Here is a 72,089-nt window from a genome sequence, read left to right as displayed (position 1 = left end):
AGAGGCTACCTTATACTGCCACACTGCGGTAGCGGTAAATTACACTCACAAAATGTCCAAATAAGATGGGGGTCAGCGGAAATATAACATTGTGTCAAATACATCGGACTATATACAGTTTGATGCATTTAATTCGCTTTATGCTTCTTGCAAGTCAGCTCTCTTCCGAGTGTTAATACTCTCGAAATCCAGCTGACTTTAATGCAGCAATATCATTCGAATGATATTTTCAAAAAGACGTGCCATAAATTGGTATCACCTCTTATTGCTAGGGTAATGCGAATAGTATTGTAAGAAATTGACGTGCCACCGTGCCATCAGTTGCCATAATATGTGTAAAATATAATGAACGTCAAAAAATTAGATATGATCAAGTAAGTGATTGGCAACAGCATTAAAAACCATCGTTGACAAATGTACAACAATAGTAAAAAAAATACCGAAGACATGTAGTTGCCATTGATGTCATTGTGTACTCGGTATCTACACTCGCTGCGTCCACCGGCGTAGTGTTATCAACGCTAACACCATTAACGGTAAGAATAACAACGATATGTGTTTCATCAGCAACAATTGTTGGGTTTTAAATATTATCGCGAAAAAGATATTCACGTGCACGAGCACAAAATTGCACGACTATATTGTGCGATTACACACGGCAACAAACGCGTACTCTAAATTGTCGTCGCTGATATCATCAAGCCTTGACGATACGACAATATCAGATTCTGAATTTGATATAATGGTTAAGACATACAATGAAGTTATTGATTTAGATAACCATGATTTTAAAAATGGGAGTTTAAATAATGATAGAACTACAGCAGTTAGCCGCAAACCCAACCCAGTTGAGAACCACTACGATATCAGTAAGCTCAACCAACACTGAATTCAGTATTAATTTTCCAACCGCGATTCAAGTAAAATAAATCGCTCTTGCGCAGTTGCGAGTATACCACAGTTGACCCAATATCAGTTCAAAATCGTTTGGTGGATTACAATCGAATAATTCGTTGGTATTTGCAAATAAAAATAAACCAGATGAAACACCTGACTGGGTAGTTGGAATATCCACTGGCAGTTATCAAATCGAACAGATGAATGATGAATTTCAACGTAGATTAAAAAATATCACGAGGAAAGAATCCAAGATAGCAATAACAGTCCATGAACCAACATTGTCAACTACGATAGAGATAAATTCCCCCATTACGTCGTTGATATCTATCAGTCATCGATCAGATCATTGTTAGGATGGCCTGATGTTGCCCCGCGGATACCACTGCCAATACCTGAACCAACCCGGGCTGATTTTTGCGACGGATAAACAATCATAGTGGGGAATTAACCCATCATACAAAAAACATTTACTTGCTATAAAAAATGCAATGTTGGGTAGTGATTTTTGCTTCAATAGTAATGACTATATGTGGTGGCATTTTATTATTGAACAATCTGCTAGTGAAGGAATTCATTATATAGTTATTCACCTAGATCAAATTATTGAATATTTTAAAATCATTAATCAAGAACATAAAATACGAGAAAAACTACAGCAAAGTTTCACTGAAAATCTTTTTGATATAGCTAGTTCGCGCAAGGAAATCATTAAAGAAATAGAAATATTAAATCAGCTCGTATCTGATATGGAAGATACTAACCAAAGAGTGATTCAGGCAACAATTGATTACGCTGACAACATAAATCGTTATAAACAAATTTTTTAAAATGCATACTCTATCCCAGAAGCTGATCTACCAAATTTTAAACTTCCCATGTATAACCTAGACGAACTAAAAAAATATCAATCGATGATTATCACCGATGAGTTTTTTCCTAAAATACTTGAACAATGGAGAAAAACACTAGCAAGTATTCTCAGGTATAATAATGACTCATACGGACAAGGCCGTCATATTTCTCCGGGAATTGTAAATATAACCTCAACTATCGCGGTCAATCTTGTTTGTGACGTAATTGATGGAAGCTATCAGACAAACACAGAAATATGACATCAAGCATAGCAAGGATATATCTTATATACTTTTACACCGCAAGTTCCACCCGGATATCTGATTGTACAAGAACCAATTAACCAGGTCTATCTATGATGTCATAATCCTCTAATCTCAAGAATAAACTTTAGACTAACTGACCAGTCCGGCAACTTGCTTAACCTTCATGGAGAGACGCTGAGTCTGAATTTATATGTAATATCCTAAAAGTCTACGATTTTCGAGGATTTTCAGCCTTATAAACCTGCGATTTTTGAGGATTTCTAATCGTAGAGTGTAGTCTCCCTTGATTTTAGCAATCGAACAATTACATACTTTAAAAATGCCACTGACGCATGATATACATTAAAACAGTATAAAAAAAGAAATCCCCGTCCTTGATTTTTATCTCCTGATTTTATCCTTGACTCTGTCAAGGGGTGGATATTTTTTTATACTGACAAATCGACTAAAATCTGATACACTTTCACTTTCATTTCCACGAATGAATCTAACTTTCATTTTCATTACTACGAACAGTTTCTGACATCATTTTTCTTAATTGTCTTATGCGAGTATTGATTGATATTTTTGCCATTCACGAGATAGTTTTGATGTTTTTTTTTTTTTCTAATGCGAGTGAGAGAGAGACTAATTCCCTCACTTGATTTTCTTTTACTGTGGCCAGCGATTGAAACATTCACGTTTGAATTTTTTTACGAACCTGTAATCAGATGGTAACGTGTATCTCCCCTCCTCCTTACGTTCTTGTAATGTTTGAAAATCAGAAATATTTTTTTTTCTTCAGGATTTAGTTCATCAAATATATTTATGTCGTCTTTTTCTAAGTTTTTAATAGTGGGAATAATACAATTGTAAAAAACGCAACCTCTGGATTACTGAAGAAAATATCTGCTTCCCCCAAAAGTCCAGAATGACTAGAAAGTCGCTCTCTCCGTCTTTTTATAGTTATACACATAATGTTTTGGTGAGTTATTTTGGGAACATAGACATGGATGATTCACTAATAAGTCGCTCTCTCCGTCTTTTTATAATTATACACATAATATTTCCGGTGAGTTATATTGGGAACTTACACATGGATGATTCACTAGAAAACATGTGTATAACTATAAAAGAGGCAGAGAGCGACTTTCTAGTCATTCTGGACTAAGGGCAGGCATCATATGTAAGTGAAATATGTTCTGTCAATTATCACGTAGACATTTAAATTGTATGATCGTGACAATAAAATATTCATTTACAAATATTTTGAAATTTATTTACGTTGATAAAATCAGGGACAGTGTCAAGAGAACAACGATAACTTTACCAACCACGTTACATATCGACGGTAGAGTTATCTCCGTTGTTTTTATCAAGGATGTTTTCCGTATCTAACACGATTGGAACATAATAAAATGAAAGCCATTGTTCATTCATCTGTGAAAGCGCTGAGATTTGTATTTTATTCGCGCCTTTTTGTTCTGAAGGAATGCAGATATAAAAATGCTTGCCAGCTGCATACATTGACTGAAATATTATTTCTTCACTGGTCTCAATATTGACATTTAACTGCTCTCCTCCTAAAAATTCTTTCACACTTCCCAGTATTACCGAACTTGCAATTCTCACTGTGTAATAGCTTGAAGGTTGTGTAAAGAGTTATTGAGTTCTTTTCTGTCAATATGATCGATCACAAGACCATCTTTGATGACCCAAAAGAAACATTTTTATACAAATTTATGACAGAGATAGTTTTTCGTCCCTTCGGCGGTGAACATTAGATGACCAGAATTAGTAACAAAACCGACTGTTTTTTTTTTAGTCGACGGTTTATGATTACACCATCACGAGATGCTTCATAGTTCTTGATGATAGGATGTCTGACAAATTCTTTTTGCTTCATATATATATAATATTATTTGTCTAATTATAATACAGAACCTTGCTTTATAGTCCTCAGGGTTTCTTGTAATTTTATCAAGAGCGAAGTCCTTGACAGAGTCAGGGTTGTTATTTTTCTTTATCATAATGCTGCTTTAGTTCCCTATATCTTTTACCACCACATTGCACACACAACTGCGTTTTCAATCTAAATTCAACACCATACCGTAAACACGGTTTTGGACCAAGACTCCCTCGTATTACGATTTGTAAATGTTGTCCGCAGAATTCATTTACACATAATTTGTTACAAGGAGTTAAAGACCCTACCATCACCCACCAGCATTGATTCCTTATTTCCGTCATGATGTATATATATATATAATATCTTAATTTAAATACTTCTTTTAAATATAATATGGAAGAGTTTGGGAGATTATCTACAATCAAGCCTTGGAAAACTTCGTTTCCTGTTTCCAGATTCGACCTTGACAGAATAACTCCTGCTTTGCAGAGGCGAACTCTGGCTCATCCGACGAAGAATCTGATTAATAATATTCGGAATGCTAAAATAGAATTTTGTGATGATGGGGCATCTCACACGTGGTCGACATTCAAGGTCATACTTGATGATAAAGTCATTGATGCTACAATGAACGACGAGCGGGCAGAAACAATTATCGATTAGCTCAACCATCAAAAGTATTTTTTCAGAATAAAATGTGTTGTATTATCAGAAACAGATTCCGATGAGTTGATTATCCCTGACAAACGTGACCCTGTACCTGCTGATGAAAAAATCGATGTGCTAAGTAAAAGTTCCAAGCCAGGAATCCTGACTGGTATTGACAGACCATATTACGTTCGAGCGTATCCTATGACCGCAGTTATTTATGGAATTTATCGGCTAAATGACAACCCTAACATGAATGATCTTGCGCCAATGAGATTTTCAAAGCTGAACTGTGTAGCCGAACGAGTAATCGAACATTTTACAAACACGATGCGGGGAAATGGCTTAACGGATCTACGACGTGAAAAAATAAACAAATGGTCTGAATCGGTCAAGGATACCGGAGCTATAATAAATGATGTCGCCGAGTTAGGAAGTAAATAAAAATTTCCAATAACTGTAGCAACGATAACCAGAGAGATTTTATGCAAATCAAAGACTAAGTCGAAGGGAGATCCAATATTTCCACGAGATCGGATTGTAAGATTTTACCCAGAGAAAGACTCTGATAGAAACATGTTTGATTTTATTCACGAAATAAGTAAAAACGATCCTGTATCAATATGGCTATTTAAGAGTTCCGATGATGAAAAATATGATCAATTTGTACGACCTAACGGCGAAATATATCGTAAAGAATCTCTTCACGAAGAAATGAAAAATATTGCGCAGAAATTCTCAACAGAGAATACAGAACAATTACTAAATAATTGGTTTACAGTTCCTTCTATTGCAGCTCACATTGCAAGAAAGAAGAATTCGTGGAAGCCAACACGATTTGAATTTCTCGAAGACTTACAACTAAATTGCTGTGAATACGGACACGGTGGATTGTGGAATACCAAGTATGGCCATAACGACGTTATCTTGGTTGATATGGTCGCATGTTTTCCGGGAACTTTTCTTGGTTACGGAGAATGTTCTGGATATTTTAAAAGATTTGGACACCCCACAAACGAAATGACCAGGGTATCGATAAATGGACCACTACCTGATTTTAATCTAACGGATTCGCTCGTATTGTATCATTCGAGTTTGCTAAGGGTCTTCATCCGATCTGTTATATTTGGTTTGTTAGGCACTTTTCAGAAAAACGCTGGGCACCAATAGTGATGTTACAATATATGCTTGATTGTAAAATATTAATATCGTTGATTGGAAGTGAGACAATTATATCATGTCGGAAGCAGACCAAAGTTTGATTACCACCACCTGATGTTGATAAAACCGCAAAAGATCTCGGTAAATTTACTCAAAGTGGGGCATATGATCATAAACAACTTTATGCACGATTAATTCTAGATGATGTTGAATATGATTTTATTATCGCCGATGCAACAAAGAGAGATATATTTGTAAGTCGAGAAAACGCCTACTTGTCTAACGGAACACGATTAGGAACAATTGTTGGTTATATTGATGGTGAGTCACCTCAGTTTACTCATTAAAGATCCTCAATGCTCGCTTATGTTTCTTTAAATTTATTATCGATTATAAATAGATTCCCTACTACTGCAATCAGAGTTGCAATGGATTCATTCTATATCGAAAAAATATACAGAATTGCTGACACAATTTATTGTTCATGATGCATCATGGGGCGAATGGAGAATAAAACAAGAAATGTTATATAATTATTCTGATCCGCAGATGCTGAAATCAAAGATATTTATTACAAAAATAATCAGATAGAGAATTATCGTTTGCGACATCTGTGTATGATCCAGTATCCAGACACAAGACTGTTTATCTAAACGGAACTGGGGGGGTGTGTCTGGTAAAACAATGCGAGTTATTGAATTATTTCAGCAGTGTTCGGATGATATGGTCGTTTTAATACCTACACACAGACCCGCAAGAGAAAGGAAACAACAAGAAGTGCGATCATGTACTTATCATAGCTTTTTTCGAGACAAGGGTGACATATGGACTCCTGATCGAAAGGGAGAGAAATATATTCCAAAGATCATCATTTGGGATGAGATATGTTCAGTGTCGCTAGATATATTAAAAATATTTTTCGATTGGCTGTTATTGTAAAATACAGCTGTGGTCATGTGCTGCGATCACGGTCAACCACCACCGTTTGTTGGGCCATATCCACACGGGTGGCTAAAGAATTTTGTGGATTATTACGAGGAAATAACTGATGATCATAGATTTCTTGATGTAGATTTAAGGGAGTTTAAAAAAATTAATCAGACTACAACCAAATAAAATTCAATGTGAAATAATGCGTAAAATGATTTCAAAAACTAATTTGAATGACTTTCTGCAAACGTGGAAACCAAATGATTTGATAGTATCAAGTAGAAAGATAGTTCGTGATACACTTCAACAGTGGTTATTTCAGTTGCATAAAGAAAAAATTTCAGATCTATGTGTACCATTGTGTTATAGACCAGTTCATACACGACAACAGAATATCGACGTTGAAATAACCAGGACAGACTGAGAAACAGAGTCTCGTATTAGATGATGTTGTTTTGCTTGATGTCAGTGTTGTTGAGGATACGCTGAGCGTGGATAAATCTCCGTGGACACTGGGATAAACGATGACAATTCATTCATCTCAGGGGCTAACCATCTCTGATACTCGAGTTTTGTCGATGATCGTGTCTAATGATCAAACTTAGTGGCAATAATTACTGTATATTGCATAATCATCCATGCCATACATATATACATATATAAGAATTTTGTATAACTTGAATATCTACCTTGATATATATACATATATATATATATATATATATATATATATATATATATATATATATATATATATATATATATATATATATATAATGACTGTTGGTTGATTAATTATTGCACAATTAACCCTATTTAATTGCCACTGTAAACTGTAGATTAACAGGAGGAAAATTAATTTCATAGGGATTAGATAATAAACAGAATCCTCATCTTTCCAATATAATCTCTCTTGTGAACAAACAAGGAAGAAAGGTGTGGCCTTTAGGTGCAATTATCTGCAATTTGCTTAACTGATACAAAATGCAGAATTTACACTACATTACTCTAAAATAACTTACATGTTCTAAATTGATAAAATTGTGAATAGGAATATATAAACAAATTAGGACTCTAAACCTTACTTGTAAGAGGCTACCTTATACTGCCACACTGCGGTAGCGGTAAATTACACTCACAAAATGTCCAAATAAGATGGGGGTCAGCGGAAATATAACATTGTGTCAAATACATCGGACTATATACAGTTTGATGCATTTAATTCGCTTTATGCTTCTTGCAAGTCACCTCTCTTCCGAGTGTTAATACTCTCGAAATCCAGCTGACTTTAATGCAGCAATATCATTCGAATGATATTTTCAAAAAGACGTGCCATAAATTGGTATCACCTCTAATTGCTAGGGTAATGCGAATAGTATTGTAAGAATTTGACGTGCCACCGTGCCATCAGTTGCCATAATATGTGTAAAATATAATGAACGTCAAAAAATTAGATATGATCAAGTAAGTGATTGGCAACAGCATTAAAAACCATCGTTGACAAATGTACAACAACAGTAAAAAAAATACCGAAGACATGTAGTTGCCATTGATGTCATTGTGTACTCGGTATCTACACTCGCTGCGTCCACCGGCGTAGTGTTATCAACGCTAACACCATTAACGGTAAGAATAACAACGATATGTGTTTCATCAGCAACAATTGTTGGGTTTTAAATATTATCGCGAAAAAGATATTCACGTGCACGAGCACAAAATTGCACGACTATATTGTGCGATTACACACGGCAACAAACGCGTACTCTAAATTGTCGTCGCTGATATCATCAAGCCTTGACGATACGACAATATCAGATTCTGAATTTGATATAATGGTTAAGACATACAATGAAGTTATTGATTTAGATAACCATGATTTTAAAAATGGGAGTTTAAATAATGATAGAACTACAGCAGTTAGCCGCAAACCCAACCCAGTTGAGAACCACTACGATATCAGTAAGCTCAACCAACACTGAATTCAGTATTAATTTTCCAACCGCGATTCAAGTAAAAGAAATCGCTCTTGCGCAGTTGCGAGTATACCACAGTTGACTTAATATCAGTTCAAAATCGTTTGGTGGATTACAATCGAATAATTCGTTGGTATTTGCAAATAAAAATAAACCAGATGAAACACCTGACTGGGTAGTTGGAATATCCACTGGCAGTTATCAAATCGAACAGATGAATGATGAATTTCAACGTAGATTAAAAAATATCACGAGGAAAGAATCCAAGATAGCAATAACAGTCCATGAACCAACATTGTCAACTACGATAGAGATAAATTCCCCCTATTACGTCGTTGATATCTATCAGTCATCGATCAGATCATTGTTAGGATGGCCTGATGTTGCCCCGCGGATACCACTGCCAATACCTGAACCAACCCGGGCTGATTTTGCGACGGATAAACAATCATAGTGGGGAATTAACCCATCATACAAAAAACATTTACTTGCTATAAAAAATGCAATGTTGGGTAGTGATTTTTGCTTCAATAGTAATGACTATATGTGGTGGCATTTTATTATTGAACAATCTGCTAGTGAAGGAATTCATTATATAGTTATTCACCTAGATCAAATTATTGAATATTTTAAAATCATTAATCAAGAACATAAAATACGAGAAAAACTACAGCAAAGTTTCACTGAAAATCTTTTTGATATAGCTAGTTCGCGCAAGGAAATCATTAAAGAAATAGAAATATTAAATCAGCTCGTATCTGATATGGAAGATACTAACCAAAGAGTGATTCAGGCAACAATTGATAACGCTGACAACATAAATCGTTATAAACAAATTTTTTAAAATGCATACTCTATCCCAGAAGCTGATCTACCAAATTTTAAACTTCCCATGTATAACCTAGACGAGCTAAAAAAATATCAATCGATGATTATCACCGATGAGTTTTTTCCTAAAATACTTGAACAATGGAGAAAAACACTAGCAAGTATTCTCAGGTATAATAATGACCCATACGGACAAGGCCGTCATATTTCTCCGGGAATTGTAAATATAACCTCAACTATCGCGGTCAATCTTGTTTGTGACGTAATTGATGGAAGCTATCAGACAAACACAGAAATATGACATCAAGCATAGCAAGGATATATCTTATATACTTTTACACCGCAAGTTCCACCCGGATATCTGATTGTACAAGAACCAATTAACCAGGTCTATCTATGATGTCATAATCCTCTAATCTCAAGAATAAACTTTAGACTAACTGACCAGTCCGGCAACTTGCTTAACCTTCATGGAGAGACGCTGAGTCTGAATTTATATGTAATATCCTAAAAGTCTACGATTTTCGAGGATTTTCAGCCTTATAAACCTGCGATTTTTGAGGATTTCTAATCGTAGAGTGTAGTCTCCCTTGATTTTAGCAATCGAACAATTACATACTTTAAAAATGCCACTGACGCATGATATACATTAAAACAGTATAAAAAAAGAAATCCCCCGTCCTTGATTTTTATCTCCTGATTTTATCCTTGACTCTGTCAAGGGGTGGATATTTTTTTATACTGACAAATCGACTAAAATCTGATACACTTTCACTTTCATTTCCACGAATGAATCTAACTTTCATTTTCATTACTACTAACAGTTTCTGACATCATTTTTCTTAATTGTCTTATGCGAGTATTGATTGATATTTTTGCCATTCACGAGATAGTTTTGATCTTTTTTTTTTCTAATGCGAGTGAGAGAGAGACTAATTCCCTCACTTGATTTTCTTTTACTGTGGCCAGCAATTGAAACATTCACGTTTGAATTTTTTTTTACGAACCTGTAATCAGATGTTAACGTGTATCTCCCCTCCTCCTTACGTTCTTGTAATGTTTGAAAATCAGAAATATTTTTTTTTCTTCAGGATTTAGTTCATCAAATATATTTATGTCGTCTTTTTCTAAGTTTTTAATAGTGGGAATAATACAATTGTAAAAAACGCAACCTCTGGATTACTGAAGAAAATATCTGCTTCCCCCAAAAGTCCAGAATGACTAGAAAGTCGCTCTCTCCGTCTTTTTATAGTTATACACATAATGTTTTGGTGAGTTATTTTGGGAACATAGACATGGATGATTCACTAATAAGTCGCTCTCTCCGTCTTTTTATAATTATACACATAATATTTCCGGTGAGTTATATTGGGAACTTACACATGGATGATTCACTAGAAAACATGTGTATGACTATAAAAGAGGCAGAGAGCGACTTTCTAGTCATTCTGGACTAAGGGCAGGCATCATATGTAAGTGAAATATGTTCTGTCAATTATCACGTAGACATTTAAATTGTATGATCGTGACAATAAAATATTTATTTACAAATATTTTGAAATTTATTTACGTTGATAAAATCAGGGACAGTGTCAAGAGAACAACGATAACTTTACCAACCACGTTACATATCGACGGTAGAGTTATCTCCGTTGTTTTTATCAAGGATGTTTTCCGTATCTAACACGATTGGAACATAATAAAATGAAAGCCATTGTTCATTCATCTGTGAAAGCGCTGAGATTTGTATTTTATTCGCGCCTTTTTGTTCTGAAGGAATGCAGATATAAAAATGCTTGCCAGCTGCATACATTGACTGAAATATTATTTCTTCACTGGTCTCAATATTGACATTTAACTGCTCTCCTCCTAAAAATTCTTTCACACTTCCCAGTATTACCGAACTTGCAATTCTCACTGTGTAATAGCTTGAAGGTTGTGTAAAGAGTTATTGAGTTCTTTTCTGTCAATATGATCGATCACAAGACCATCTTTGATGACCCAAAAGAAACATTTTTATACAAATTTATGACAGAGATAGTTTTTCGTCCCTTCGGCGGTGAACATTAGATGACCAGAATTAGTAACAAAACCGACTGTTTTTTTTTTAGTCGACGGTTTATGATTACACCATCACGAGATGCTTCATAGTTCTTGATGATAGGATGTCTGACAAATTCTTTTTGCTTCATATGTATATAATATTATTTGTCTAATTATAATACAGAACCTTGCTTTATAGTCCTCAGGGTTTCTTGTAATTTTATCAAGAGCGGAGTCCTTGACAGAGTCAGGGTTGTTATTTTTCTTTATCATAATGCTGCTTTAGTTCCCTATATCTTTTACCACCACATTGCACACACAACTGCGTTTTCAATCTAAATTCAACACCATACCGTAAACACGGTTTTGGACCAAGACTCCCTCGCATTACGATTTGTAAATGTTGTCCGCAGAATTCATTTACACATAATTTGTTACAAGGAGTTAAAGACCCTACCATCACCCACCAGCATTGATTCCTTATTTCCGTCATGATGTATATATATATATATAATATCTTAATTTAAATACTTGTTTTAAATATAATATGGAAGAGTTTGGGAGATTATCTACAATCAAGCCTTGGAAAACTTCGTTTCCTGAATCCAGATTCGACCTTGACAGAATAACTCCTGCTTTGCAGAGGCGAACTCTGGCTCATCCGACGAAGAATCTGATTAATAATATTCGGAATGCTAAAATAGAATTTTGTGATGATGGGGCATCTCACACGTGGTCGACATTCAAGGTCATACTTGATGATAAAGTCATTGATGCTACAATGAACGACGAGCGGGCAGAAACAATTATCGATTAGCTCAACCATCAAAAGTATTTTTTCAGAATAAAATGTGTTGTATTATCAGAAACAGATTCCGATCAGTTGATTATCCCTGACAAACGTGACCCTGTACCTGCTGATGAAAAAATCGATGTGCTAAGTAAAAGTTCCAAGCCAGGAATCCTGACTGGTATTGACAGACCATATTACGTTCGAGCGTATCCTATGACCGCAGTTATTTATGGAATTTATCGGCTAAATGACAACCCTAACATGAATGATCTTGCGCCAAAGAGATTTTCAAAGCTGAACTGTGTAGCCGAACGAGTAATCTAACATTTTACAAACACGATGCGGGGAAATGGCTTAACGGATCTACGACATGAAAAAATAAACAAATGGTCTGAATCGGTCAAGGATACCGGAGCTATAATAAATGATGTCGCCGAATTAGGAAGTAAATAAAAATTTCCAATAACTGTAGCAACGATAACCGGAGAGATTTTATGCAAATCAAAGACTAAGTCGAAGGGAGATCCAATATTTCCACGAGATCGGATTGTAAGATTTTACCCAGAGAAAGACTCTGATAGAAACATGTTTGATTTTATTCACGAAATAAGTAAAAACGATCCTGTATCAATATGGCTATTTAAGAGTTCCGATGATGAAAAATATGATCAATTTGTACGACCTAACGGCGAAATATATCGTAAAGAATCTCTTCACGAAGAAATGAAAAATATTGCGCAGAAATTCTCAACAGAGAATACAGAACAATTACTAAATAATTGGTTTACAGTTCCTTCTATTGCAGCTCACATTGCAAGAGAGAAGAATTCGTGGAAGCCAACACGATTTGAATTTCTCGAAGACTTACAACTAAGTTGCTGTGAATACGGACACGGTGGATTGTGGAATACCAAGTATGGCCATAACGACGTTATCTTGGTTGATATGGTCGCATGTTTTCCGGGAACTTTTCTTGGTTACGGAGAATGTTCTGGATATTTTAAAAGATTTGGACACCCCACAAACGAAATGACCAGGGTATCGATAAATGGACCACTACCTGATTTTAATGTAACGGATTCGCTCGTATTGTATCATTCGAGTTTGCTAACGGTCTTCATCCGATCTGTTATATTTGGTTTGTTAGGCACTTTTCAGAAAAACGCTGGGCACCAATAGTGATGTTACAATATATGCTTGATTGTAAAATATTAATATCGTTGATTGGAAGTGAGACAATTATATCATGTCGGAAGCAGACCAAAGTTTGATTACCACCACCTGATGTTGATAAAACCGCAAAAGATCTCGGTAAATTTACTCAAAGTGGGGCATATGATCATAAACAACTTTATGCACGATTACCTCTAGATGATGTTGAATATGATTTTATTATCGCCGATGCAACAAAGAGAGATATATTTGTAAGTCGAGAAAACGCCTACTTGTCTAACGGAACACGATTAGGAACAATTGTTGGTTATATTGATGGTGAGTCACCTCAGTTTACTCATTAAAGATCCTCAATGCTCGCTTATGTTTCTTTAAATTTATTATCGATTATAAATAGATTCCCTGCTACTGCAATCAGAGTTGCAATGGATTCATTCTATATCGAAAAAATATACAGAATTGCTGACACAATTTATTGTTCATGATGCATCATGGGGCGAATGGAGAATAAAACAAGAAATGTTATATAATTATTCTGATCCGCAGATGCTGAAATCAAAGATATTTATTACAAAAATAATCAGATAGAGAATTATCGTTTGCGACATCTGTGTATGACCCAGTATCCAGACACAAGACTGTTTATCTAAACGGAACTGGGGGGGGGGGGTGTGTCTGGTAAAACAATGCGAGTTATTGAATTATTTCAGCAGTGTTCGGATGATATGGTCGTTTTAACACCTACACACAGACCCGCAAGAGAAAGGAAACAACAAGAAGTGCGATCATGTACTTATCATAGCTTTTTTCGAGACAAGGGTGACATATGGACTCCTGATCGAAAGGGAGAGAAATATATTCCAAAGATCATCATTTGGGATGAGATATGTACAGTGTCGCTAGATATATTAAAAATATTTTTCGATTGGCTGTTATTGAAAAATACAGCTGTGGTCATGTGCAGCGATCACGGTCAACCACCACCGTTTGTTGGGCCATATCCACACGGGTGGCTAAAGAATTTTGTGGATTATTACGAGGAAATAACTGATGATCATAGATTTCTTGATGTAGATTTAAGGGAGTTTAAAAAAATTAATCAGACTACAACCAAATAAAATTCAATGTGAAATAATGCGTAAAATGATTTGAAAAACTAATTTGAATGACTTTCTGCAAACGTGGAAACGAAATGATTTGATAGTATCAAGTAGAAAGATAGTTCGTGATACACTTCAACAGTGGTTATTTCAGTTGCATAAAGAAAAAATTTCAGATCTATGTGTACCATTGTGTTATAGACCAGTTCATACACGACAACAGAATATCGACGTTGAAATAACCAGGACAGACTGAGAAACAGAGTCTCGTATTAGATGATGTTGTTTTGCTTGATGTCAGTGTTGTTGAGGATACGCTGAGCGTGGATAAATCTCCGTGGACACTGGGATAAACGATGACAATTCATTCATCTCAGGGGCTAACCATCTCTGATACTCGAGTTTTGTCGATGATCGTGTCTAATGATCAAACTTAGTGGCAATAATTACTGTATATTGCATAATCATCCATGCCATACATATATACATATATAAGAATTTTGTATAACTTGAATATCTACCTTGATATATATATATATATATATATATATATATATATATATATATATATATATATATATATATATATATATATATATATATATATATATATACATATATATATATATATATATATATATATATATATATATATATATATATATATATATATATAATGACTGTTGGTTGATTAATTATTGCACAATTAACCCTATTTAATCGCCACTGTAAACTGTAGATTAAGAGGAGGAAAATTAATTTCATAGGGATTAGATAATAAACAGAATCCTCATCTTTCCAATATAATCTCTCTTGTGAACAAACAAGAAAGAAAGGTGTGGCCTTTAGGTGCAATGATCTGCAATTTGCTTAACTGATACAAAATGCAGAATTTACACTACATTACTCTAAAATAACTTACATGTTCTAAATTGATAAAATTATGAATAGGAATATATAAACAAATTAGGACTCTAAACCTTACTTGTAAGAGACTACCTTATTCTGCCACACTGCGGTAGCGGTAAATTACACTCACAAAATGTCCAAATAAGATGGGGGTCAGCGGAAATATAACATTGTGTCAAATACATCGGACTATATACAGTTTGATGCATTTAATTCGCTTTATGCTTCTTGCAAGTCACCTCTCTTCCGAGTGTTAATACTCTCGAAATCCAGCTGACTTTAATGCAGCAATATCATTCGAATGATATTTTCAAAAAGACGTGCCATAAATTGGTATCACCTCTTATTGCTAGGGTAATGCGAATAGTATTGTAAGAAATTGACGTGCCACCGTGCCATCAGTTGCCATAATATGTGTAAAATATAATGAACGTCAAAAAATTAGATATGATCAAGTAAGTGATTGGCAACAGCATTAAAAACCATCGTTGACAAATGTACAACAACAGTAAAAAAAATACCGAAGACATGTAGTTGCCATTGATGTCATTGTGTACTCGGTATCTACACTCGCTGCGTCCACCGGCGTAGTGTTATCAACGCTAACACCATTAACGGTAAGAATAACAACGATATGTGTTTCATCAGCAACAATTGTTGGGTTTTAAATATTATCGCGAAAAAGATATTCACGTGCACGAGCACAAAATTGCACGACTATATTGTGCGATTACACACGGCAACAAACGCGTACTCTAAATTGTCGTCGCTGATATCATCAAGCCTTGACGATACGACAATATCAGATTCTGAATTTGATATAATGGTTAAGACATACAATGAAGTTATTGATTTAGATAACCATGATTTTAAAAATGGGAGTTTAAATAATGATAGAACTACAGCAGTTAGCCGCAAACCCAACCCAGTTGAGAACCACTACGATATCAGTAAGCTCAACCAACACTGAATTCAGTATTAATTTTCCAACCGCGATTCAAGTAAAAGAAATCGCTCTTGCGCAGTTGCGAGTATACCACAGTTGACCCAATATCAGTTCAAAATCGTTTGGTGGATTACAATCGAATAATTCGTTGGTATTTGCAAATAAAAATAAACCAGATGAAACACCTGACTGGGTAGTTGGAATATCCACTGGCAGTTATCAAATCGAACAGATGAATGATGAATTTCAACGTAGATTAAAAAATATCACGAGGAAAGAATCCAAGATAACAATAACAGTCCATGAACCAACATTGTCAACTACGATAGAGATAAATTCCCCCTATTACGTCGTTGATATATATCAGTCATCGATCAGATCATTGTTAGGATGGCCTGATGTTGCCCCGCGGATACCACTGCCAATACCTGAACCAACCCGGGCTGATTTTGCGACGGATAAACAATCATAGTGGGGAATTAACCCATCATACAAAAAACATTTACTTGCTATAAAAAATGCAATGTTGGGTAGTGATTTTTGCTTCAATAGTAATGACTATATGTGGTGGCATTTTATTATTGAACAATCTGCTAGTGAAGGAATTCATTATATAGTTATTCACCTAGATCAAATTATTGAATATTTTAAAATCATTAATCAAGAACATAAAATACGAGAAAAACTACAGCAAAGTTTCACTGAAAATCTTTTTGATATAGCTAGTTCGCGCAAGGAAATCATTAAAGAAATAGAAATATTAAATCAGCTCGTATCTGATATGGAAGATACTAACCAAAGAGTGATTCAGGCAACAATTGATTACGCTGACAACATAAATCGTTATAAACAAATTTTTTAAAATGCATACTCTATCCCAGAAGCTGATCTACCAAATTTTAAACTTCCCATGTATAACCTAGACGAACTAAAAAAATATCAATCGATGATTATCACCGATGAGTTTTTTCCTAAAATACTTGAACAATGGAGAAAAACACTAGCAAGTATTCTCAGGTATAATAATGACCCATACGGACAAGGCCGTCATATTTCTCCGGGAATTGTAAATATAACCTCAACTATCGTGGTCAATCTTGTTTGTGACGTAATTGATGGAAGCTATCAGACAAACACAGAAATATGACATCAAGCATAGCAAGGATATATCTTATATACTTTTACACCGCAAGTTCCACCCGGATATCTGATTGTACAAGAACCAATTAACCAGGTCTATCTATGATGTCATAATCCTCTAATCTCAAGAATAAACTTTAGACTAACTGACCAGTCCGGCAACTTGCTTAACCTTCATGGAGAGACGCTGAGTCTGAATTTATATGTAATATCCTAAAAGTCTACGATTTTCGAGGATTTTCAGCCTTATAAACCTGCGATTTTTGAGGATTTCTAATCGTAGAGTGTAGTCTCCCTTGATTTTAGCAATCGAACAATTACATACTTTAAAAATGCCACTGACGCATGATATACATTAAAACAGTATAAAAAAAGAAATCCCCGTCCTTGATTTTTATCTCCTGACTTTATCCTTGACTCTGTCAAGGGGTGGATATTTTTTTATACTGACAAATCGACTAAAATCTGATACACTTTCACTTTCATTTCCACGAATGAATCTAACTTTCATTTTCATTACTACTAACAGTTTCTGACATCATTTTTCTTAATTGTCTTATGCGAGTATTGATTGATATTTTTGCCATTCACGAGATAGTTTTGATCTTTTTTTTTCTAATGCGAGTGAGAGAGAGACTAATTCCCTCACTTGATTTTCTTTTACTGTGGCCAGCGATTGAAACATTCACGTTTGAATTTTTTTACGAACCTGTAATCAGATGGTAACGTGTACCTCCCCTCCTCCTTACGTTCTTGTAATGTTTGAAAATCAGAAATATTTTTATTTCTTCAGGATTTAGTTCATCAAATATATTTATGTCGTCTTTTTCTAAGTTTTTAATAGTGGGAATAATACAATTGTAAAAAACGCAACCTCTGGATTACTGAAGAAAATATCTGCTTCCCCCAAAAGTCCAGAATGACTAGAAAGTCGCTCTCTCCGTCTTTTTATAGTTATACACATAATGTTTTGGTGAGTTATTTTGGGAACATAGACATGGATGATTCACTAATAAGTCGCTCTCTCCGTCTTTTTATAATTATACACATAATATTTCCGGTCAGTTATATTGGGAACTTACACATGGATGATTCACTAGAAAACATGTGTATGACTATAAAAGAGGCAGAGAGCGACTTTCTAGTCATTCTGGACTAAGGGCAGGCATCATATGTAAGTGAAATATGTTCTGTCAATTATCACGTAGACATTTAAATTGTATGATCGTGACAATACAATATTTATTTACAAATATTTTGAAATTTATTTACGTTGATAAAATCAGGGACAGTGTCAAGAGAACAACGATAACTTTACCAACCACGTTATATATCGACGGTAGAGTTATCTCCGTTGTTTTTATCAAGGATGTTTTCCGTATCTAACACGATTGGAACATAATAAAATGAAAGCCATTGTTCATTCATCTGTGAAAGCGCTGAGATTTGTATTTTATTCGCGCCTTTTTGTTCTGAAGGAATGCAGATATAAAAATGCTTGCCAGCTGCATACATTGACTGAAATATTATTTCTTCACTGGTCTCAATATTGACATTTAACTGCTCTCCTCCTAAAAATTCTTTCACACTTCCCAGTTTTACCGAACTTGCAATTCTCACTGTGTAATAGCTTGAAGGTTGTGTAAAGAGTTATTGAGTTCTTTTCTGTCAATATGATCGATCACAAGACCATCTTTGATGACCCAAAAGAAACATTTTTATACAAATTTATGACAGAGATAGTTTTTCGTCCCTTCGGCGGTGAACATTAGATGACCAGAATTAGTAACAAAACCGACTGTTTTTTTTTTAGTCGACGGTTTATGATTACACCATCACGAGATGCTTCATAGTTCTTGATGATAGGATGTCTGACAAATTCTTTTTGCTTCATATGTATATAATATTATTTGTCTAATTATAATGCAGAACCTTGCTTTATAGTCCTCAGGGTTTCTTGTAATTTTATCAAGAGCGGAGTCCTTGACAGAGTCAGGGTTGTTATTTTTCTTTATCATAATGCTGCTTTAGTTCCCTATATCTTTTACCACCACATTGCACACACAACTGCGTTTTCCCTCTAAATTCAACACCATACCGTAAACACGGTTTTGGACCAAGACTCCCTCGTATTACGATTTGTAAATGTTGTCCGCAGAATTCATTTACACATAATTTGTTACAAGGAGTTAAAGACCCTACCATCACCCACCAGCATTGATTCCTTATTTCCGTCATGATGTATATATATATATATATATATATATATATATATATATATATATACACGTTTTAGGTGCGTTGTGGGCAGTCATCCCGAAAGTGGGTTTACGGGAAGGACATGATATAGTTTACATTTCAAATCAAAATACATATACATAGGTTGTATTTCTTACATAGTAATTATGTATATGTTGAAAATAAGTATATACACTTATGTTATAGTCCTATTCATGTTTTCGGTTCGTGGGCAGATATATATATTTCATGGGCAGTTTTGACCTTTAGGTTGAAGATGACAAAGTAACTGCCCAAAAATACGTTCACGAAGAACAAACATATAGCATTCTGCCCGTGAATACGGTCACGGGAACAATATATAGCGTACTGCCCACGAATACGTTCACAAGTAACAAATATATAGCATGACTTTCCGGTGTGCGCGCGCAAAATGGTTGTCAAGACACGACGATAAACATTAATCTATTAAAGCATCCTTTGCAATGGCCAGCGTACATATAGCGGACGTGAGGTTCGTTTTTCACAGCTTGTTTGAAATAAATGAATGATTATATATCCAGTGTAACAACTCGTCTTGACAGCTTATGGATGCTAATGTTTGACATTTATTGTGAAGATGATTGTTCACTGCTTGTTGATGAATTCGTAGCTTCTGTTAATCGATGCTATAGCTCAATTTAACTGTCATACACTGATATGTTTAAGTCTGCTTGCACAGTTAACTATGCAGAGTTATGGAAATATAACAAATTGGTTTTAAAATAACTTTCAGAGTTTGTTTTACTATTACTCAATATTTGTTTCAAGTACTATAAAGGCTGTGATAGGTTGGGTGGCTTAGATTACAAATCAGGCCCTTCTCACTTGGGGGGGGGGTACTGCCCATTATGAATATTACTGGTCCTAGATGTCCAACCTGATATTTATGACATATAGGTTCAACATCTTACTGCCAGCAGAAATGGTGTTCTGTAGTATTTTTCCCAGTCAATAGTTTATGGATATATTATGTCATGTACTATGCTTGTTTAATTCTCTCATCTCAGTTCTGACGTTACCATTGAATGCTATAATGTTCCCAGACATCCGGTATTCTTGGTTATTAAAATTATATATATACACAGATAACTGAAGGTGAGTTCTCATTATTCCCTAACAATTGTAATTAGTGGGGCTGTAGCAATTGATGGTCTGAGAATTCAAGTTAACTGGTTCAAAACTTGGGTAAACAACAAACTGTTTTCTTCCTTTGACAGGCATCATAAAGTTTTGCATCTTTGTCTCTCTGATGACTGTGGTACACAAGTTACAGACTTTGCCTTAGAATGAGCCTGATTTTTGATACTTGTTACTGAATGGGGTGGGGTAGGGAAGTAACAAAATTATTAAAGGTGGAATGTATGCAAACCATGCTGGAAATAGATATGTGCCAGCAACTGCAACATGTAAGCTTCAATCAATTTGGAAACTATAAGCTTTATCCTGTAAATATTAACAGTTCACACCCTGTATAAAAGGTGATTTTGTGTTTGATTAACTGGAACTGTTAATTTATTATGTTAAGGAATTTATTGTTTTAACCCTAGTAAATGTAATATAATTAGGTCAAAAGTTCCAGTTTGTTTATTGTTTCCAGAGTTGATTATTGTAACTGGAAGAACCTGTTTCTAAGTGTTAAATGAAACGAAAGAGATATTGTTTACTCAAGTGATATAAAATAAAAGTTTAAAATGAACTGAAAGAAATATTGTTTATTCAAGTGATACAAAATAAATGCAAAAGTGTATATTCATTAAGAAGTGTATTGTCAATTGCAAATAAATGAAGATTTATCTTATTTTGTTCTTTACTTGTGTACAAAATTATACCTGGATTGGGCAATAATTACTTGGAATCCATTTGGAAAAGAAAAATCTATATGTCCTAAATACCTAATGTTCATATCATAATGCTCTTTTAATGGATGATTATGCTTTTCAGCTGACGTTACCATATTGCCAAGTGAACTAATAGTATGGCCTTCGGTGTGGCCCACTAATCACATTTGTAAATGAATTATGCATACAATAGAGAAATAGCTTTTAAAATATCTTATGAGTTGAACAATGTGTGTACAGAAATAAACATGAAGCAAATCTTTGAACTTGTATGCCACACATGCAAGTGAATTGGTGGTTTTCATATGTAACTTGTGTACTCTTATGGCTTTTGTCTATATTACTTTTAGCCATTTCTATTCACACACCAGAACACAACCTTTTTTGTCTGATTCAGGTACTAATGCAAAACTTATTTCAGCTGTAACTGAAGTATACAGAATTTTTCCTGACGTTGAGGCCTACTGTGTAGACAGTATAGCTGTAAGTCATCAAATCAAATGGAAGACAACAGTGTGCAGTTGAAGAAAATGATATATACCCAGTACCATTTAGAGTTATCTTAAAGAAAAGTCACAATGCACACTGATACAAGTAGTTTTAGAAAATGCATTTGTTCCACATACATTTTAACTTAACCCAAAAGTTCAGTCTCTTGCCTAAAATTCAATCAGATGTATGCATTTATTCCATAAAACACAAAGATATAATGAACCAAATCATTTTCATTATTGAGTTAGGTAGTAGGCTATGTTAAAGAGTGCAATCACTTTATCGATTTTTTTTTCCATTACATTTTTATTTATTATAAAATGACATTTCTTAGTGGAGTGCTAGCAACTGTAACTTGAGGAATATTTTGTACATGCTGGCCTAAGTGTCATGAATATACTGTGCTACATTTTGCTTTATTAGGTATAATACTATCATGAGACTTGCTTGATTAAATCCTGAATTTGTCAGTTACACTTACAAGTCCACTGGTAGAATTTAAAATCTGTGACAGTTTGGGAACTTTTTTTGCAGTAACTGCAAATCACTTTGCCTTCACAGTCAATGAATTCAAGCCATTGATAATTGTCAAACCATTGTGACTGAAAATGTGATTGTCTCTTAGTTGTGTCCTATTTGATAATTTTGCTGCCACAGAGTCTGGATTGTGTCTCTGAAGAAATAGTTCATCTAGACTCTGTTGCAGTATTACATTTTATATGTTCAATTTAATGAATTTTCTTTCTTTGAATCATTCTTATGTCATAACTTGCGAAAATAGTTTAGTTAACAATATTTATTCAAACAGAAAAGATAACCTCACTTGACAAATCATCCTACTAAAGTGATCATGGCATACACTTTCATCTTTGAAATTCAAATATTGCCCACTCGTTAATTAACATAACTAATACTGCACATTGAAGGTGATCATATGTATCATCAGTTTTAAAAAAATAAAGACATAATACTATCATTTAATCACTGCATACAGGAAACAGACACTTGTGTCTGTAAAATGCCTTTCATTGGATTACTTTGGTTTATTAAAACCAAACAGCAATCCACTCAGGATTTTCTAGGATAGATACAGAGAATATATTATGGTCATTCAGAACGCTATCAATACATCAGACCAGATTGTTTTTATTATTATTTAGGCAAAATAACTTAGTAAGTCAGATGGCAAACATGAGGATGGTGATAGGTTATGTGGAATTTGCATTGAATCATCTGATCCCAGAAGATTTGATACAATGTCACTGGCTGTGGTAATCATCAAGTGCAGTTGCACGGCACCATAAGACTTATCAAGATACCATAAGCTAGAAAGATGAAGAAAAAGAAAAACAATGACCCAAAGACAAATCCTGCAAACTGTGTGCAAAAATGATTCCACAGATTATAGATGAAAACTTCACTATATTTAGCTTCAAGATATTAATAAATTCGGATTACTTCCTCCAGTCTGCTACAGTAATTCATGCCCATTGCACTCATAAATTGATTATAGTCCTTGCAGTATTTTGTGTGGGCCACAATATTTTAATTGATGCAGCTGATGCTCCATTCTTCAGTTCAGTGTTGATTCAAACATAGCAATGTCCCTTTGGGATGTGTGCATAAATAAAGAATGCCTGTCCCTTCATTACCACACTTGTTGAATTTATCGTGTCTCTCTGAAAACTGTACCATGTGAGAAAGAATTTTATAAACAAACTGGACATAAGTATTGCTAGACATATACTCAGACCTGAGACTTCATAAAAGACTGCTTACTTGTGAGGCATTATTAGTGCTAGGGCTTGAGGTAATAACTTGCTATATGTTTGGTAAGGCAAAATAAGGGGCCTTATGACTTAAATTGAAACTGTGAAAAAACAAAAGGTTCAAATGCAATAAACTTTTGTTTTTCCTCATTTGTTATATTACAGTGCCATGAAAGGTCATTTCTTTTATCTTTTTAATCCCTTGCCAATTTTAAGTCATCATCACTAACCAAGTCTCTAAATCAATTCTTGGCATATTTAGCTAAAATGGTGTCTACTGTTCCATTATATCATTGATTGTTTAGCTTGCTTGTATGGAGCTTAACACCATTTTTCAGGACATCATAGACTTTACATGGCAGCCAATGTATTTATTGGAATAAATCAACACACATAACGCTACTGGCAAGCTTTCTCATATACACACATTGGTTGGACTAGAGAGAGTTGATTAGTGATGTGTATGCCTAGACCATTCTATAATCCAGGGCCCCATGATTGAATACAGCTTAAAGAAATTAACCCTAATTCAATTTCCTTGTTGCATTTAAATCATAACACCCACCATGCAAAGTGACACATGTCTCAAGATTTTCAAATTTGTATATGTTTTGCAACTTTTAATTCTGAGTTGATGCATGTGGATGTGGAAATTCAGTTACTGAATACTTAGCTACTTATATAAGGAGCTCTCACACTGGTAAAAGCATGCAATTGGGATTGTATTTGCAAGAGGGCAATTAATTGTTCAAAATACTGTTTTAGCTAACTACATATGCGAAGGGTTGATGTATAAAAAAGAGGATCAAGAAATCCTAGCTGGTCAAGATAATTGTATCCAACTTGACAGAAAGTGAGAAGGCCTTTTAATTTTGTACAGCAGTTTCATTAAGGAACCAACTATAATACCATTAGAAGTTTATGAGCAGCAAAAACCACATTTAGGACCAACTAGACATCAAAACCATATGCATAGTTCCATTTACGGCCAACCAGACATCAAATAGGTCATCTAGTGAAAGCACAATGTCAAAATGACCAGCCATCTAGGAGAAGTAGCAAGGAAGGGGTTTTCCAGATGCCCATTAAAACAGCCATATTGGAGGTTAGATTGGCACTATTTTCATTTACGTCCAACTAGACATAAGAAGTCTTTCACTGATATGACGATTCATTCAGGAGAAGTAGTTATACCAAGATTTTCAGGATGGCCACATTGGTGGCCTTATAGGATGTCTGTACAGCACCATAATTCTCATTCAGGACCTGCTAGACATCAACATAAGTATTTTGTACACATGTTGACACGCTGACACAATTATCCATTCAGAAGTAGCGATAAAAAGTTTCTTAATATGGCTACTGTGGCAACCACATTGTATGTGTGAGTGGCACCATCTTGTTTTTTCTTCCAGATATTTTCACACAAATATCATATTTAAAGATAACATGAATTCATACAAGATCTTGTCAGTTTATTTCATAACAGATTTTTCCCTCATATTAATATAATCTTTTGAAAACATTTATACATTATAGTTCTAGAAATTTTTCATGCTCTCAGAAACTATTAAAATCACAGCAGAAAGTGTTATGTTATATCTTTATTTAGCACTGAAAAATATTTATGAACTCTTAAAGTTTTTTCCCCTATATTAACTTAATTTAATGAAGATTTTCAGACTATAACCTTTCCATTGGATTTATTTTTTCAAACATGGCGTAAAAAGTATGTTATAGTAACCAATTTTTACATTGCCTTCACCATTGCAGAAATCTCTATAATCAATTTCCTAGTAAAGAAAAGCCAAGAAAATAAATGGACAGTTAATATTCACTTCAGGATCACAGACCTGAGGCAAATATGTCATTGTTAAATCAAACATTTTTATTGTGTTTCCTTAGACCTAAATATATATATATACTTGCTGTTACTCTAAACGAAGGCTGGTGATCCAGTTGATAACCTTTTGGGGGTTTTAAGGATGTCTTTAAAATTAAGGCCTTAAAAATGTTGAGATCTTATATTAAAAATGACAATTTGAGCCTTGCAGATTCATGTCCACAGGTGCCCAAATAAAAAAAAAAGGGGGGGGGTGCAAGGGGCAAGCTTGTTGGTGTGTTATAAAATAACTGACTTATCATCGGTGTGCTGACAGGTGATGTGTAATTAAATCACTGTTGTAATATTAATAATGAGTGAGTCTGCACAAAGGAATTTCATACAGCTAAACTAGCTCAACAACTAGAGGCAATTAAGAAATATATCCACATTCGTGATTCTGTCAAATGGCAGATACAACAGCATCAGGAAGCTCAAGTGGCATTTACAGAAGGTAAAGAGCCGCTATACTTGTTATCTTTTTAGGGATGTGCTTGGATTTTGCCCTCAAGCTGGAGCAGTCATAGGATATATAATAAATCGCCACGGTCGGAATTTATCCCCAAGCTGGGGTAATCGATGGGTAAAGTCTTATCCACAGTCGGGGTTTTATTCAAGCTTCAGGTGCAAGTTTTTGTGCATCTCCATGCCCTTGCATAAAACACAGTTACACGTTTTTTTATATAGATATTTTTCAGTTGTAGACAGGAATAATAAGTATTTGCGAGTGTTTGAAATGAATGGGTTCATTATGAATTGAGTGGCACTACATTTCAAAAGCAAAATTGGATTGAAATGCAAGAACTGTAGTACGGAATTAGTGTTGGTTCTGGATCGTAGAATGGAATTGTGTGTGTGTGATTGGATTTTTAACGTAGCTTGAATAATTTTTCAGTCATATTGCTACGATGTCTGCAGTGTGGCAGTTTATAGTGATGTATAGCACTGGGGCATCATGCTGCAAACATGTAGTGTGATGTTGCACCCAGTCACATTATCCTGACACCAGGCCGATCAGTCCTAACACTAACCTCTTAATGCTGAGCGTCTAGCGAGGTAGCTGTTAATACCATTTTTGTAAGTCTTTGGTATGACTTGGCTGGGGTTTGAACCCATGACCTCCCGCTTCTGAGGCGGACGCTCTAACCACTAGGACACCGGAGTGGTCAGAATGGAATTGTAACAATTACAATGGAAGCAATTTGTATTATGCTTGTTGGGGCATTCCTCACTGATGGCTGTCAGTGACATCATCATGGGAATGTGTAACAGCCACATTTTGTAAGAACAAGGTGTAGTTGGTGAACAATACAGACACTTTTCTGCCATTTCCACTGGCATCATCTCATATGATGTTATTTAAAAAAACTTCCTACAACATACTCACAACATATAAAACCTATATGCAAATCTGATGAAAGCTGCTTGTGTTTCTGAAACACATATTCCATACTGGTGGCAAGAATGTCCAAATCTACATTACAAAAATGAAAACATTACCATCCATCTAGGAGTTGCAAATGTATGAAATCCTCTTGTTGGGTAGTTTTACTAACAGGCTTTACAGCAGGGCCTTCCACTAGATTTAAATGTGGCAGGTAAGTTGACAAAGTAGGGTGGGGGGTTGGGGGGACCTACCCCAATGGGGATAATTCATTTTTTTTTTAAAGTAGCATGGTGTAAAGTAAAAGTAGATGGGCTGATAAGGAATCCACTGAATTTACAGACTAAAGGTTCAGACATTTGTTTTTAAGAGAAAAATGAAAGAAGGAAACAATACAACAAATATTTTAATATGACTTTAATGTTTATTTTCTAGATTTAATTAAGATTATGAATCAGAATCAGTCTCCAACTCCACTGTAAAGTTTATCTATTACTTCTTCTGCTCAGGCACCTGCAAATTAAAACAAAATTGTAATGCTTAAATAAAGTCATATCATCTCAGCACTAGTTACATATGCAGAAGTCATGTTAATCAGCATTATAAAAATGTATGAAATTTTCTTCACTGCACTTGTGCTTCCCTTACTATCGTTAAGCCATGATACAAGATAACTTTGCACTTACTTGTCATTTCTGGCAAGTGGATGGTGCAATCAATTTGCACAAAGATGAATTTATTTCATCCAAATATTTCATGTGAATAAAAATTCCAAATGGAGGCACTTGTCCGATCAGACAAGATATATGCATATTGTAGTTAGCTGGACTCTAGCTCTGATAGTCCTGGGCAATAGGATAAGCTGATTTTGTTATCAGTTTAGAAATGCATCCGCTTTGCAAATACTATGCTTTAAAAGATGAAACTGAATCCAATATTGATGAAATAAGAGTCATTTGGATTACCTTGTTTTTTATCATTCTGCGTTGGTTGGGTGCATATTTGAGGGTCTCTGATATGGTCTCTTCCATTCCATTTGCCTTTGCTTTGCCATTAGTTTTCAAGCAGGCTTCTGCATGAGTAATACAATGTTTTAAAATAAGTTTCACAACAAAGGATGCATTGCATTTTTCTAAATGCCAGCAATAATCAATGGAATATTTTTAAAACATGTACTTTGAAATGTGTCTCAAGTTACTTTATCAATTCATTTAAAAATCTCTGGCAAGTCACATGAAAAACACAATTTAAATCAAGCCATACTTACTTATCAAAGACTTTCTCATTCACATCCTTTACCTCACACAATAAATATCAGCAACACCAACATTAAATTCACACAATCAGTACAAAACCTGGTGTTACTCTGGACAGTACTCTCACATTGCACCAACATGTCATGAACATATGCAAGGCTGCGTATCTTGAGCTGAGACGCATCAGCTCCATTCTCAGATATCTTTCAGTTGATGCCACTAAAACACTTGTGTGTTCATTACTGCTTTCAAGACTGGACTATGGTAACTCAATTCTGTCTGGTTCATCTTAATATCTACTGCAGAGACTTCAAAAAGTTCAAAACATAGCTGCTTGGATCATACTTAGAGTACCACAATCAGAGCACACCTTCCCGCTGCTCTGTACCCAACACTGGCTATCCATTCGATCCAGAATCAAACACAACATTAGTTCTCTGTGCTACGTTTCACTGACAGACTCTAGTCCAACATACCTATCCGACCTCACCTATGTGTACACACAAGCAAGATACTTACACTCCTCTTCCGACAATCATATACTCATTATTCTCACTATGAAAACAAAGTCACATGGACAGCATTCTTTTGCATACCAGGGCCCAGCAACATGGAATGAATTGCCCACTAAACTTAGACACAAAGACGCAGTGATCCCATTCAAGAGTGCTCTCAAAACTACTTATTCTGACTACAAAAACAAACTTAATGACTTAATAATGTTAACTACCTTAAATATTCTCAGCATGTTTTTTATGTTTTCTAATTTCATGGTGTTTGTTTTTGTAATCATATCATTGTGTATGTTTTTATGTTGTCTAATGTTGCAAAGCGCTTAGAGCTTCTAAAGATTAGGCGCTATACAAAGTCCTCATTATTATTATTATTATATTTAGCTTGGATGAATATTTTTTAAATCAGTGGCCATAACTAAAAAATGGGATTTTGTTTTATGATCATAAAAGTATGTTGGACACCATCCATGATGTACAATGCTGTCTGACATTTCTATGCACCTAAGGTTTCCATCTCAAATATTAAAGCAAAATGCATACCGAATTTGACAGATTGATGAAAATAAAAAAAAGCAATGCTTACCATTTGAAAAGAGGCAATTGTCACTAGAATATTCTATTCAAAATGATATTAATTTTGGACACAGGGGATACCACCCCCATGTTTTCCTGACTCGTGATATGTCGGCCTATTCTGTGCACAGCTTTAAAAGATGTAATGTTTATCCATCGAGCTATAGAAATGAAATACATTTACTGTAGACTGTTTCTGTCAGCAGTTAAGTTGAGTAATTAGGTCAGGTTTATAGCTAGTTTACAAAATTCAATGTAGAATGCCAATAAATGACAAGATGTATTTTTGCAAACTAAAGTGATCTTGAAAAAAGATTAGTAAAGTTTAACATTTTATAAAAAATAAGCTATTATGTGGAAAAGAAACAACAATGAAATAGGATGCAATGTGTTTACGTCTAGTTTTGGAAGGTACCGTCTCTAAGGTACCGTCATAATTGTACCGTAGTTTAATGGGTGGAAAGGCCATTGAAAGGTAAGGGCAGTGCGGAGACCATCGAGTATGTTCCAGAATAGCTGAATCTTTGTAGATACATAGATCCATTCGTAACTTCAGTCCGCAAGCGAAACACTGTACTTCGTATCCCAATCCTGACTCGGGTCCGAAGTAGACAAATCCTGTTCTAGCTAAAACATACGAAGAAGGTAATCCTTCAGCAGCAGAGGGGGCGAATCGGACATTTTGTCCAATCGTTATTTTGCTTAATTATTACTTTCTGCACTCAACGATCTAGTGTCGTCAGCGCCTGGTAAAAAAAAACGACGTCGTCGTTGGGGGATCGTCCAAACGTCATTTGGTTTAATTAACACCTTCTGCGCGTCGATCCCCAGCGTCGTCAGCGTCCGGTAAGCACATCGACGATCGCGTCGATGTCATTGCCCCCTCTGCTGCTAAGTGGTTATTTACAATGAAAATTATTTACAACTAACCGAATATTTGGTCAAGTCCGATACGATATCGTGTCCGAGGATCATGTAAATTTATCGTTACGAATCCATGTGGGGTCGACTGAGCATGACTAAAGAAGTTTCGAAAACCATTAAAGTCCATGTCACCGCCGCACCATGTCTGCCAAATATTTCGTAGCGTGTGTGTATCAACGCCGTTGAACACAGCAAGAATATTACAGTTGTCTCTAATTACTTTTGGAATCTGAGTGTATCGTTGAGTGACATATATCACGTCAGTGTTTTTATGCCTGCCTCTGGAAAATATCCTAGCTGGGTTTTTTTGATTGTCTAACATAACATCATCGTACACGACTAGATTGTTAACGTCGCCATCAATATCATCAATACCCGGTGCATCATTGATATCTGTAATAAACTCGATGACATTTTTTTTAGCGATCGCTGATGCATTCTCGTTGAAATCTTTCAACACCTCGTAGCATCGTTGATCATCTACGCTAGGAGCAACCAAATACAACTTATCCCACTTCATCCATCTCATTATTAAATTGAGTAACAATTGCGTCTTGCCGGATCCAGATGGTCCGATGATAATCATCCGGATCGAGTTTGGTAACGCTGCAACATGCTTAACTGGTTCTCTTGTTTTAGTCGCCGAAAAATCAATTATATTCATATCTCTATACATAAATTATGGATCTATATTGTGTGAAGTGTAGAGTACGTACTGGCACAAATGATATGACAACCGCTACAACAAGAAATAACAGATCGGCCCTTACTGGCAAGTGTGTACAATGCGGTACAAAGAAATTTAGATTTATTTCTATTAGACCCGGAGATGTTTTAAAAAAAAGCGAGGAGGTGACATCGCAGCCAAATTGGCAAAACTCCCCGGAACACCGTGGGCAAAGTATCCAGGAGAAAAACACCTCCCAGGATATAACTACTGTGGCCCCGGAACACGATTAGATATCAGACTCGATGATCAAAATCAGCCCAAACCCGGTGAGTATCCAATAAACGCTATCGACGAAGCATGTCGGATACATGATATAGCTTATCGTAGCGGTGATTTGCAACAGCGTCATATCGCGGATGTAAAATTAATTCACGCGTTAAATGCTATTCCTGATAAATCATTCAAAGAAAAATTGGCTTCATGGTTGGTAAAATCGGCTATGAAAGGTAAATTAATGATTGGAAGCGGAGCTTCTCGCGTTGGTAATTGAAAACGCTAGCGTTTATAATAACAACATGGAATCCATCTATTATTCTCCGAGAGGATACTGGAAGGGGAAGGCCGCAATTGGTAAACTCGCAAGCGCTGCAAAGGTAACAAAGGCCGTTGCGGCTAATTGGTTATCCAAACAGGCTATATGGCAAATCTATCTACCACCGCCTAAACAAATCAACTTTTCGCGCTTTGATGTCAGCGTACCCAATGAAGTTCATCAGGCTGATATACTATTTCTTCCGCATGACAACGGTTACAAATACGCGCTAACCGTAGTTGATGTTGCGAGTCGATACAAACAAGCGGAGCCGTTAAAAACAAAGTCAGCAACTGAAGTAGCCGATGCGTTTGAGCGGATTTACCGAAGGGGTCCTCTGCGCTGGCCAAATCTATTACAAGTTGATCCTGGCAATGAATTTCGCGGCGCTGTTTTATCAACGCTGAAACATCATAGCGTCGCGATACGACGAGGTCATACTGCGCTACATCGTGATCAGGCAATTGTTGAACGATTCAATCGGACTCTTGCTGAACGGTTATTTGAGTATCAATACGCGAAGGAATTCATTCAGGAAAAACGATCTCGTGAATGGGTTAAAAGATTACCAGGCGTAATTGCAGCGTTAAATAACGAGATTACCCGAGCAATCAACATGAAGCCCAGCGACGCGATTAAATACGAGTATATACCCGGAAGATCAAAAATAGATAGCGTTTCCAAGCCGATTCTCGGCGATGTCACTGTTAGATATCTGTATGAACCAGGAGAGCTTGAAGGCGGTAAAAAAAGAGCTACTGATCCTATTTGGAGTGTTACCACGCATAACATATCAACGATAACACGATCAACTGGTAGACCACAGATCTATAGACTGGATTCAACTGCTCCTCAGCGCGGATTTACTCGCGAGCAACTACAAGTGATACCTGACGATACTCAATTGCCCCCGCATGGTCTTAACTAGCGCCGTTGCGTCTATTGCACTCAAGACAAGTTAACCTCACATTACCACGGATATGACCGAGACTGTTATCGATTCTGTCCACGGTAAATTGGCGAGCGTCTTTATCCGAATAACGCCAGCGCATTACACAATTACAACTCGCGCAGTGATTATTCTGTTGTTGTCGTAACGCAATTATTAATTCGGCATTAATATCAAAACGCCGCTGTTTTTTTTTATCCTGTTGGCGGTAACCCGAGAGTTTTCTATCAATGACGCTTGCATCGATAATGTCGTTGTCGTTGGTGACTCCGTCACTGACTTCGTCAACAACAATTCTTCGAAGCTGATTTATTCTCCGTACTCGGGACACTGCAAGATAGACTAGATTCGACCATTCGATGCGATTATCAACCATCCAAACAATTGTGTCCGTGATGGTTAGTCCCTGCGAGGAATGTATTGTTGTTGCGTATCCTAGCGTCCACGGGGATTTATCAGCACGTAGCGCGTCCTCGACGACACCGATATCAACGAGCACGATATCATTCAGCACGAGAATTTGTTTTTTTGCCCCCGACGCTGTCGGGGCTGGAATTTCAACTTCAATGTTCTGCCGCCGTGTGTCCGCGGGTCTATAACATAACGGCACTGGGCGCGTTGGAAACTTTTCCTTATGCAACGTAAACAACCTCCGCTGAAGTGTGTCTCTGACTATCTTTCTACTCGCTACAATCAAATCGTTTGGTCTCCATGTTTCCCAGAATTCATTTAACGGCGTTTCCGGAATCACCTCGCGAATTATTTCACATTGAATTTTATCCGGCTGTAATCTGATTAGTTTTTTAACCTCGCGCAGTTGTTCATCAAGTGCTCGATAATCAGTATCGGTTTCTTCATAATAGTCCACGAACCCGCTTAACCAATCATGTGGACCCTCGCCGACAAATGGTGGTGGTTGGCCATGATCCCCACACATGATTACCGCTGTATTCGCGCGCAGCAACCACTCAAGAAACATTTGTAAAGTATCTAACGAAACAGTACATATCTCATCCCAGATGATAATGTCGGGAATAAATTTTTCACCCATTCGATCAGGAGTCCACTCACCGCCGCTGTATCGAAAAAAGCTGTGATAAGTAACGGCGTCAACATTTCGTTGTTTTATCTCTCGCGCTAGTCTATGGGTCGGTGTAAGCACGATTATACTTGCCCGCGTTCGAAATAATTCAATTGCCCGAGTCGTCTTTCCTGACCCGCCACAGCCGCTTAAATAAACCGTCTTGTGTCTACAAATTGGATCAGAACACGGTGGTGCATTAGACCATTCTGATAATTTATCACCGCGTAAGTAGTCGTTCTCAACGGTGACATCTGCTGACGGGGAATAATCGCGTCGTATTTCATTTTTAATTCTCCATGTACCCCAACTCTCGTCCGGACTAGTAAACTCGGCTACGTTTCCCTTATACGCTACGTCTATATAAAATGAATCAACGGCTACTCTAACCGCGGTGTCAGGAAATCTATTTATCATCGAGAATAAATTAATAGCGGCATAACCCAGCATAGACGCCCTCAAATGCGGGTATGCCGGGCTGTCTCCATCGCTGTAGGTAACAACTGTACCCAACCTCGTTCCATTGGACAAGAAAGCTGTTTTGCAGTTCACGTATCTATTTTTCGCCACTGCGTCCTTGATTACGAAATCATATTCTGCGTCATCTATAATCAGCCGTGAGCAATATCGTTTGTAATCGCAGTTTTTTCCACCTTGTGTGAACTTACCAATTATTCTTCTACCGAGATCTTTTGCCTCGCGGTTTCGTTGGTTAAATATCCTCCTGGACCATTCGATGATATATTCCTCGTCGGCATCAATGTGTGCTCTAGACTCGTCAATTATGCTATCTAGACGCTGTGGTTCTGGTAACCAGACTTCAGTCTGCGCCCGGTATGATATAATCGCGTCACTGACAATCAACGAAACTAGCATGCTACAATCAATCATATACCGTAACAGCGCTATTGGCAGCCACTTCTTTTCAGCCATGTGTCTACCGATCCAAATATAGCAACAGCGATGGAGTCCTGCCGCGAATTCAAATGATACTATGCGAGCGAATCCGGTTAAATCAAAATCAGGCAGTGGTCCATTAATAGCAACACGAGTCATTTCATGTCTGGGGTGTCCAAATCGTTTGAAATACTCAGCGGCGGATCCATACCCGAGAAAACTCGCTGGATAACAGGCAACCATATCAACCGAGATCATAGCGTCGCGGTTGTATTCAGTGTTCCATAGTCCACCGTGATAGTATTCCAAACAACTGGATTGTACATCCGGTAGAAATTCCCTGCGCGTTGGTCTCCACGCATTTTTCCTTGCTGCAACATGAGCTACAACCGATGGAATCGTAAAACAATTTGTTAGCAGTTGTTCATCATGCTCCTCAAATTCTATGGCGGTTTTTTTCATCCTGTTGTGAAATGCTTCAGTGCGATATAATTCGCCGTTTGGTCTTACAAACTGATCAAAGGTATCCGCATCGTTTTCAGCGCTGCGAAGTAACCACACTGATACAGGGTCATTTTTACACAAGCAAGCAATAGCATCAAATAGTTTCCTCTCCGCGAGAAAACCATCCCGGGAGAATTCTTCTCCCAAAAATTCCCCCGGGATATACTTTACTGTTCTATCCCGTGGAAATATTGTGATCGCGGGCGTCCATGCGTGTTCGTTATGATCAATAATTTTGATTGGGGTTCCCTTTGATTTATACTTTGATTCGTGTAATACTTCACCGGTTATCGTTGTAACGGTTATTGGAAATCTCAACGACGTTTCTAATCTCGCTATGTCGCTGATGGTTGCTCCACGCTCTTTTACGGTTAGTTCCCACTGGTTGATTTTGCTACGTCGTAAATCAGTCAATTTGTTTCCTCGACATGCATTTGTAAAATGCTCTATTATTCGTTCTGCTACACAATTTATCCCAGTTGACTGTTTCATTGGTTTCAGTTTTCGGATATCAGGTTTCTTATTTAACGGGTATATTCCATAAACAACTGCTGTTTCAGGATACGCTCGTTCATAGTATGGTTGGTCAATTCCGGTTAACAACCCCGGCTTGGAGTCGCGGCTAACAGTGACTGTTTTCTTATCGCTGAGAACCGGTTCAAATTTATCACGTATGATCCAATCGCCTGATTCCACCCGGACAATGAATTTTACTCTGAAGAAATACTTTTTACCGTCAAGTTGTGATATTATCGTTGCTGCGCGGTTATCGTTCATGGTAGCATCAACAACGCCATCAATTCGAAATGTTGACCAACTATGAGATGCACCATCACGCTTGAATTCATTGATACAATCGCGTATTTTACTCAACAGGGTTCTATCGTTTATTAACGCTTTTGGTGTGTCCTTGAGGACTCTATCGAGATTGAATTTAATATTTTTCCAGGGCTTAATTGCTGCCAATCTCTCGAACTCATCCATATAATTAAAACAAGTATTTAAATGAAAGAATATAGTATAATGAATCACTGCAAATGGTTGATGATTGGGTCGATAACCCCGTGCAATAAATCATGTAGAGGTGAATTCTGCGGATATCATTTACAAAGCGTTCGTAATGGTTCTCCTGGCCCCCTCCCGTGCTTGGTTTGTCACGTCGGTGTAAGAGGAAAATCGCAGTTGTGTATTAATTGTGGCGGAAAGCGATACAGGGAACTAAAACGTTATTACGACAAGCGAATTAAAAACGCCGTCATTGACCCCACCGCCGACTTCGTTATCAAAACCCCTCAAGACTACGTTGAAAGATTCATAATTAAACCAAATAATAAATTAGACAAGTAGTATTATTATACAAATGGACCAAGAATTTCAGCCGCATCCTGTGCTCGTCAATTACGAGGCATCTCGCGACGGCATTGTTAGAAATCGTAGACTGAAGAAGCCGGTTGGATGGAAAAACAATCACGGGTATTTAATGTTTGGTGCCGGAAAGAAGAAGTATCTTGTTCACAGGGTGGTATATGAAGCGTTTAAGGGGCCAATCGAGGATGGTTTTGTTATTGATCATATTAATAATAATAAGACTGATAATTCTCTTATAAACTTGCAAGCTATCTCTCAGAGTGAAAACAATAAAAAAGGCCAAACCGGTAAATACCCAAAGAAAGCAAGGGGCGTCAAATCGTTTGATACAACAACTCACGAAGAAAAAACATTTCAGTCGATGAATGAAGCCAGTAGATACTTTGACATTTGTAGAACCTCAGTTCGAGATGTTGCAGAGAATATAACTAAAACAGCGATCTCAAAAAAGACGGGCCACAGAATTCGATTTTTATATATAGATACGAAGTCACCGGCGCCCATGGCGCTGACGAAGTCGCCATGACAATAAATTGTCCATTCCGGAAGAAAACGAATTATTAAACACCTTCGGAATTGATACACGGGGTTTCATTTTTTTTTATTTAAAAACAAGATGTTTTATAAGAATAATGAATATCGAAGACATCAATAATATATTAGCCGAGATTTCAAAATTAAAAAATCAAGGAATTGAATTATCTGATGGTCTTGACAGTGAAAAAATATTATCCGATTATGAGATTATTAACGAACAGTCGAAACGGGGACGTTTTACCCTGGCCCGCGAGTACTTTTTTATAAAACGATTACAACATACGATCAATGAAAACTTGTACCACAATGACGCAAATGCATTCATTGGACTATTCACTGCCGTTGAAATAATACGAAAAAAACTCGGACGTGTTTATGAACGACGCCGGGAGATTTCTAGTAAGATCAAAAACATTAGAAGGATCATAGACGAAAACTCCGGCGAGAAATTAGAAATTGCTTCGCAATTGCAATAATGGTAGGCGAATCACTTACTACTCGGCTAGCCAGAGAGCGGCTAGCAGCGCTTAAAAAGTTCATACCGTTACGAGACAGGGTCCGAGAACAACTTCAAACGCGGCAGCAACTACAAACCGATTTTACTGTTGGAAGCGAACAACTCTTTGCCCCGGTAACTAAAGCGACCAAAGATGTTACGGCGGCAACTGTGCCCGTCCTCGATGCGCTTGAAAAGATAGCGGCAGAGACAAAACAAACAAAAAAGTCTTTAGAAACACTCCCTGCGAAAATAGCGGCTGCTACAACACGGAGGCCACCACCACTCGCTATAACCGAACCACAAGAACCTTATGTTACAATGGCCGATGAAGAAGAACTAGGCGCCACCGCAAGAGAACCAGAAGAAGAAATACCAGAAGAAGAAATACCGGAAGAAGAAATACCGGAAGAAAAAGAGGGGAATATACCCCGTATTGTACTCAAGAAGAGCACAATAGATCAAATTAGAGGCTTCAGCAACAGGGAAGAATTAATTAATTTTGCTGCCAACAATTTTGCTAAGAGCATACGAGATAAGAAGCATATCAATAGCGGTTACGAGAAAAATATAAAGTCGTTAAAGGACTGGGCAAGAATAGTGTATTTAGCGAGTAAACATAAAGATGCATTACCACATCGTAGTAAATCCGATTACGACGCATTCCACAAGGAAGTTAAGAGTATAACACCAAAAAAAGGAAAAGGATACTCTGTTGGTAAAGAATCCTACGGCGTTACCTGTCCTAATAGTGTTCTCAGTGATATATCACGGCTGGAAGTACTAATCGGAGGAAAACGAGCCGGAAATAACTCTCCGGAAATAATCAATGAGGCCGCTGATATTTGCAAGCGTTTATTTGCAGGCGGTATTATGGACATTAATGCATATCGAACGCTCATAGACGAACTCGTGGATGATTAATTGGAAAACTGGTGTTTTTAATAAGGATGATCATACACTACAACCATGATAAACCAGTACTCGTCTACGTGGTAAACTCGCGATTGCCTGTTTACCGCGCGTACTATGGAGATGGTCTCGGTAGCACCATTGCGGGGTTATTTACAAGAATGGCTCCAAAAGTAGCGCCGTTAGCCAAACAATTAGGAATGAAGGCTATTGATGTTATTCGTGATAAGGGTATTAGTGCTATTGGAGACGTTGCCGGAAAGGCGCTTTCAGCCGCGCGGGACAAACTAATGTCGTTGGTGAAATCTAGGGGATTTTCAAGAAAAAAACAAAAACCACCGGTGATGCCATCAACGACAGTGATGCCTGCAAATGTCAGTAAAGTAATAAATAACGCCGTGGAAGAAAAACTAGAGTCGTTGGCGACGACTCAGTCGTTGGCGACTTCGCCATCCGCCGATGCGGCAACCAACGCGCTCATGAACGCGATAGCGGGGAGTGGTTTAAATTCAAAGAATTTACGACGAAAACGACGTTGATGGATTTCAATTGAAAACATCAACATGATAAATAATAGAATGTTTGCGCGAACCGCTGATCCCGCGTTTGATATGGACGCCCCAGTGCGCAGGGATGATTCTGTCCGTGATTATCAATTTTATTCTTATTATGCAGCGCAACCCGACCTACGATCGCGAATTGAACTTCAAGTCCAAGATACCAGTAAATATTTTTTGCCGTGTGAAGCGTTTATCGAAATCGAGGGAGAACTCGTGACAAATGCCGCCGATAATGCACCATACGCAGATGACCATCGTGTTCGAGTTGGCTTCGTCAACAACGGTATCATGGCGTTATTTGAGAGCGCCAGATATCTTATTGACGGGCGAGAAATTGAATCAATAGAACGCGAGGTTGATGTTGCAACAACGATAATTGGGTTGGCGAGATACTCGGATGATTATACAAGATCGGCGGGCCCATCTATGATGTTTTCGAAGGACACCACCAATAACGCTGACCATCTTCAGTACGTTAACGTGCTGGCGGAAAGAGATACCGCAACTGACCCACAGGCTGAAGCAGCCAATCCAGACCGCAGAGCAAGACCAGGCGCTAATTTCAATATTATAAAAAGCACCAACAATGATTACAATCTAGGATTCGCAGCACGAGTAGGAATGTTGCAAGGACCACGCCGACAGTTTTCATGCGCGATTCCACTCCATCACATATTTGGATTCTGCAGAAATGTCAGAAAAGTTGTCTATGGGGCTAAGCATACAATCGCGCTGACGCGAAGGGGCGATGATAACAATGCAATATGGCGTGCTGCTGGCGTCGCTGCCGGTAAAGTCGTTTTAACTAAAATGGCATTGTGGATGCCGGTGCTGACTCCATCAGTTACCACGGAAGCACGATTGTTAGCATTTATGGAACAGGGAGGGAAATCGTTGTTGAGTTGGCTAGCGGTAACAACTGATGCTAAAGAGGATAACGTCGCCGATACGTTTACATGGCACCTGGCGTCAAAACAGGGTGTTTCAGCCCCGCGTCATATATTCATAGCGCTGCAGAATAGGGAACGATTGGGTAGTCAAGAACGCAGCCATATGATATTTGATCAATTAGGAGTCAGGGATGTTTCGCTGAGAATAAACGGACAACAGGAACCATCCGAGGATATACAGCTTAATTACGGCGACAACCATATCGCACGTGTGTATCATCGATTGCTGTCGTATATGGGTCGTGATCAAAACGTCGACACTGGTTTGCAAATATCACAACTTGATTTTAAAAACCTGTATCCGATTTATTATTTTTCGCTGGAACATCTTGATTTAACGAGACAATCCGTCGTTGATATACACTTCCGAGCTCGTATAGCCCCGGGTGGTGTTAATTATAGAGCGGTTGCTGTCATTCTCAGCGATAAATCAATGCTGCTAGAAGGCGTTGGTGGACGAATGAGAATCGTTGATGCGCCAGTGGAAAACATGTAATTGAAAGCACAAAACGCGTTTACAATAAATGTCGTATAGTGTCGTCAGTGTAGAGTTGACTGATGGTCAAGTCAAGAAATTACGATCAAAGTCGGCTAAACAATGCGGAACCACAATAACGCTGAAGCCGTCACAGATGGCAGGTGGTAATCATAAGATATCGTTGACGGCGCGTCAAATAAAACATTTCAATGATGCGATGAAGAATAAAAAGGGTGTTCAAATAGATTTTTCGGCCGCAGCAATTAAAAACATGGAAAAGACCGGTGGGATATTTCCGCTGTTAGCTGCGATTCCGGCATTGATTGCCGCGGCCGCACCAGCAGTGGCTAAGGCGGCGGCGTTGGGGGCCGTTGGTACCGCGGCGGGGATGGCATTGAAGAAGGCAACCGGGAAAGGCTACAAAAAAAAACGACCCGTAGCCGGAAAGGGTCTAAGACTACCGGGAACCCCGTATTCATGGTACTCGGGAAAGGGTCTAAGACTACCGGGAACCGTTTATTAACTCGGGAGTCAATGACTCCTGAGTCTATGACTCCAATGTCTAATTTTGATTTAATAGACGCCGCAAACGCGCTAGCGATAAAAAACTTCAGAGGTGTTTTTATGAGGGATCAATTACCGGCGGCACCAAGGAATATTGAAACCGGCATAATTAACCTCGATGGATCCTCCGGAGCGGGAACTCATTGGGTTGCGTACGCGATTGATCCGCGTGCGATCGTCTATTTTGATTCATACGGGTTAGCCCCACCAAACGAATTCATGCGGTATATCCGGGCGTGTTCAGCCCGGGTTTTTTATTCCACGCTGCCAACACAGCGATTAAGTGACCCACCGATATGTGGCCGTGAGGTATTGAACGTACTTGCGGCGATTTCATCATCGCGAAAACCACCTCATGTGGTTGTAAACGAATACACTAGTGGGGTCGTAGAAGCTCAACGGATTTTAGAGAATAACATTTACAATAATAATGATTGATATTTGGGGACGATCGGTTTCGGCGCTGAAAGAATCCACGGAAACAGCCGCCACCGATGACATAAAAAAACTAATTGAGGATGAAATCGCTGATACGTTGAACTTAACCAGTGTTGACCCAGATGAAATAGTTGTATTTCAAGACCGCCAGGGTAAATTGAAATCCGGTAATGTGTCACTGAATGATGTTTTAATACGACAGCGTGATGCCGACGAGAACACTATCGCGCTGTATACCAGCGACGGACGACTCAAACCGGGTCGAAATATAGTGGAGATAGAGAGAATGATAGAATTAATCCGAGACGGTGGTATAAGGTTGAATAGATCAATAATCGAACTCGAAGGGCATGTGAAAACAACTATCGATAGATTTTTTGGGTACCCGATAGTATTCGAACCAAATCTTGCAACAATAAAAAATACTATTTTGGAGTTTACGACGCTGTCGGGCCAATTTTACACGTTACGAAAAAATGTTAACAGGATCGATGACAACTTTGATAAATTCCTTGGTAAAAAAAATACCAAGCCGGATGAAATCACAATAACTATAAATGATATCACTGCGTATGGACAGGAAATAGAAACAATCAAAACTGATGTTGCAACAAACAAAAAGGGTGTAGACGCGCATGAACGGGAAATAGAAATAATCGGCGCTAATGTTGCAACGATCATAAATAATGTAGACTCGCATGGACGGAAAATAGAAACAATCAAAACTGATGTTACAACGATCATAAATAATATAGACGCGCATACACAGGAAATAGGAATAATCAAAACTGATATTGAAGCGAACAAAAAGGGTGTGGACGCGCATACACAGGAAATAGGAACAATCAAAACTGATGTTGCAGCGAACAAAAAAGGTATAGACGTGCATACATATGAAATAGAAACAATCAAACTTGATGTTGCGGCGAACAAAAAAAGTATGACCGAGAATACACGGGAAATAGAAACAATCAAAACTAATGTTGTAACGATCATAAATAATGTAGACGCGCATAGACAGAGAATAGAAACAATTAACACTAATGCTATAGCGAGCAAAAAAAGTATAGACGTGCATGAAGGGGAAATAGAAGTACTCAAAATTAATGTTATAGCAAACAAAAAAAGTATAGACACGCATATACAGGAAATAAATACACTCATTACTAGGGTTGCAGCGAACAAAAAAGATGTGGACACGCATATACAGGAAATAGGAACGATTAAAACTGATGTTGAAGCGATTAAAGACGGACTACCGAGAGTAGCAGAGCAATTCGAAAAAATAAAAATCCCTCATGAGAACATCATCAACACAGTATACACAATTCGGCATGGATCATTCGATTGGACTCCTACACAGAATACAGTAAATATTACCGCAACTGTTAAGGGTATTTATCGATTGACACTGGTTTCAATGATGCAGTTTAATATATTATCGTCGAGTTCATCCGGGTTTAACAATACAATATCAACAATTATAGACAGGAACGCAACTGAACAGTTTACAATTTATGCCGTTGATAGAAATCTAGCCCGGGCAAACATTACATGGTATGTGGAATTTGCAGCGAATCTAAGTAATTAAAAACACTAGCTCTTTTAAAATAAAAATGACCACCAAGGAAGTTGAATCAGAGGTATCACCGACGTCACATCAATATCGATTCGATACCGCAAAAGAATTTTCCGCGAACTTGAAAACGCTTTCCGAACAATACCGTGTAAAAATAAAAAAATACCGTCGTAAAATAACCGCCATCGACGCGGTCGTGTACTCGGTGTCGGGTATAGTAGCTGGCGCCGGTGTTATTTTATCCACGGTGACCACGATAACCCCGATCGCTGTTCCAATCGCTGTCTCCGCGATGACAACAGTTGCTGGAATTGCCAACGCAATCACTAGGAAGATATCATCGTGTTTTCAGAAAAAACTCAACGAGTATACAGTAAAACATCAAATAGTATCCGACGCATACTCGAAATTATCCGGGTTGATCTCGTTATCGATTGATAATTTGTTCGTATCCGATGTTGAATTCTCCACGATGGTCCAGTTGTATAGCTCCGCGATGTCAAAAATCGAGGATTTTCAACTGGAAGCCGAAACCACCTGGTTGTTGAAATTAGACACTAAAGACAACGAATAATAATAATGTCGCTGAACCCCGAAGGGTTTCAATTACTTCAGCGGATCGCGGAGAACACCACTCCGGTACAAACAAATATGATATCAATAACGTCAACGAAACCCGAATTCAGTGTAAACTTTCCATCACCGGTTCCAGTAAAGGAAATAGCACTGGCAAAATTGCGAGTATATCACAGTTGGCCTAATATCCGAGCGGACGCATTTAACGGACAACAACCTAATAACTCGCTGGTTTTTGCACGGACAAATAAACCCGATGGGACCCCAGACTGGGAGGAGGTTACAATACCAACTGGGTCATACCAAATAGAACAAATCAATAAAGAATTTCAACGCAGGATAAAATCGATCACAGGAAAGGAATCAAAAATCGCTATTACGGTTCATGAACCGACGTTATCGTCGACGATTGAAATAAGCACACCGGGGTATATGGTTGATATTTATAACAGTTCAATAAGAACCATACTAGGATGGCCTGAGAATCCACCCGCGGACACCCCCCCATCAACTATCCTCAGACACGATAACGGAGATGGTGGTAGGCATATTGCTCCATACAACGTAAATATTGCATCGGTGATAGCGATTAATCTAGTGTGTGATGCTATCGAAGGAAGTTACCAGGTAGATACCAAGCAATCAAATCAGGCTCAACAGGGATATATCCTTTATTCGTTTTCACCAACAGCCCCTCCGGGATTTTTAATCGTTGAGAGTCCGATTAATCCGGTCTATATGCGATGCCATGATCGGTTTTTAACGAGAATTAATTTTAGAATTACCGATCAGTCAAATAACCTAATTGATCTGCAAGAGGAGGAGTTAGTGATCACTCTGTTTGTAAGATCATAAAGACTTTCATTGTAAATAACCACTTAGCAGCAGAGGGGGCGATGACATCGACGCGGTCGTCGATGTGCTTACCGGACGCTGACGACGCTGGGGATCGACGCGCAGAAGGTGTTAATTAAACCAAATGACGTTTGGACGATCCCCCAACGACGACGTCGTTTTTTTTTACCAGGCGCTGACGACACTAGATCGTTGAGTGCAGAAAGTAATAATTAAGCAAAATAACGATTGGACAAAATGTCCGATTCGCCCCCTCTGCTGCTCCTTCCCTATCCGTAGGCCATTTTTGAAACATGTCCAATCGACGGGCACAATCACAATAGTCAGGTAAGAAGACTGGAAAATGGTAGGGTTTGAACTTGGATTTCTCACTCGATTCTTGCTGCGGCGAAGTCATCCTTCTGGTGGGTGGCTATCCTCTTACAACCAATGTTTTATACCGACATGTCCATACGGCAAAGTAAAGTGGGTGGGAAGCCGCACTCGCTTCTGCTACACGATTTGATAGACTTTTTCCAAGGGTCGACTGACGATGTGGTGTGTGGGTAAACGTACAATCTTGTTGGGTTGATAGGTGGTCACTATCTCTAGACTGCAAGGCTTCTTTCAATATGCCAAAGTTGACCACTCGACTGGTACGATAATTCAGAGTAAGTCCTTTCACTTTACACTTCGTGTGCACTTCTCCTTGTTTGGCCCAGTATTCGTAGCCGTAATTTTTGGGACCACCACTAACGAAACTTAGAATCTTGTCATCGGGGTGCTTGTCTGTCCAGGCTCCTAAACGGTCTCCTTCGATGTCAGGGTGATGTTGACTCGGGTGATCGATATAAATGCAACTGTCCATGTCAAAGTACAAGACACGTTCCCCTAACAGTTCTAAAGCTTCGTACAATTTTAAGCGAGCATGAGCTGTCATGTAAGCTGCAATGATGACATTTCCAAAGGGGTCATCTTCTACAAAGTTCAGATCTTCTTCGTAATTCACCAAGATCAAATCCTCACGAACGACATCCACGTGTTTCATGAATTTGGCTTTGTCGTGAATCATCTGAAAGTAGCGGGAAGGTTCGGTCAAATACTCCGTCTTGGGTAAACACGGTCATTGTGCCATTTTACCCCACAAGCAATTTAACATCACTTTGGCAAACGATCGCCTGCCTTCGTTTTTCTCAATGTGATCTGAAGTAATGCCTTCTTGTGCCCAGAATTTCTCTCTGAATGTCTTTTGGTCTTCGGGAGTGTGACACCAGGACAGATAGCCACTGGCTTCTTGCTCAGTTTCAAAAAGGCATCCACGTAGTCTGCGAAAATGCCTTTCTGCGTGGGGTCACCCTTGTGGAATTATTGTGTCTTGGGAAAGTGGCAAATTTCGTACACTTCTAACAGTTGGTATCCCATGTTCAGAGCTTTGAACAATTCTACGCTGACCCATGTCCCCGTCAAGGCCCGTTCTTCCTGGGTGTGATGACAAGGTTGATCTTGGTTGCACGTTTCAGCACAAGTACGGCACAAAGGAACATAAGTTTGCCTTGGCAATGGCGAGGTAAGACGGGATGGTATAGGTTCGTGGGAGGCAAAACTTTGCACTTGATCAAGCCTTCGTATTGTCGAATGTTTTTTAGGTCGATGTGTTCGGTGAACAATTGTGGGTGCCCTGCAGGAAAGCAACAATATTTGCACACGTAGGGATACAGTGAACACACGTCCAAGTATATGATTTCTTCTCCTTTCTCTTCGTCAGCTTGGTACAGCAAACAGGTGGCATTGGTCCTTCCTCCGTACAAACTATTACTTGGGTTCAGGGGGTCCATGAACTGGTAACTTTCCATGAGGCGTTTAAACTCGGGATCGGTGTTCAAACGGTGATTGTATTTGTGTTCCCACATTTCCACCACTTGGTATCCTTCCTGTTCTAACTTTAGGCGTGGCTGACAAATGGCCTGGTACAAGTCTTCCATGGTTCGTTGTAAGAACTGATTTTTAGTGCCGCGGTCAGGGTAACAGACGGGACATCCGTGAAATAAGCAACCGTTAAACTCGTACATGACCTTGGGGTTTTCTAAGTCCCAGCCATTGACCGAATGCATTCCGATGATCTTTCGCCCTGTCCGTTGCGGGCATGCTGAATCCATTTGTCTTCCTTGTCGCACAAGTAATGCAACCAGCATGGGGCTTTGACCGAGTATTGACGTTTGACATAGTTGGTCGTTTGAGGACTGATGACAGCCACAGTGTTTTCAAGCATGAATCGTTGTCGGTAGACTAAGGAACACGCTTTGGCAATGGTGCAAGCCTCTTTTAAATGATCAACCCCTCCATGTTCCATGAACAGTTCTCGAAATTTTCCACAGCATCGCCGTAAAATGTTCATGTCGGAACGACGATACTTTAGCATTTCTTCCTGAAAGTCGAAAGGGTCGGAGGCGTGAGCCTGGTACCAAGCGTAGAAAGTTTCTCGTTCGGTACGCATGTTGTCAGGGTCGTAATAGTGAGCCTGAGGCAAATGGGGTAGAACGGCGTGTTGATTGGCTTCTGTATTGAAAAAGTGTGGAAAGTACCCTTTAGCCATTTCTGTCATTCCAAACATTTTAGGCATTCAACTCAAAGGCATGGCTAAGTAGCTCATCGAATCTTTAAACTGCACTTGTCCCACTTGCATGAAAATGATTTTGGCTCCGTTCAAAGTGATTTTAGGACGCTCGATGCCACGTTCCGTATAACATCTCAAAAGAAACTGTCCATCATATCCGGAGAAATTGTGAGCCATCACCGTGGCATGACAATGACAATCTCCATAATAATGTTCGATGTCCTCTTGGCTCCACGTCTTGTCGATGGGGTCTAAGACCCATTGTGTGAAATCGGCTAGTGTGTTCGGTCCTTGAAAGATTTTTTCATGCCCTCCAGGAATCTTACTGCAGTGAGGGCAATAACTCAAGATAGGTTCTTGAATCACTTCTCGCACGCTCGATGAGCCACGCAGAAATTAGGAATGTGAATACTGATCTCTTGCATGCATTCGAAATCGAAAAAGATGAAATTGCCTTTCTTCTTCTTGTGACCATCCTCTTTCTCTGGTTGGGATTGGTATTTTTGTATGTAGCATTGGTGTTCCAAGTCCACAATGCAGTGACAAATGTGACATTTTTTCTTTCCTGAACATACGTGTGCCTTGGTACTGTTGATACATAGACCTTGTCCACACATTGGGCACAATCTCAGGAGTTGACAAGCACATTTCTTCTGTGAACCTTGCATCTTCAGATGTTGTTGGTAACAGGCAGGGCTGACAAATGTGCGCAGACAAGCAGGACAATGCACTGGTTCTTGCCCTTCGCTCAGACAGGGTTGAGAGGCCAAACATCCTGAGCATTTCGATCCACAATGTTTGTGTTGCTCTCGATTATTATAACCATCATAAGTCACATTTCTCACAGTAATATTTGTATCCCAGGAATCCAGTGATAGTGGTAATGGTATCGAAATGGTCATCGTGATGATAGAGGTGAATGTATTTTCCATCCTTAAAGTCTTTCCCTCGAAACAACAGAGACCCGCGCACTTCTTGAGGGTGCACTTGCAAGGTGTATCGTGGAGCTAGGGCATCTTGCAATTTTTGCATCTCAGGAATGCCACAGGATGTGTCTTTGGACAGGCATGCTTGTTGTAACAGAAGTTCTGCTTCATTTCGTTGTTTGGCTCGGTCCGATTTTCGAATGTTCTCCCAGGCTCTTTTCCATTCTACCGTGTCGTTCTTGTCGGCATAGGTTCATCCCACCACGATGGCTCGGGCTAAACACATGTGGTCTTGAAAATTGTTAATTTGGACAAGACTTGTTTTGGTAATGCGAAGGTTGTTGACCAATAAGGTCTTTCTGCATTGTCCGGTCCCTTGAGGAGGAGAGACGTGGGTCATGTCCAGTGTGGCTTTTCCATCGGTGATGTCAAACTGGTCATTAGATTGTTGCACGTGTTGAATCTTGTCCATGACTTTGGAAGTGGTCAATTCTGCAGGGCTGCTAAACTCGATCCAAACAGGGGATTTCAAGCCGTCATGTTGTATGGAAAGTCTCAAGTGATCATCTTCTTTGGGTTGACATTGTCGCTTGAGTGTGGTGAGCAAAGAATCCCACATGTCGGTGATGAACCCTTTTGCTTTCTCTAACAGTACTTCAGACTTGAAATCTTTAAACTTCACTGTGTATTTGTAAGCCGTAGTTCTAAATTTTCTAGAGGGACGCTTTTCCGTCTCTCGAATGTCATAGTACTTTTCAGGGTTGACTAAGGGTGGTAAACTTTGTTTAGAGGGTTTGGATTCTGGTTCACTCATGTCCTCTTCAAAATCACTGGCATGAATTTGTGCCAAGACTTCAGCCCTAATACGAGGCGATAGATCACGTTTCTGCCTCTTACTTTCTTCTTCTTTCTTCTCAAATGAATTGGATCATTTCATCTCGATAGCAAAAAGTCAAATGACTAAAGTTTAAACACCATGGATTAATTTATAGTCATAGCAGACCAGCGTATATAAAGGGTATGTGTCTTGTCCTTTCACTATTCATTTCACTCTCAAACTGAGCACAACAATGGAAGAGACTACCAAGATTGAACGTTTCATCAGAGCTTTGCGAGGGGTCATTAGAAAATTCTCTTCAGACCAGCCGAGGGACTACTCTCCTTCCTTTCAAGATAAAAGTCAAGATACTTGCTATATCTGTCAGAAGAAAGGGCATTGGTCTTCAGAGTGTCCAGACCGTCAAAAAAGAAAAAAAAGGGGTTAGAAGAGACAAAAGTCAAGATACCTGTTATTATTGTCAAGAAAAAGGACATTGGTCACCAGACTGCCCAAAAAAGAAACAAGAGGAGTCAGAAGAAGAGAGGGATTCTTCAGAGGAAGAGGAAGAAGAAGAGGAAGAAAACAGACAGGTGAAGAAAAAGAAACAGGAGAAGAAAAGAAGGGAAGAAAGTGAGGAGGAAGAGGAGGAAAAGACTATGACGGTGAAGAAATTAAAAAAACAGAGAGTGAACAATGAGACAGAATAAGTCTATGAACTTTTTAAAGTGCTCTGTTGTGAATTGTGAATTGTAAATATTTATAAAAGAATAAATTAATTATAAAAGGTAAGTGTCTTTGGGTTTTGATTTTAAAATAAGAACCTACACTCACGCACACTCATACACAGACAGGTACTATTGGGTAAAATGTTTTTTCTTAGTTATTGGCAATTGAAAGCCTATCTCTTTTCGAGAGACGTGGATGGCCCTGAAAAGGGCCTTTTTTGGTGTAAGGGGTGAGTTTAAACAATCAACTTTAACTGTCTTAAGCCTTTGCCATGGCCAAGGCCTACTTCTGGACTGCGTACTGTTGATGATGATTTCGTTGAAATCACTAAGGATGGTGCAGTAGGCGTAGTCACAGGGTTGGAGTGTTTAGCTTGGGAAGGTCGTATTCTCTTCGGCCGTAATAAAGAAGTCTGATACATCTGTTTCAGACTTCTTAACTAAAATGTCTAACAGTACCGTGACCGTTTGATTTTGACACCCTTGTTTCTTTGCTGCTGCGTCTTCTTCTTCTTGTTTTTTTCTTACCTCTTCTTCTTGCTGCTGTTGCTGTAGGAGAAAAGCTTGTTCCGCTTCCTTTTGCTGTTGTATAAATTTCTCCAATTCTTCTTTCTGTCTCTGTCTAAAATTTTCCATGTGCGGTAATGAAGGAGAAGGTGACGAAGGTTCAGGAACAAATTCTTGCAAGGTAAAAAAATCCACAAAATCCCAATTCACCTCTTCTGAAAGTAAGTCTGGGTTCCCTTGGGTAGTCTCCACCATCAGTGCACCCAAACTGATCGTTTTCTGAGTTTCCATCATGTTGAAAAACTGTCGCTTAGATTGACTACGCACAGGCGCTAGCGAATCTATATAGACTATGTGACGTCACAGACTGCTCTCTTCGGATTGGACGTGGGCTGACTGAATTTTGTAACGCGTGTTTGGATTGGTCAACAAACTCAATCCGTTTCAATCCTTCCTCCCCCTATAAATAAGTACAGTTCACTGCATTCCTTCACCTGTTACTCAGCACCCCAACATGTGGACCGATGTACAATCTTCAACGCTTGTGTCTTCGATGATGTTCCGGACGGACATATCAATGTATGTCCGATCCAACTGGACAGTTATCCACAGGACAGACACCAGCCTGTGGATGCGAAGAACCTTATGTGGAGCATCAAGGATGCCTCAAAAGAGTCTTAATCTATGGTCCTGCAGTCAGGCACAGCCTAAGGTCAAGAAGAAGATGTCACAGATGCCCTTTATGTTAAGGGTATATTAACATAAAACCAAAGGCCCTTTTCAGGGCCATTCCTATCTCTCGAAAAGATCTTGACTTTCAATTGCCTACCCCTTTTTTTATTTTTTTGTTTAAAAAAATAATAAAAAAATAGAGACCCCTCCCTGTTTCAATTTTCGCCTGTTCCATTTTCATAGACCCATCAGGTCGGGACCTTATTAAAATAGGGTCCCGACCCTGTTCCATTTCCCCTAGTCCCAAGACAGTCCCACGATTTATTCCCCATGTTCAATTTCCCTTGTCCCTAGAGTGAATAGTTTTTTTTCTTTCTCCCATGTTAAATTCCCCTTGTCCCTAGAATGGATATTTTTTTTCTTTCTCCCATGTTAAATTACATAGTCCCCAGAGTGGATATACCCTTTTTAACATGGAAGTTCCCTAGTCCCTAGACCGTCCCTATTCACTACTACCACTGTCATTACCAGCCTGAAACCAAATTTAATGCCATTTGTATAAATTCATTTCAAATAAATATTATGATATAGTTGAAGTGTAAAGTCAAGCAAGTATTCTGTTTGCAGATTTTACATTTTAGATATTATAGTAAAGTCATATTTTCTCTTGTTTAGTAAACTTTATTGCAACTGGTTCCAAAATAGTAAATCTTATTTAATGTTCATTCACCAGAATAGGTATTAATACAATCCCGAATTAACTGTATGGTACTAAAATATACCCTGATCTTGTGTGAGATTGTAATATACAGAACTATACCTCAAGACAACAATAATATATTGAATTTATATTGTATCAAGACTGTCATGGTTATGAACTCCAACTTTATTCAGGTTTTTTCATAATAAATGATCATCTTGTGCTATGGTTGAAAAGAAATCAAAGTTCAGTTTAACTCCATTCTCTCCACATTTGTAAGTTGTTAAGAGGCATACTCATCCTCAGTGTTATAGTAAAATGTAATCTTATTTGGATCAATCTTGGTGGTGTAATATATGAATGGAGAAAGAATATTATCATCCAGATTAAAATATGTTTTATTCAGACTCTACTAAAATTTTTAGTTGGATATGGGTTACGGAGCCTGATGTGTACGAACAAAGCAATGTGTACCATGACCTTTTTAATTTAACATTTTAAACTCCTGCAGAAGAAAGAGATTTTTTAGATCCATTAATCTGTATTAACAAAAACATTTCTTCAGTATGATTTTCAATTACTTAGTATTGACAAAACTCATATTTTAAAGTTGTTGTTTTTTTGTGTTTGGTTTGGCCTTTTATGGTAAACCAACACAAGTAAGTTATTTAGTGCCAAGGCACTTTAAGTATAGTGCCTTGCCCAAGGACACACCATGGTAGCTAACCCAGGTTGGTCTGATGGTAGAATTTGAACCTACCTTATTTCACAGGTCCAGAAAGCTAACCACTGAGCCACTACAGCTCCCCATCTTATAGTGGAATGCTGGTATACTTTATGATCAAGAAGGATGGGTTGGGGTATGCATGTTGCATCTGAAAAAAGTGATGGAATTTTTGTTTACATAATATTTTAGTCATACAATATGAATCATTTTCTATAGATTTAAGATGTATCAGATCAAGTTAAGAAAAATCATATATTCTGTTTCCTGGGAATGTACTAAAATTCACTGTTATTGTTTGATTTTTTGGTATTAAGCTTACTTGGTATTTTTTTCTTTTTAACTTGAATACCTAATTTGTTAACATCCTATTCTAAATCATCAGAGTTCTGTCTATTAAGTGACAACTGTTGATACATGTAGGGAAGTTTTTGTTTATATCTTTTGATTTTTGTGATTCTGGAAGTTGCAGTATTTGTTGTTGTATTATAACCATTTCAGTAATTTAATGAATGCAGAGTATACTGCTCTATAAATGAAATTTAAGTGAAAATAATGTAAAAGTATGTTTCACTGCAAATATAAATTGTTTAAAATAATATATCATTTATCATATGACTATTCAATTGTGGTAACTAGTATTCCATCCAATATCTATATATTAAAATATGTCTTTTCATACAGCTGGTGATCATTTAGATACAAGTCCAATTGAACATAATCAAATTATCAATGCAGGTGTTTTTATTAGTAGTAGTATTGCAAGTATAAGTGTTAGTATTAAGATTTCATATACAGGTATGATAAGTGTATCATAATGTTTAAATGATGCTCCTTGTTACAACATAAAATATGTTCATTGAAACAAATGGTTCACTGGTAAATTGGCAGCAAAGGTCTTCACTGAATTATGTTGCATAAACTATTTTACAATAAAACATATATGATGCATCTCAATTATGATGAATGTGAGGAGGAGGATTAATAATAATGCAATTTAAGTTATCTTCATAACATAAGTTCTAGCAGATGTGTAATTTTTATGTGGTTCATCATCAGTTTGAAACTGGTCTGTGATTTCTGGATCTGGACATACCTGGTCCCCTGCTGTTGTGCTGCTATGGTCTTTACAGTTCATTAGGATATCAGTTACACTTGGTTTACATTTAGAACCCCATGGGATGGAATGCCCAGTTTGAAACTGAGAGAATGGTTAATTATCCATAATATAACTCCTGCAGTTATTATTAGGTTTGATATCAAGGTCTTTCTTTAAAAGCTTTTCAACTCAGGTTCTGTTCTACCATACAGATAAATAAAATCAAATTCAAGGCTTTCAGATTTGTCCAGTTTGTTTCATGTGTTGCGGCAGACAGACTGTATATTGCCACTGTACCATATAAATATCAGTGCTTAGTCTGCTCTCAGTTGCTGTGGTTTGATTAGTTACAAGTGTCATCACATGTGACTAATTATTGACCAATGTAATGAAACTTGTATAATTAGAAGGCTGTATTTAAAAACTCTAAAGATCTTAAAAAGAAAATTGGATCGGGGTAAGTAAAACCTTTTACTTTGACCATTTGGCTAGAAAATAATTTTCAATAAGTTTAAATTGGATAATAGTAATATAATAATTAATTACACAAATCAGAATAAAAGCTATTTGCATATCCCCTTACAGCTGTTGCTTTTTCATAGTACTAAGTAGAATAAAGTATAGTTAAGACAGATAGCTTTAAGCTAGAATTAAACTCAAATAAATTGCAAGAAATCAAAACAAACCCAGGATTAAAACTAAAGAAATATCCCGTCATATATACCTTACATCAAATAAAGAAACTCAAGATGGATAACAACAAAATTAATGTCACATCATCAAATAGTTATCTCAGCTGCCTGGTCAACCTAAAGGCAGATAAACTAAGGCAAACTTACTCCGAAGCAGTCTCATCCCCCCTAAGAGAAAAACGACAGATACAGTTCTTAACGCCAATTTTCAACTCGACCCCAACTGACTCGATGAGTAGACTCTACCTGTCACCAAGCGTAAACGAGAATGTGGACAATCTACCGAGTAACCGCAAAACTACATCCGACATGAGTACCCAAACTGAGGAACAATACTCAACAAGCACAAAAACAACCCAGACCACGCTGGTTAAAAACACTAGCAGCCAGGGGACTCAAACTGAGAACCTACTAGATGAAACAGAACGCCCTCACCCTACCACAAATAAAGCAGTCACACACGACTCAACAAAAGGTAAGAATAATAGGAAAACCAAATCCCAAATACCAGTTAGAAAGAATAAGGAACACACTAACTGTCAGAATACAAGACCCAGCAAGCCGGTTATGGACAACGAAACAAAGTCAGCTAAAGAGACAAACACCAGGGGAAAAAAGACCAGTCTGCAAAATATCCAAAACAAGAAACACCCCGCTGAACTGACTCTCTTCGTCAAGGGAGTAAATTCCAAAATAACGAAGTTAGCCTTTAAAACCATAGCATGGCAATTGAACAAACATCACCAAGGAGAATTCACGCTTAAAAGCACTAGAGACGACTTGCTGATAATCAAATGCACCACTGAACAACAGATTGCCAAATATATGGAAATTGAAAGAATAGACCAAATAAATGTTCAGGTCACTAGACACAACAGAACAAAACAACACATAGACCCAAACCCCCCAAAAACACACAACAAAGGAGTCATATACGTATCAACTCAAAATAAAACCAATGAAATAGTAGACTACATAAGGAGTAAAGGACAGGAAGTAGAGAAAGCAATCCGCCTAAAAACAAGAAGGGGAAAGGATAGCACTGCAGTGGTACTCTTTTTTAAGGGCGCCACCCCAGAAACTATCAAAATAGCCGAAAAACTCGAGGCTAAAAAAATTTTTGCTTTCAAAAACAAACCACGGTTCTGTGGCAACTGCAAAAATTGGGGGCATTACTCTAAGAGTTGCGGAAACCTATTCCGGTGCAATCAATGTGGTCTTCACCACCCAGACCGGAAAACATGTAGCGCCACCAATCAGCACTGCGCTAACTGTAGTGGTAACCACAAACCAAACCACGCAGAATGCCCCAGGGCTCTTAGAGAAGCCCTAATAGTTGAATATATGATCTCCCATGGGGTAAACTATAAGCAGGCCAAAACAAAAATCAGGATACCAAAAACAAAATAAATAGGTAGCACCCTCACTGGTAGGAAACACGCATAAAACGAAAACAACAGTAAATTAAACAAACTATTAAGACTTTTTGCACTAGAGATGGATTCCAGAGCAGAAATCAAAATATGGCAATGGAATGCACGCGGCCTTAGGGCCCACGCTGACCAACTAAATAACAAAATACTTGAACAGGAAAGAAAACCAGATGTTATATGCATACAGGACACCCACCTAAATGATACCTCACGTATCCCAAACATCATAGGCTACAACACAAAATACCTAAAGCATCGATCCCCCACAGCAAGAGGAGGGGGGTTAGCAACCTTTGTTAGAGATGGAATTACATCAGAAATGCATAAATTAACAGATAGTAGACCGCCCAATGACTTCAAAATACAGATAGTCAAAATAACCGCTCAAACTAAGCAGGTACTAATCGTTAACCTCTATGAAACAAATGAGCAGCGCAATTTAAGTGCAGATGAAACAATCAAAATGATTAAAGACTGTGGAGAATGGGTGGTAATATGCGGGGACTTCAATGCGCACAATGAACTATGGGGGAGTCAAAAGACGGACATTAAAGGAAAAATTGTAGAAAAATGGGCACAAAAATGCAACTTAGTTTTTCTAAACAACGGAATGCACACCCGGATAGATGACAGAACAGGCCACACATCAGCAATAGACCTATCTCTATGCACACCAAGATTAGCAGGCATTTCTGATTGGCAAGTTGATGAAAGCGACCCTATGGGAAGTGACCATTACCTTATAAATATAGAAATACAAATTAGAATACCTCAAAATAAAGCGTCCTTCACACCAAGATGGAAATACGAACAGGCCAACTGGATTAGGTTCAAACAGATAGGTGACTCAATCGACCCAGAAACCATATATCACCGGGACATTGACACCTTTAATGACAAATTAATAGAAACCATTAACACAATGGCCCAAGAAACAATTCCTAAAACTAAAGGAGTAGCACCCAAACCCACGGTGCCCTGGTGGAATAATGAATGTAAAATAGCAATTAAAGAGAAAAAAAGAGCTCTAAACAAATTCAAAAGAACTAAAAATAATAGGGACTTTAACTACTACAAGGAAAAGGAAAAAACTGCCAAACAAACTATTATGATAGCTAAACAAAACTCATGGAGAGAATTCTGCTCAAAACTAGATATTAACACAAAATCGAAGGAGGTGTGGCAAAGAATTAAAAAAATGAGAGGCAAAACTAAATCAATAACCCCCAACATACCTGGACAAAACAACAAACATAAGGCAGAATTATTCGCAAACTATTTCGCCAACATGTGTAGCAATACCAACTTAGAGGATAAGTTTAAAAATCATAAAAGGCAATTTGAGGAAAGCAACTCTGACAACATAAAGGAAGCAGGAAATAATGACGGCCCACTAAACCTTCCGTTTACAGAAGCCGAATGGAGAAAGGCCCTCGCCGGCAAAAAGACCACATCCCCCGGGGAGGATACTTTGGGGTATGAAATGTACAAGAACCTACCCAAAAAACTTGTCACAATTGCACTTAACCTCATTAATAAAATATGGGAAACCGGTACCATACCTATAAGATGGAAAAAGGCAGTAGTGGTCCCGATTCTTAAGCCTGGAAAACCCTCAAGCGATATAAAATCATACAGGCCCATATCACTAACAGACAATATATGTAAAATAATGGAAACTATGGTAAACAACAGGCTGAAATACCATTTAGAAAGCAAAGGACTACTAGCTAATACACAGAGCGGGTTTCGCAACTACCGAAGCACAATAGACCAACTCATGAGACTAGAAACCGCTGTCAAATTAGCATCTAGAGAAAAATTTTAAAAATCCAGATATGTTACAGCCATCTTCTTAGACATGGAAAAAGCATATGATCTAATGTGGACTAAGGGACTGATAAGTAAACTTAAACCATACGGAATAACTGGCAATATATACAAATTTATTGCTAACTTCCTAACCGATAGAAAGATACAAGTCAGACTAGGACAAGACTACTCCGAACGATACAAACTGGAAAATGGCACGCCACAATGAAGCGTAATCAGCCCAACTTTATTTAATATAATGATAAACGACCTGGAAACAGCGGTAAAACCCAACCACCTTGACTTATCCCAATTCGCCGATGACAGCGCCGTATGGAAAACTGGCAACCCAGCCAGCAGAGAAACGACCAAGCACTTACAAAAAGGACTAAACGATATAGGAAATTGGACAGATAAATGGGGATTTAAATTGTCACCTCTAAAAACAGTAGGCATAGTTTTCAATCCGGGAGGTGGCCACCCCCCACCCACTCCAAACTTAACCCTAAAGGGGGTACCCATCAAATTCGAAAAACAAGCGACACTCCTAGGTATGGTATTCGACCACGAACTCACGTGGGCAGCTCATATCCAAGAACTCGTAACGAAGTGCAAACGAGACATCAACCTCCACAGAAACCTCAGAGGGGTGAATTGGGGGGTTGATCAAAAAACACTCGTTACCCTATATAGAGCACTTATAAGAGCAAAATTGGACTACGGTTGCCAGGTATATGGAGCGGCGAACGCCACGTTACTAAAGAAACTAGACACAGTCCAATCAAAAGCGCTAAGGGTATGCACCGGCGTCCTAAATGGTACCCCCACACAAGATATCTTAATAATAGTAGGAGAACCCCCGCTAGACCTAAGGCGGAAGGAATTGATGCTGCGATACTCGACTCGAATATCAATACACCAACCCAACCACCTCACGCTACAAGCCCTCTTAGCATGCGACAAACCATTCGATACAAAAGGAAAAAATAAAAAAATACCTAGTGGGAAAATAATTATAGAATTAAAAAGGAAATTTCAAATCGCAAATATCAACCCAGAAAAAATAAGGTACTACCCAGACCCCCCGCGGACCTGTCCCACACCACAAATAGATCTTAGCTTACGTAAACTAGGACAAAAACAAAATGACCCGATAGGACTAAGAGCATCAATACTAACGTACGTTGACAACAAATACAAGACATACACGCAAATCTTCGCAGATGGATCAAAAACCAAAAATCCAAATAAAACTGCAGCAGGGATAGTGATCCCAAAATTAGATGTCGCCGTTGGAAAAAGACTCCCAGACCAATGCGCTATATACACAGTAGAATTCATGGCAATACTAATGGCATTAACATACGTCAAAACATACCCCACAACTAAGGCAGTCATTCTAAGCGACTCTTACAGTGTACTACAATCGTTAGCAACAGACCAATCCAAGAGCAGACCTAATATGATTAATCATGCAAGATCGCTACTTAAAGAGATTGAAAAAAACAACAAACACGTTGAATTCGTATGGATACCCTCTCACATCCATAATCCCAGGCAATGACAAAGCAGATGCAGAAGCAAAAAATGCCACAAACGAACCAAAAGCCCAAAATATAGCATACAGTGTCACTGAAATCAATAACATGGGACAAGATCAATGACATGTGGCAAGAGCTATGGGAAAAATCGGATGCAGTCTAATACACACGATGATGAAAAAAGTAAGTAGAAAAGTCGAAAGTCCGACCTTCAAAAATCCATACGATATAACAATAATAAATAGAATAAGAACAGGTAAAACACTATTGGCAGGATGCGCAGGGAAACACATAAAAAGGGGACCAACCGAAAACTGCCCCTACTGCCCAACTCCAGAAACAATCGCACACTTAATAAATATATGCCCCAAATACAACCAGGAAAGGGCCGAACTAAAATCTCAACAGGAACAAATAGGAGAACGGTGGACATACCCGGAGTTACTTGTGGCAAAAAACAATAACATAGGAATGACCTATAATAACATCATGACATTCATTAACAAAATAGGCAAAAGAGGACAAATCTAAACCGAATGAAGGGTTGGGTATAAAGAGAGACCATGTAAAGAAATTAAAACCAATAAACCTAAAAGATCGAACCAAAAAAGAAAAAAACCAATCAAAATATTACAAATCACTGTTTGGGAATTGTGACGGCCGGCTCGGGCTAGTGGGTTCACAGACTGACACCGCCGCTCATAACCCGAACAATAAAAACCAGATAAGGACGAATATTACAAAATCACTGTTTTGGAATTATAATGGCATGCTAGGCCCCGTAGGTTCAAAAAAAAAAAAAAAAAAAAGAAAAAAAGGAAAAAAAAAAGAAAAAAAGGAAAAAAAAAAAAAACAAAAAAAAAACAAAAAAAAAATATTAAAAAGTAAATCAAAGACCAGTCAAAATATTACAAATCACTGTTTGGGAATTGTGACGGCCGGCTCGGTATCGTGGGTTCACAGACTGGCACAGCCGATCATAACCCGAACAATAAAAACCAGATAAGGACAAAATATTACAAAATCACTGTTTCGGAATTATAACGGCATGCTAGGTCCCGTAGGATAAAAAAAAAATAAAAAAAATAAAAAAAAATAAAAATAAAAAAAATATACATTAAAATAAATCACAAATAGCTAAGCTAAACAAAAATAACAGGTAAATAGCCAAGTGGTCAAAGCGAAGGGAAACAAAGGCAATCAAACCACCTCCCTCGAAGAAAACATCTCACGGCGAACATGGCAGTATCAAAAGGACGAGAAGACCAAAATAGAAACGGACACAGGATAAGGCAGAAAGAGCTGAAATAAAGAAGAGCAGGAAAAGGCACAGGATGAAGTTAAACGTCCTAAGGCAGTAAAAGAAGAAAGAACAGGACACTTGCAGACCTTGGGGAATGAAGGCAGAAACAATGAAAAGAGTATGCCTCAAATAATCAAACCACCCCCACCCCCCAGTATGAAAAGAATTGCCTTCCCGAAATCAAACAAAAGAAATAAGGCCACCCCCACCCACATCTACTTATAAGTGTGAATGAGAAAGTGAGCGTGAATGTGTGTTGTCGGAATATGTGGGAAAAGCAGAAAAACGAACAAAAATGTCTATAGCCATCACACAAATATAGCATACACACTCCCTACCCACCTTTTTTTTCTTTTCTTTTCTTTTTTTTTTTCTTTTTTACAAACAAATTTTACCACATAGGGCTTTCATTCTGACCCACGAAAGCCCTCTTTTGACCAACAACTTACTGGCCCTGAAACACACTGATTGGTTTAAAGCCACACGTACGAAATACTTAACCAAATTGAGATCTCCAAAACAAAATAAAGGGCTACTAAAAGCCTACTAGATGTGAAAAAATTTTCGGAAAATTCAAGTACGCAAAGTACACAAAATTTAATAGACCTTACAAAAGATAGGAAAATTCACAACTCAGGAATATCTGAAGCGTATGTGACAATCACATGTTTGGCAAGATAGTACAGGAATAGCCCAATAAATATAGGGAACTGGGCATTGATTGCAACGAAAATTTCATAATACTGCTGCTGGTGTGCTTCGGTTACTGCCTGAAATGAGAGAGGAAGGAGATGCAGGATGCAGAAACAGACCACCAACGGAGTACAACGATGGAGAAGGTTGCAGCGATGAGAGCCTGGGCGGGACCTTTTGGGGCACCTGGGCTTCGGCTTACTTGCTTGGGGGCATTGTATAAGTTAATCGCTAAATTCAAAAAGTACACAAACGTGTACAAACTAAACAGTCGCACATACCGAAAGGTGCACGTGACTTTAATCCAATGAATGAATGAAATGTGTGCTAGAGGGTAGGGTTAGCAGTTATACTCCCAATTATGTTTGTGATGAGCAAAAGCAGCTGCACAAATTTGAGCTTTTAGTTTGGTTCTGGTAGGGTCAAAGGATGCAGGTACATTTTACATTCATTTTTTACTAGAAATAGCTATTTTCAATATTTTTCTGTGACAAGGCAACTAAAAGAATCAGTATGTGCCTTATGCATGAATAAAGTTCACTAGTACTATAACAAATTAGCATACTTTTCATCACCCCTCTACCATCAAGATTTTTTTATATTTACCTCTGTAGCAGACACAAATAAAAGTCGGCAGCTCATTTGCAGACTAAGTTACGCATATGATCTCCAATGCTCATCTAACTGTGACAGGCAGTCACCAACAAGCCAACCTATTTCCATGCCTAACTCAAAGTAAATCTGAACCACATTATAGATTTAGCTTATGTGTAAATTTATAAATGCTAGGCTTGTGATAATTAGGTTCATGCCTTCTACCTTAAAAATTAGAGGGATGTCAAAATACGAAACTATCCAGTGAGACCTATGATGTTAATTTTAATCCCTATGGGATTTGTGACATAAAAAACCCAAATGCTTTATGTATTAAAAGGTAACTAATGGGGGCAGGATCTGCAGTGAATCAATGGTTAGTATGCTAGACTCCTGATAAAAATGTTTGTGTTAAAATCCTGTTATCAAGTCAACCAGGTTACCTACTGCAATGTACCCTTGCCTTACTCCAATTCCCTCAGTATTCAGTAAACAACTAGTGTTGCTGTACATAACAAAACCAGTCCATATTGATTTTACATATTTTACTAAATCCTGACAAAAATAATTCTCTAAATAAAGAATGATTAATATGTGATGGTCTCACATGTAATCAAACTCTTCCAAGCTTTTAATGATATGAACCGATTTATCAATGTTTATCAAATTTGCATGAAAAACTATTTCTTATTTGTCATCAAATATGTTCAATGTTTTGATCATATAAGCATTTCTGCTACATTAGATCAAAATAATCTTTTTGTCAGAAATAGAGCCCTTATAGTATTTGCAAGGTCAACCAATCAGATGCAGAATTTGAGTTTAATATGAATGAATATTTTTTTTACAAAATTGCTCTTTTGCTATATCTTGATGAGATAAATCTATTCACCAAGTCTGATGAAATTAATGAGAAATAGTTTTAAGAGCAGTAGCAAGAATGGCTAGTGAGATGTAGAACCACCACATTATATGCATAGATTTTGCTTATAGCCTCAGACATACAAGCAAATAATTAAACAAGTCAGATCTAAATTGGATCATAAACACTGTTGTGCAAATCATAAGAAACTCTGCCAATCAGATGCAAGGTCACTTCACTACCATACCTTTATCACACTCATAATAAGCATCATTGTGAAACTTGACTCTATAAGCCCAATGGCCAAGCATGATCAAACTTGAATCAGCAGTAGTGGTTATAACCTCATGTATTTGTATGCATCTTCACTTCTTCAATCTAGATCTCATTTATATAAGCATGTATTCTACGTTTAGTAAAAACTGCACTACATGTATAAATATTGCATGCGGTGGTAACATACTCAGATGAAAGATCACCTTATTATTATTAATGGTTAACACTCATCAAACTTCAAGGACAACTTAATGATTTTAGCCTATATTGTGGAAGTATGGCTTTTAGGCTGGTTAAAAAACTCAACTAATCTTATACATGATCACATGTATATACTTGGATTTTGCTCATTATTAGATTTATCCAAGATGTTGATTTAAGCCCAAAACCAAGTTTTATATAAACAAATTGATCAGAACTATGGACTCCAAAGTAGCTAATTTCTTACTGTTGAAAGACAGAAGGGGATGTGAAATAAATAACACACTCTGGACCATTACATAAACCCACTTAGCCTTTTGACCAGTTGAGATAAAATATCAACAATAATGTTAAATAAGATTGATAAATTATGTTTTCTCACATTACCTCTAGCCCTTTTCAACATGGATGGTATTTTTCTTCCACATATGTTAGCTCTTAATTAGTGGCCCTTTCCCATCATGAATGTTGTAGGTGAAACTCTCAGAATTAGGCTTTTTAATTTATATCTGTAGAAGAAAAAAACTATTGGTCTGCATATATCAATGTCACCATTTCTGTATTAGATTAAAATACCATATGTGTGTGTGTGTGTGTGTGTTAATTTTAGAATTTAAGCAAACTTGTCTCCATGTGTTTATTTTAAAACTGATGATGATAACACATAACAGGTTCAATGGATAAAATGTTATTTCTTACTTCTTACAACTGCTCATTATATCTGAATTTACATTCAATGTTTGTTTTAATTAACATATTTGGGATATTGGGCAAATTATTTATTTTGTAGTTTATCATTATATCATTTACCAGTCTTTTATCATTCAAATATGTAATATAGTACCATTATACTGACTTCATATTCTATATGATATCCCAGCAATACATATTAAGCAGATAAGTGCAAATAAAAATGTTCAGAATGTAAAATTTACTCCAAGCTCAAAGAAGATCAGCAAAAGATAATATCCAACAAATTACCAAACAAAAAGCGAAGTTAACGCAGTTACCTTTATTATGACGTCTCCAACACCAACGGTACTGTACAGCCACGTCTTCTGAGTTTTACCGTCATCTTGTCTTTCAAACCAGAATTAATTTCTTGAGCTCTTACAAAATGAAGAAACTTTTAAATACTATAATTTAAGCAGCTTCTTTACATGCCATCAGATAAATTATGGCACAGTGTTATGTCTGTCAGCAAAACGCAACTTCACATTTGGACGGCGCGCTGTGTGGGCATCGCCGACACAGCAACTGACATGAATTCTCTATTAGCAGACAATGATTCGGAATAAATCCTTCGCAAATCTAACATTCTCGATTTTTCATAGTTCCACTTTTCATTGTTGCATCTGTTTGATTGTACAATTGCTAATGATGTTCAATGAATCAACTTCAATTCATCTGCTGTCTGAAATCCCGGTTCAGTTGGTATTTTCTTCCGCGCATGATGCCGTGTAAATAAAAGATACGGTCGACATTCAAAGTGGTTTAGGTTAATTTATTATTTTTCTTTATTAAGGTCATTTGCAGAAAGTGTTTCGCTAGGGTGAGAAAAAAAAATATAACAAAAAGAAAACTTTCTTTTCCAACGCTAATACTGTATATATTTCAATTTGTGATTGATGCTATAAATAAAAAAAAATGATAATAAAGCATTTTAGCCCGTGGCTTCGGCACGGCACTCGTTTTTGTGGGTTTTTTAAAATGTTGTTAGTGTTGTTTTGGGGTTGTTTTTTGTGTGTGTACCACACTAAAAAACATACCAGGTATTAGGCCTAACGTAGGAAAAGAAATTATCCTCTATTTATTACTATTCTTACTGTCAAATGACGCAAAAGTGATCAAATTGCTATTAAGATTTTGTTTTGTATAACACTTACCGCTCGTTTTCCTCGAGATAAAGCAGCCACTTCAAAATGATTATAAAATCTGTGACAGATGAAAAACGTGGTTTAAATAATTCGTAATCGCCTGCCTTAAAATACTGTAGGAATTTGCTAATGTATTTCATGGCCCTCGTTTGAATAGATACCAACGATCATGTATATCGACCAAATTTTGTATATTCCTGCCCACAATCATGTATTTTGTATTAAACCGTATATTACACGAGCGCTCTGTGGCAAACTCGGGGGGGGGGGGGGGGTCTCTATTATACCCAGAGGCGTAGCTATGATATTTTGCGCCCGGGGACGAACTATAAAATTGGCGCCCCAGCCCCCTCCCCGTTTAATCACATTTTTGAATATTACCCTTGTTTACTTATTATAATGTAACGTTGTAAGCCTCATTTTGGCGCCCCTGTACCTTGGCGCCCGGGGACATATGTACTACCCTTCCCCCCCCCCCCCCCCCCCGCTACGCCTCTGATTATACCTGCTGTATCAGTTGAGAAATATATTGAACAGATCAGGCCCCAATACTCTCGCTCTGAAAAACATTAAAATAATTATATGCAGAATATCGGTAGGTCTCCCTCTTGCCGAAAATGTCAGCACCATATATATTTTGCAAGTAATGTAATGGGTATAATAACACACACACACACACACACACACACACACTTTTTTGGGAGGGGGGGGGCAACGGACAGATGCCCCCATTTCCCCCAAAAAATAAAAAGTATTTTATATTTGTGTATTTCCCCCTCAGATGTGTTCTACGTTTTATTAAAACAAAATTTTATATAAAAAATTTAGTTTTTAGAATTTTTGATGGGGTATTTATGTTTCCATAGTGTTATCTAAAGGGTTGTTCGTCCGAGTCTGGTTTCCCTCACCTTGCTCGAAGTTCATTCCCTTGAAATGTTTTGTAACCTTTGCTATATGTCGCCTAGGTCTCAGTGTTTGCTATATGTAATGGTGTTATATTGTGTGTATGCTATATTTTCTTTATGTTTGAGACAGCAAGTATAGATCAAATATCTTTCCCAGTTGTATTTCTTCCTTTATGATGTTATATTGTATCTTTTAATTTGTTTTATGGTTTTCTAATTTTGACGATGGAATGGTGTACTATTTAGACTTTGTTTAAAAAAAATAATTTCCTATTTTATTATTCGAGTGATAATATGTGTCGTTCCTCATAATAGTCTTTAAAGATGTTGATAGGTAGGTTACGCTCGATCCAAGGTTCACGCTTCTTTATTCTCTATGTGTTTTTCCTGGGTCGCGTTAGGCCTCCTTTATTTAGTTTATCTGATTATGCTTTATTGAAAGATCCAAACGTATTTATGAGACCACATTATTCTATAGTGGTCAACCATGCAGTGCGGGAGAAGTTAGTAGGGTTTTAAACTAAGTGTTATACAGTATGTATTTGTGTCTTTATTTTGTCTGTTTATGTTCTACATTGGGTGTTTTCAAAGACTCATGATGGGCCTATGCACTTCACTGAGCCCTGTGACTTAGCCCCATGATGTCATCGCCATTTACTTCCCCCTTATATTTTCCCTGTATCTATTCCTATATATGTCTTTAGAATTTTCTTTCAGAGAAAGAAGAAAAAAAATTAAATTACAAAATTCTTTTATTTTTTTCTTTCTTCCTTTCTTCCCTTTTCTCTTTTAAAAAAAAAGTTATATGGGTTTCTTTGAAATATTTGAAATAGAATTTGAAATTTTCTTTGAAATATGGCTGTTGTGGGGTGCGAGGAGGGGGTATGGGTATGGCATCAGCTCACAATTGCGCTACGCGACCCTTCGGTCTGTAATACCTATTCCTCCCTCCCCCTCTCTCCCCCAATTCCAACATCAATTGCGTTATATCAACCTGACGGTAAGTATCTATTCGTCGTAAGACGTACTGAGTTCTTGTTGTGGTTAATATTCTTATTTTTACCACGTATCTTATTTAAAAATCTTTATCACCTGTCCACAGGATATCATCGTAGTTACTATATAGTCTATACATTTTAGAACGATTTTGTTTTCGTAGTCTAAATCTATGAATAAAATGTTATTTTTGTTATACTTATATTTTTTGCAAATTTTCATTATTAACTTTATCCTATTATGTTTAGATTTATCACATTGGACAATCGTATGTAGTTTGGTGAAGTTCGCTGTTTTACATAAAGGGCATTTCGGCATTATCCTCAGCATACGATGTTTGATTGTTTCTTCGCCTGTTAGCCAGGTGTTGTGCAGGTATTTAAAAATTATACTTTGTGTTTTGACAGATCTTATTTTCCCCAATTTTTCCAATTTTTTGTCCAATTTACCCCCTCAGTTGTCCTGCTCTACTCTACATTTTATATTTTTGGTTACCTCCTCCCTAATCCAAGCGTGACTTTTACTTATTAAATTTTGCATAAATCTGTTTTGTCTCTATATTTTAAAATTAGTTCTCATATGTTTGCGTGGCACTTCGATTTTTTTATATTAATTTGTTGTTTTTGTATATCTCTGGTCGGTTTCTCAAGGTGAAGCCGAACCAGTAGATGTACGGTGCTTCTCACGCTGTAGCCGGGTCTGAGTGCATTTTTTTTTTAATCTATTGATTATGTTAGTTAATTATAGTAGTAGAGGGCTCGGCAACCCCAAGCCCCCTCTACTTTTGGCCCTATATAATGTCTCTTTTTTTACATGATGCATTTTATGATTCCATATATAATCTATTATTTCGTTGTCTGTTTTGTTTAAAATTGTATTATCCATATCTATGGATTTAATTATGTAGTTAATATTTGAGTATAAATAAGTCTTGGCCACTTGGGCCCGCTCCATGATAGGTAATGGCGCCATGGCCAGATTTTCACATTTTCTCTTATTTTATTGATAATATGTTCATAATTTTCTACAGCTTCTTTTTTTTTATTACCAAAGTAAACCCCTAGAGCCTTTACAGTGTCTCTCAGTAAGTGTGTGTGTGGGGGGGGGGGGGCGATAATCCAGGGTGGTTGCCCCTCCAGTTAACTATTTTTAAGATTTCGTGCTTGTTGTGGTTTATTTTGGAACCCGACGCTTATAGCATTTCCCCTCTCTTATAAAGATGTTGCAATCATATGCATGTTAGAGCATTTTTTAATTCTTTTTTAGGTTTGGTATTTGTATGCCTTGTATAATCAGGGGCGGATTAAGGCTCACTGGTGCCCTAAGCACTGACAAATCTTGGCGCGCCCCTCTTTTCCACGTACACCTGAGAAGATAACCCTAGGGTGTACCATGATCAAGAAACAGAACATCATGATCAATTTGCACTAGTTGTATCAGTTTTTTTTACAAATCTTCATTCTTTTTTCTTTCTTTCTTTTCACCCTTTTCTCAACTTTGTGGTGCCCCCTTTGGCCCTGGTGTCCTATGCACGTGCTTAGTCTGCTTAATGGTTAATACGCCCCTGCTTGCACATCTGGGTTGTTTCTTATCGTGTGACGTAGGATTTATATTGCCATTACGTATTCTAGCATTGATAGTGGACATCCTTGTATCACTGATCGTTGTATTTCAAATTCTTTCGTGCATTTCCCGTTTAATTATCCCAGTGTGTAGGATTTTGGTCCATTTTGGAAATTGGGTCCGAAACCAATTTTTTTAAAAACATTCTTTATACAGTTTTGTTCAAATCAGTCGAAAGCTTTCTCCTGGTCGAAGAGTACCATAGCACTCATCATACCAGTTTCATTTATGTAGTTAATTATAGTTTTAATGTTTAAAATATTGTTTTGTATATCCCTCCCCCACAAGTTTGATTTACATTAATTATCTTGTTTATCCTACCCTTTACTGTATCTGTTAAAATCCTACTTAAAATCTTATAGTCCGTGTTTAAAAGTGATATAGGCCTCCAGTTTTTAATCTCGTGTCTATTCCCTTTCCCTTTGTATATAATTGTGATAACTCCCTCCCTCATAGATTTAGTCATTTTATTTTTACTTAAAACTATATTATTATACAAAGCGTTCAAGATCGGCGTCAGTTCACCGTGGAACTTTTGGTAGAATTCCACGATGAGTCCATCTTTCCCTGGTGACTTTTGTGAGTGTTGATATACTTTTTGTGATTTCTTCATCTGAGATGACATCATCACATTGGTCTCTATGTACTGCTGATGTCATCTCACAGTCGACATTTTTTAAGTAGCTGTCGATTGTGCTGAAGTATATGTTCTGTGTGGTGTGTGGTGTATAGTTCTTTATAATATTTGGAAATATTATTTAGGATATCTTCTTTTACAGTATGGGTTACATTGTTTATTTTGATATTGTTTAAAATTGTATCACCCCCTTTTCTAAATTCTTCTCGCTTATATACGTTTTTTGCCTCGTTGTAGATCTCTGTAAATTTTCCCGCCCTTATTATTCTCCCCTGATTTTCGTCTTCTTCAACGATTTTAATTTTGTCTGTCAATCGTTTTTTTTTTCTTTCTCCATCGTCGTTTGTTGTTTTGCTTAGTTCTAATTTGAGTTCGTGTTTGTCTTTTTTTTTCTGGGGTTTTTCCGCCCTCTATTTGAGTACTGAATATTTATTCCTTTTATTTTGTTTTTTAAAACATCCCAATCAATTATTATATTAATATTTTCTTCATTTTTGACGGTTTCAATTTCTTTTTTTAATTATTATTTCGACATATTCTTTGTCATTTAAAATCTTATTATTTAGTTTCCATAGTCCTGACCCACATTTTTCTATTTTTTTCATTTTTAGGTCAATAGTGAGCATGAAATGGTCTGATAGCTTTTGGTTGGTTATTGCAGTATTAATATATATTAATGGATCATAAAAATTTCCGTAAAATTTATCAATCCTGCTAGACTGGTTTAATTTATAGTTACCCAGTTGAAATCTCCCCCTATGATTAGATTTTCCATCGAATATTGTTGTAGGTAGGTGTATAAGTTTTCTTTAAAATTAGTTTCTTATTTCTATTAGCTGGCATGTACACATTTATAATATGCCAATTAAACATTTTAACACGTAGCAACCGTCCCTTAAAAAATTCCCCCCTCCTCAAACCTTTCCCAGCTTTTTAAAAATATTATTGTTGCAACCAACTCTAATATCATTATTTGCAAAATTGTTGCATATCTTTATTGCGTTAAGTTTGTCTTCTACTAAAATTTCGAACTCTGGCTTAATTCTATAGTGTGTTTCTTGTATCATTATTACACCAAAGTTTGTTTCTTTGGCTACTTTGTCTGCTTTCGCTTTGTCTATCCCATTGCTGTTGATAGTAGCGATCCGGAAATTTGTTTCTTCCATTTTTGCTTTACTCCCAGGTGCCGCATCACTTTTATATAGAATTTAATTGTATATATTTCAGTTAAAGTTATTATATTCCATTTGTTTTTGTACACACACACCAGCACGCTCGACAAAGAGCGCTTGAGTAATATACAGTTTGATACATCCTACATGGTAGTGGGCAGGAATACATATATAGGTCGTTATCCTTCTCGACCGAAGTAGTAACATTGTTCCAATGCTAACACTCGACGTCCTCGATTTGTGCTTCATCGTATTTGCAGTCTATACACTTAAAGTTACAATGGAAAAGTCTACATGAACATATTTATACCATAGACAGAGCCTTGAAGTACTACTTTTTTCGGTCTAAAACTGTCCCAAAAAAAAAGAAAAAAAACCCAGCATGTAATAGTTCATTTCGATACAGTTGCACAGAGCATTTGACGTTCATTTTGATGTCAATATATATTGATATCGATTAAGTGCGATTTGTTTTCAAAGCTGCTTTATTGCTGGTAGTGCTTCTGTTTTCAAGTTCGATATATAATATACCCATGGAGCAGTAGTAATACAGAAATCAGAACAACAACCATCATCATCATCATCGGGAGTATTATTATCGTATATGTTGGTCACATCGATGATCATTAATAAAAAGCGGTTGAAATATGAACAATATTCCATCTCTTCAAATAGCAAATAACTAAGCAAAGTGTGTGTGTGTGTGTGTGTGTAATTTTTAACGTAGCTTTAAAAAAAAAAGCAATCATATCGCTACCATGTCTGCATTGTGACAGTTTATAATGATGTCTAGCAATGTGGCATCATGCCACAAACATACAGCATTTTGTCCCACCCAGTCACATTATCCTCACACCAATATCTTAATGATGGGCGCCAAAAGAGGCAGCTGCTAGTACCATTTTTATGTCTTTAGTGTGATTCGGCAGGGGTTTGAATCCGCGACCTCTCGCATCCAAGGCGGACGCTCTGTACAGACACTGCACCACCTGAGCGATCGCTTAGCAAAGAATGTACGATACTGTTTCCTGTTGTTCATAACAACTCGACCTGGAGACCCACCTGACGGAAAATGAAAGCGCATTATAACGTTATAATATACGAATCCGGAATTTTTTTTGATTATTATAATTTTCAAGAAAGTTAGTGCCTTTTAGCATTTGACAAAGTGTGCTTGCAGTTGCATACTAAGGGGAGGGGGAGTTTACAACATACTTCGATGCTGACTACTGATTTGAAGCATAAAATTAAAACTAAACAACAGCATAACATGTTTATATATCTTATTAAATACGTCTTCATTTGTCTTTCCGTGCGCCAAAATGCCTTCCTACACGAACATGTTCCATATAGGTAAATAAGTTGTACCAATCGTAAACAACTACCGATTTCGACATATATGATATCAATTTATAGGTTTCTCATCAGTTTAAATCGATCTGTGCAAAAAAAAAAAAAAAAAAAAAAAATAATTAAAAAAAAGGTGTGAAAATGAATAATAAAAAAGTTGCTATTTGCGACTCATTGTCGCTTGCGACTTTACCGATCTTCGTATCCTTGATGCTTCCATCCTTCCCGTTTAGGGATGGTAGCACCTACTTGGATGCTAATACTATAGATTTGAAGCATATAATTAAAGCTGTACAACAGTAAATAATATGTTTATGTATCTTCTTATTAAGTACGTCTTCATAATGTATGTTCGTGCGCCCAATGCCTTCCTCTACGAACGGTTTCGATATACACGAATAAGTCATACCAATAGTAAATAAACACCGATTTTGACAAATTTCATATTAATATATAGGTTTCTCATCTGTCTAACTCGATCTGTGCCAACAGACATGTGTGAACATGCAGAATACAAAAAAGTGTACTTTTTACTGGATATTGGGTTCGACTTTACTGATCTTCATATCCTTGCTACGTTCATATACCGTTCCCGTTCTGCGATGGTAGCACATACGTCCATGCTAATACTATAGATCTGAAGCATAGAATTAAAGCTGTACATAATTATAAAATATGTGTATGTATCTTATTAAGCACGTCTTTATCTGTCTTTCCGTGTGCCTACATCTGACCTATACGAAAGTTTTCCATATGGGCGAATAAGTCATACCAATCGCAAAGAACGATTTTGACACGTTTGATATCAGTTGATAAATTTTTATCAGTCTAAATAGATCTGTGCCAATATAAATGGGTGAAAATGCAAACTAGAAAAGTTTGTATTT

At 37.4% G+C, this 72,089-nt stretch overlaps 1 long non-coding RNA gene across 1 annotated transcript; it reads right to left on the bottom strand.

Moving 5' to 3' along the window:
* Positions 1-27,586: 27,586 nt before the first annotated feature.
* LOC149782389 (uncharacterized) lies at positions 27,587-64,012 on the bottom strand. The gene is made up of 5 exons (XR_016414586.1): positions 63,653-64,012; positions 63,030-63,151; positions 52,173-52,287; positions 28,161-28,267; positions 27,587-27,708 (listed from the first exon to the last, which is right to left on the bottom strand). It is a non-coding gene; the product is annotated as an uncharacterized LOC149782389 (long non-coding RNA).
* Positions 64,013-72,089: the final 8,077 nt, after the last annotated feature.

Source organism: Sinohyriopsis cumingii, chromosome 15 (genome assembly GCF_028554795.1).
Source record: "Sinohyriopsis cumingii isolate HCF-2022 chromosome 15, ASM2855479v2, whole genome shotgun sequence".
Classification (NCBI taxonomy): Eukaryota; Metazoa; Mollusca; class Bivalvia; order Unionida; family Unionidae; genus Sinohyriopsis; species Sinohyriopsis cumingii.
The sequence above is the reverse complement of the archived record's forward strand: the minus strand, read 5'-3'. Positions and strand labels throughout refer to the sequence as shown.